Raw genomic sequence first — 72089 nt, forward strand, 5'->3', positions numbered from 1 at the left:
GCATGTAAAGAGCTTAGAATTTGTCACTATCATCATCACAATAAGCAAAAACGTGAACTGAAAATCAACACCTTTTCTTATATCCATCAGAGAATTGAGGTTGGAGGGTGAACAACTGCCAGGAAAACTGGAGAGATGGATGCTGAGAATCACAGCTTACCAGTAGCAGAAGTCTTCCCCTAGAGCCAGTAGAAGTTGGAACATTAAACTCTAATGGGTGAATTGCTAGAGGCTCAGGGAGGACACGCTTCAGAGTTAAAAACTTGGTGTGACTAGTCTTAGTGCAGCCCCCAAAACTTTGGAAGTTTTACCTCTAGGAGCCCCAACAAGTTCTCAGGGTGAAGGTTGGAGAAAAATCCTCTCATGCTTCTGGCACAGGGAGGAGAAAAATAACCATTTGGAAAAATATCCAGAGCATTCTGTTCTCCTTAACTATGGCCCTTCCTAAAACAAAACAAAACAAAACAACAACAAAAACACAAACTAATCATCAGAGACTAATCCACTTATTTTTTACCAGAGCGTATCAGACCTCAGAGAAGGTAAATACTCAACACCAACCCCCTTAATTTGTCCTGGCTCACCTAATGTGAGAAAATCTAAGAGGCAACTGTGAATGTCACAACCCCTGGACACATGCTCCTATATGACTGAGACCTAATTATAGTAGTATAGCATGCTTCCTCTCACTCACACCTTACCACCATATTGATCTGGATCTTCTATAATAATAGTGGATTACAACTTAAAATACTGCAAGGATAAAACCTTCTTTATAAGATGTCTCTAGGGAAACCCAAAGACAACAGAAGCAAAAACAAGGACACTAGAGAAAAATGTAGCCTCTTCCAACTGCAGCTTCAGCAAACAGTAAACACAGACTATCTCCAGCCAGATGAACATAAATCCTTGCATTAAAGTTTATTTACCTCTGTTCCTTTTACCCAATACATTGCAACTGAGTTTTAACAAAAAATTACAAGGCAGGCTAAAAAGCAAAAACACAGTTTGAAAATACAAAACAAGTATCAGAACTGGACTAAGATATGGCAGAGATTTTGGAATTGTCAAGTGGATTTAAAATAATTCTGGGGCTTCCCTGGTGGTGCAGTGGTTGAGAGTCTGCCTGCCAATGCTGGGGACACGGGTTCGTGCCCGGGTCCTGGAAGATCCCACATGCTGTGGAGTGGCTGGGCTCGTGAGCCATGGCCGCTGAGCCTACGTGTCTGGAGCCTGTGCTCCACAACGGGAGAGGCCACAACAATGAGAGGCCTGCCTACCACAAAAAATAAAAATAAAATAATTATGATAAATATGCTAAGAACTCTAATAGAAAATGGACAATGTGGGAGAGCACATGGGTAATATAAGAAGACGGATGCAAATAATAAGAAAAAAATGATATGTTATAAATCAAAAACACTGTAAAAAGAAGTGAAGAATGTTTTCAATGGGCTCATCAGTAGAGTAGACATGGCCAAGGAAAGAATCAGTGAGCTTGAAGATGTGCCCATAGAAACTTCCAAAACTGAAATGAAAAGAAATGATCTAACAGATATAAAATAGCCATTTATTTCAAAATAATAATAGCAACCATGTATTTGGTGATTATAATTTATGGATAAAAAAATGAATAACAAAAATATTATAATAAATGGGAGGGAGGAATTATCTGTTACAAGGTACTTATACTACCTATGAAGAGGTATAGTATTATTTGAAAGTTGACCTAGATTAGTTGTAAGTGTACAAAGCAAACTCTAGGGCATCCACTTAGAAGTTATTAAAATAAGCTTATTTGAAGTGCTAAGTAAGAAGATAAAAATGAAATCATAGAAAATGCTCAATTAGGGCTTACCTGGTAGCGCAGTGGTTGAGAGTCCGCCTGCAGATGCAGGGGACACGGGTTTGTGCCCCGGTCTGGGAAGATCCCACATGCCACGGAGCGGCTAGGCCCGTGAGCCATGGCCGCTGAGCCTGTGCATCCGGAGCCTGTGCTCCACAACGGGAGAGGCCATAACAGTGAGAGGCCCGCGTACCACAAAAAAAAAAAAAAGTTCAATTAAAGCAAAAGAAACCAGAACACAAAATGAGTGTCAAATAACAAGGGAAATGGATTGAACACATTTAAAAATGTAGTAGATTAAACCAACTATATTAATAATTACTTTAAATGTGAATGGTCTAAATATGCCAATTAAAAGACAAATTGTTAAAGTGAATATCATGACACAACTATATTTTGTATTAAAAAGTATGTACAATATGATTCCAATTTTTTTTTTTTTTTTTTGCTGTATGCGGGCCTCTCACTGTTGTGGCCTTTCGCATTGCAGAGCACAGGCTCTGGATGCGCAGGCTCAGCGGCCATGGCTCACGGGCCCAGCCGCTCCGCGGCATGCGGGATCCTCCTGGACCGGGGCACAAACCTGTGTCCCCTGCATCGGCAGATGGACTCTCAACCACTGCGCCACCAAGGAAGCCCTGATTCCAATTTTTAAAAAGCTTTACATACCTTTCCCTACTTTATCTTGATAATAAATAGAAGCAAGATGAAAAGATCAAAAGTTATTGGTGATTGTATATCAGTGGTAAAATTCTAGGCTAAAATTTTTAATTTTCCTTTTACATGTTTTGGAAATTACTTATAATGAGATATTATTTCCCTAATGAGAAAAAATAAATTTTATGAAAGTAACAATGCAATTGGGAATGTTTGTGCATTTTATAAATTTGTGTCTAACTTTTTTTTTTTTTAAACATCTTTATTGGGGTATAATTGCTTTACAATTGTGTGTTAGTTTCTGCTTTATAACAAAGTGAATCAGTTATACATATACATATGTTCCCATATGTCTTCCCTCTTGCGTCTCCCTCCCTCCCACTCTCCCTATCCCACCCCTCCAGGCTGTCACAAAGCACCGAGCTAATATCCCTGTGCCTTGCGGCTGCTTCCCCCTAGCTATCTACCTTACTACGTTTGTTAGTGTGTATATGTCCATGACTCTCTCTCGCCCTGTCAAAGCTCACCCTTCCCCCTCCCCATATCCTCAAGTCCGTTCTCCAGTAGGTCTGCGTCTTTATTCCTGTCTTACCCCTAGGTTCTTCATGACATTTTTTTTCCCCTTAAATTCCATATATATGCGTTAGCATACGGTATTTGTCTTTTTCTTTCTGACTTACTTCACTCTGTATGACAGACTCTAGGTCTATCCATCTCATTACAAATAGCTCAATTTCATTTCTTTTTAAGGCTGAGTAATATTCCATTGTATATATGTGCCACATCTTCTTTATCCATTCATCCGATGATGGGCGCTTAGGTTGTTTCCATCTCCGGGCTATTGTAAATAGAGCTGCAATGAACATTTTGGTACATGACTCTTTTTGAATTATGGTTTTCTCAGGGTATATGCCCAGTAGTGGGATTGCTGGGTCATATGGTAATTCTATTTGTAGTTTTTTAAGGAACCTCCATACTGTTCTCCATAGTGGCTGAACCAATTCACATTCCCACCAGCAGTGCAAGAGTGTTCCCTTTTCTCCACACCCTCTCTAGCATTTATTGTTTCTAGATTTTTTGATGATGGCCATTCTGACTGGTGTGAGATGATATCTCATTGTAGTTTTGATTTGCATTTCTCTAATGATTAATGATGTTGAGCATTCTTTCATGTGTTTGTTGGCATTCTGTATATCTTCTTTGGAGAAATGTCTATTTAGGTCTTCTGCCCATTTTTGGATTGGGTTGTTTGTTTTTTTGTTATTGAGCTGCATGAGCTGCTTGTAAATTTTGGAGATTAATCCTTTGTCAGTTGCTTCATTTGCAAATATTTTCTCCCATTGTGAGGGTTGTCTTTTGGTCTTGATTATGGTTTCCTTTGCTGTGCAAAAGCTTTGAAGTTTCATTAGGTCCCATTTGTTTATTTTTGTTTTTATTTCCATTACTCTAGGAGGTGGGTCAGAAAGGATCTTGCTGTGATTTATGTCATAGAGTGTTCTGCCTATGTTTTCCTCTAAGAGTTTGATAGTTTCTGGCCTTACATTTAGGTCTTTAATCCATTTTGAGCTTATTTTTGTGTATGGTGTTAGGGAGTGATCTAATCTCATACTTTTACATGTACCTGTCCAGTTTTCCCAGCACCATTTATTGAAGAGGCTGTCCTTTCTCCACTGTACATTTCTGCCACCTTTATCAAAGATAAGGTGTCCATATGTGCGTGGGTTTATCGCTGGGCTTTCTATCCTGTTCCATTGATCTATCTTTCTGTTTTTGTGCCAGTACCATACTGTCTTGATTACTGTAGCTTTGTAGTATAGTCTGAAGTCAGGGAGCCTGATTCCTCCAGCTCCTTTTCTCGTTCTCAAGATTGCTTTGGCTATTCGGGGTCTTTTGTGTTTCCATACAAATGGTGAAATTTTTTGTTCTAGTTCTGTGAAAAATGCCAGTGGTAGTTTGATAGGGATTGCATTGAATCTGTAGATTGCTTTGGGTAGTAGAGTCATTTTCACAATGTTGATTCTTCCCATCCAAGAACATGGTATATCTCTCCATCTATTTGTATCATCTTTAATTTCTTTTATCAGTGTCTTATAATTTTCTGCATACAGGTCTTTCGTCTCCTTAGGTAGGTTTATTCCTAGATATTTTATTCTTTTTGTTGCAATGGTAAATGGAAGTGTTTTCTTGATTTCACTTTCAGATTTTTCATCATTAGTATATAGGAATGCCAGAGATTTCTGTGCATTAACTTTGTATCCTGCTACTTTACCAAATTCATTGATTAGCTCTAGTAGTTTTCTGGTAGCATCTTTGGGATTCTCTATGTATAGTATCATGTCATCTGCAAACAGTGACAGCTTTACTTCTTCTTTTCCGATTTGCATTCCTTTTATTTCCTTTTCTTCTCTGATTGCTGTGGCTAAAACTTCCAAAACTATGTTGAATAAGAGTGGTGAGAGTGGGCAACCTTGTCTTGTTCCTGATCTTAGTGGAAATGCTTTCAGTTTTTCACCATTGAGGATGATGTTTGCTGTGGGCTTGTCATATATGGCCTTTATTATGTTGAGGAAAGTTCCCTCTATGCCTATTTTCTGCAGGGTTTTTAGCATAAATAGGTGTTGAATTTTGTCGAAAGCTTTCTCTGCATCTATTGAGATGATCATATGGTTTTTCTCCTTCAATTTGTTAATATGGTTTATCACATTGATAGATTTGCGTATATTGAAGAATCCTTGCATTCCTGGAATAAACCCCACTTGATCATGGTGTATGATCCTTTTAATGTGCTGTTGGATTCTGTTTTCTAGTATTTTGTTGAGGATTTTTGCATCTATGTTCATCAGTGATATTGGCCTGTAGTTTTCTTTCTTTGTGACATCCTTGTCTGGTTTTGGTATCAAGGTGATGGTGGCCTCGTAGAAGGAATTTGGGAGTGTTCCTCCCTCTGCTATATTTTGGAAGAGTTTGAGAAGGATAGGTGTTAGCTCTTCTCAAAACGTTTGATAGAATTCACCTGTGAAGCCATCTGGTCCTGGGCTTTTGTTTGTTGGAAGATTTTTAATGACAGTTTCAATTTCAGTGCTTGTGATTGGTCTGTTAATATTTTCTATTTCTTCCTGATTCAGTCTTGGCAGGTTGTGCATTTCTAAGAATTTGTCCATTTCTTCCAGATTGTCCATTTTATTGGCATAGAGTTGCTTGTAGTAATCTCTTATGATTTTTTTTATTTCTGCAGTGTCAGTTGTTACTTCTCCTTTTTCATTTCTAATTCTATTGATTTGAGTCTTCTCCCTTTTTTTCTTGATGAGTCTGGCTAGTGGTTTATCTATTTTGTTTATCTTCTCAAAGAACCAGATTTTAGTTTTATTGATCTTTGCTATTGTTTCCTTCATTTCTTTTTCATTTATTTCTGATCTGATTTTTATGATTTCTTTCCTTCTGCTAGCTTTGGGGTTTTTTTGTTCTTCTTTCTCTAATTGCTTGAGGTGCAAGGTTAGGTTGTTTATTCGAGATGTTTCCTGCTTCTTAAGGTGGGCTTGTATTGCTATAAACTTCCCCCTTAGAACTGCTTTTGCTGCATCCCATAGGTTTTGGGTCGTTGTGTCTCCATTGTCATTTGTTTCTAGGTATTTTTTTATTTCCTCTTTGATTTCTTCAGTGATCACTTCATTATTAAGTAGTGTATTGTTTAGCTTCCATGTGTTTGTATTTTTTACAGATCTTTTCCTGTAATTAATATCTAGTCTCATGGCGTTGTGGTCAGAAAAGATACTTGATACAATTTCAATTTTCTTAAATTTACCAAGGCTTGATTTGTGACCCAAGATATGATCTATCCTGGAGAATGTTCCATGAGCACTTGAGAAAAATGTGTATTCTGTTGTTTTTGGATGGAGTGTCCTATAAATATCAATTAAGTCCATCTTGTTTAATGTATCATTTAAAGCTTGTGTTTCCTTATTTATTTTCATTTTGGATGATCTGTCCATGGGTGAAAGTGGGGTGTTAAAGTCCCCTACTATGAATGTGTTACTGTCAATCTCCCCTTTTATGGCTGTTAGTATTTGCCTTATGTATTGAGGTGCTCCTATGTTGGGTGCATAAATATTTACAATTGTTATATCTTCTTCTTGAATCGATCCCTTGATCATTATGTAGTGTCCTTCTTTGTCTCTTGTAATAGTCCTTATTTTAAAGTCTATTTTGTCTGATATGAGAATTGCTACTCCAGCTTTCTTTTGGTTTCCATTTGCATGGAATATCTTTTTCCATCCCCTTATTTTCAGTCTGTATGTGTCTCTAGGTCTGAAGTGGGTCTCTTGTAGACAGCATATATAAGGGTCTTGTTTTTGTATCCATTCAGCCAATCTGTGTCTTTTGGTGGGAGCATTTAGTCCATTTACATTTAAGGTAATTATCGATATGTATGTTCCTATTCCCATTTTCTATATTGTTTTGGGTTCGTTATTATAGGTCTTTTCCTTCTCTTGTGTTCCTTGTCTAGAGAAGTTCCTTTAGCATTTGCTGTAAAGCTGGTTTGGTGGTGCTAAACTCTCTCAGCTTTTGCTTGTCTGTAAAGGTTTTAATTTCTCCATCAAATCTGAATGAGATCCTTGCTGGGTAAAGTAGCCTTGGTTGCAGGTTTTTCTCCTTCATCACTTTCAGTATGTCCTGCCACTCCCTTCTGGCTTGTAGGGTTTCTGCTGAGAGATCAGCTGTTAACCTTACGGGGATTCCCTTGTGTGTTATTTGCTGTTTTTCCCTTGCTGCTTTTAATATGCTTTCTTTGTATTTAATTTTTGACAGTTTGATTAATATGTGTCTTGGCGTATTTCTCCTTGTATTTATCCTGTATGGGACTCTCTGTGCTTCCTGGACTTGATTAACTATTTCCTTTCCCATATTAGGGAAGTTTTCAACTATAATCTCTTCAAATATTTTCTCAGTCCCTTTCTTTTTCTCTTCTTCTTCTGGAACCCCTATAATTCGAATGTTGGTGCGTTTAATGTTGTCCCAGAGGTCTCTGAGACTGTCCTCAGTTCTTTTCATTCTTTTTTCTTTATTCTGCTCTGCAGTAGTTATTTCCACTATTTTATCTTCCAGGTCACTTATCCGTTCTTCTGCCTCAGTTATTCTGTTATTGATCCCATCTAGAGTACTTTTAATTTCATTTATTGCGTTGTTCATCATTGCTTGTTTCACCTTTATTTCTTCTAGGTCCTTGTTAACTGCTTCTTGCATTTTGTCCATTCTACTTCCAAGATTTCGGATCATCCTTACTATCATTATTCTGAATTCTTTTTCACGTAGACTGCCTATTTCCTCTTCATTTGTTAGGTCTGGTGCATTTTTATCTTGCTCCTTCATCTGCTGTGTGTTTTTCTGTCTTCTCATTTTGCTTATCTTACTGTGTTTGGGGTCTCCTTTTTGCAGGCTGCACGTTCGTAGTTCCCGTTGTTTTTGATGTCTGTCTCCAGTGGCTAAGGTTGTTTCAGTGGGTTGTGTAGGCTTCCTGGTGGAGGGGACTAGTGCCTGTGTTGTGGTGGATGAGGCTGGATCTTGTCTCTCTAGTGGGCAGGTTCACGTCTGGTGGTGTGTTTTGGGGTGTCTGTGGCCTTATTATGATTTTAGGCAGCCTCTCTGCTAATGGGTGGGGTTGTGTTCCTGTTTTGCTAGTTGTTTGGCATAGGTTGTCTAGCACTGTGGCTTGCTGGTCGTTGAGTGAAGCTGGGTGCTGGTGTTAAGATGGAGGTCACTGGGAGATTTCCACCGTTTAATATTATGTGGAGCTGGGAGGTCTCTTGTTGACCAGTGTCCTGAAGTTGGCTCTCCTACCTCAGAGGCAGAGCCCTGACTCCTGGCTGGAGCACCAAGAGCCTTTCATCCACACGGCTCAGAATAAAAGGGAGAAAAAGTAGAGAGAATTAGTAGATGTATGAGGAAAGAAAGAAGGAAAGGAGGAAAGGAAGGAAGGAAGAAAGAAGCAAAGAAGGAAAGAAAGGAGGGAGGGAGGGAGGAAGGAAGGAAGGAAGGAGGGAAAGAAGGAAAAAAGACAGAAAGAAAGAAGATACAGTAAAAATAAAATAAAGTATAATATATTTATTGAATTAAAAAATATTTAGAAAAAAAAAAAAAAAAAGAGGGACGGATAGAACCTTAGGACAAATGTTGGAAGCAAAGCTATACAGAGAAAATCTTATACAGAAGCATACACATACACCTTCACAAAAAGAGGTAAAGCGGGAAAAATCATAAATCTTGCTCTCAGAGACCACCTCCTCAATTTGGGGTGATTCGTTGTCTAAAGGAGGGAAGGACGGAAAGAAAGAAAGAAAGAAAGAAGGAACGACGGTAAAGTATAATAAAGTTATTACAATTAAAATTATTGAGAAAAAAAATTTTTTTTTTAAAAACCATGGACGGATAGAGCCTTAGGACAAATGGTGGAAGCAAGAGTATACAGACAAGATCTCACACATAAGCATACATGTACACATTCACAAAAAGAGGAAAAGGGAAAAAAATCATAGATCTCGCTCCTAAATTCCACCTCTTCAATTTGGGATCATTCCTTGTCTATTCAGGTATTCCACAGATGCAGGGTATATCAAGTTGATTGTGGAGCTTTAATCCGCTGCTTCTGAGGCTGCTGGGGGAGATTTCCCTTTCTCTTCTTTGTTCTCACAGCTCACAGGAGCTCAGCTTTGGATTTGGCCCTGCCTCTGCATGTAGGTCGCTGGAGGGCGTCTGTTTTTTGCTCAGACAGGAAAGGGTTAAAGGGGCCGCTAATTCGGGGGCTCAGGCTCACTCAGGCCGGGGGTGAGGGGGGGGAAGGAGGGGCACTGCGTGCGGGGCGGGCCTGCGGCGTCAGAGGCGGCGTGACGTTGCGGCAGAGGCCGGCGTGACGTTGCACCAGCCTGAGGCCCGCCGTGCGTTCTCCCGGGGAAGTTGTCCCTGGTTCCCGGGAACCTGGCAGTGGCGGGCTGCACAGGCTCCGTGGAAGAGGGGTGTGGAGAGTGACCTGCGCCCGCACACAGGCCCCTTGGTGGCGGCAGCAGCAGCCCTAGCGTCTCCCGCCCGTCTCTGGGGTCCGCGCTTTTAGCCGCGGCTCGCGCCCGTCTCTGGGGTTCGCGCTTTTAGCCGCGGCTCGCGCCCGTCTCTGGGGTTCGCGCTTTTAGCCGCGGCTCGCGCCCGTCTCTGGAGTTCCTTTAAGCAGCGCTCTTAAACCCCTCTCCTCGCGCACCAGGAAACAAAGAGGGAAGAAAAAGTCTCTTGCCTCTTCGGCAGGTGCAGGCTTTTCCCCGAACTCCCTCCCGGCTAGTCGTGGTGCACTAACCCCTTCAGGCTATGTTCAAGCCGCCAACCCCAGTCCTCTCCCTGCGCTCCGTCCAAAACCGAAACCCGAGCTTCAGCTCGCAGCCCCGCCCGCCCGGGCGGGTGAGCAGACAAGCCTCTCGGGCTGGTAAGTGCCGGTCGGCACCGATCCTCTGTGCGGGAATCTCCCCGCTTTGCCCTCCGCACCCGTCGCTGTGCACTACTCCTCGGTCCCGAAGCCCCCCCCTCCGCCTCCCGCAGTCTCCGCCCGCGGAGGGGCTTCCTAGTGTGTGGAAACTTTTCCTCCTTCACAGCTCCCTCCCACTGGCGCAGGTGCCGTCCTTATTCTTTTGTCTCTGTTTTTTCTTTTTTTCTTTTGCCCTACCCAGGTACGTGGGGAGTTTCTTGCCTTTTGGGAGGTCTGAGGTCTTCTGCCAGCCTTCAGTAGGTGTTCTGTAGGAGTTGTTCCACGTGTAGATGTATTTCTGGTGTATCCGTGGGGAGGAAGGCGATCTCCGCGTCTTACTCTTCCGCCATCTTCAAGGTCCCCCCGTGTCTAACTTTTATGGACAAAGTTACCTATGAATGTCAGGACTCAAGTCAAATAATAAAACATGGCTGGCCCTAGTTCTAGATTTTCTTAGCAGAAAGCTTATTAATACCTAGTTTAAGTTTTAAAAATAAACATGTAGCTTTGTGTCCACCTAGAGAGGTGGGATAGGGAAGGTGGGAGGAAGATGCAAGAGGGAGGAGATATGGGGATGTATGTATATGTATAGCTGATTCACTTTGTTTTACAGCAGAAACTAACACACCATTGTAAAGCAATTATACTCCAATAAAGATGTTAAAATAAATAAATAAATAAATACCTATAATAACATTCCATAATCATTGTAACACCGTTAGGAAATGAGAAAAAGAAAAAATTAACTCTATATACAATACCATTTCCAACCTTAGAGTGTAGCACTTACAGATTTACAGATGTCTGTGTGTGTGTATGTGCGTGTGTGTGTGTTTCTGTGTGACTATGACACCCATAGATTCTATTTTCTCTTGATACAAAAAATCTACTGTGAGCAATATTGCATATTCATTTTCATATAGTTATGGCAAGGATTTAATAGAAAAATTATGAAAGAGAATTACTAAGTCAGAGTGTATGCACATTTATAAAGCTTTAAAAACATATTGATAAATTATCCTCCAAAATGTTAACAATAAATATGATCTACTGCAATGTTTGAATGATTTTTTTCACACATCTTCATTAACCCTAGAGATAATTATTATTTCATTTTGTTAATATTATATGTAAAAGAGGATTTCTCATTTCAATTTGCATTTTATTATAAGTGATGTTGGGCATGTTTCACATTTGAATATTCTAATAATTTGATGAATCTGTCCATTTTTTATTTAACTTTTCTTATTTATCATCAATAACTTTATATACTAAAGTTATAAACCCCTCCTCAGTATGTTTTGCAAATATATTACCTGTTATTTTTCTTTAACTTTTGTTTTATATTATGTTTAATATACAAGTATAGTTTATTGCCAAGAGTCAAATCCGTAAGTCTTCTCCTTTATGGTTTCTGCCTCAGGAGTTATGCTTAGAGAGGCCTGCTGCACAACACAATATAGATATTAATCTGTATTAGTTTAATTACTTTTATGGTTTCTTTAAAAAATGAGACTTTTAAAGTTAGCAGTCATTACACTTGCAAATTTTATGTAGGCACATTTAAATACATCTCATAATGAAGCAAATGACTATGATTCTTAAAGAGAATGTTGACTAGTATAATTTTTAAAATATACTACAACTACAAGCATAATATTCTGCATATATACAGATATACATGCATATCTGTATATATGTAGGCAAATCAACTCTTTTTTTTTCCTCTCCTTTATAAGCATCTATATTGTCAGTATAAGGATATGTGCACATACATGTTAATGACATGTTGATGCTTTAGCTGTAATTTTTCACTTGTCATCATGGTTATATCCTAAAACATTCTACCGTGACTGTTTTTCAAAACATTGCTGGATTTACACATTCAGCATGACATCAATCCACTTACATACATTTGAGGACTGTTAATTTAAAATCATAGTAACACTTTTATATGTATTGTTATATTCCATACAGTCAAAATAGACCATGTAATTGGAAAGTGTACTCTTGTTAGCTGCCGTACATCTTCTATACCAATTATCAACTAAAATTTCCTGTAGTAACTATTTTAGATAAATTGTAGATCCAATAAGCCTGTCCTGATGATGATGCTGCTGATGACTTTTAGCAATTTAGTTAGAGAAAACTAATATTAAATAGATGCTTGTGGCTTTTAATCTGTACATAACTGGAGCATTTTAATTTTCAAACTGGAATCACTTAGTACTGGATAAAAGTAATATGCTTTGTCTTCAGCTTTTCACTGGAGATTGTTGTCCTGCAAAGAAACTGCTCTTTTTTAGAAAAATAAATCTAAATTCATTCAACAGCAATCCATTGCTGCAACTTGTCATTAGGTATTGTGAGACAGACCATGTTACAAATGAATATTTTAAACATTAAATTGCATAATAAGTAATTCTGTGAAGATGGCTATTGGAGTTATGCTTTTATGGCATGAAAGTTGCTGCAGTGCCTTAGGGTCTCTACAGATGATCTCTCTGGACTACAGTCACAGATATACAGTTTACTCTTTTCTGTATTCGTCCCTGGGGCCTCCCTCAGATATAGGGTACATTCACCATGAAAGACAATCCCACTGAAAAACAATACTATTATGCAGCTTTTTGACATCCTTGAAATGGAAATATTATTCATCATGTAGGGATGTTTTCTGGCAGCCTGACTCACATGGGAGTTACACAAAGGTAACATTTGTGTTCTTATTAATTAATTTGAATGTCATATTTAGGAACCAGTGGTTGCTCAGTGATAATCCTAATTTGCTCATATTGAATTGTGAAAAGCTCAGCAAAACAAAATATTAGTTACAAACCATTTAATTAGGTAAGGCTGAGATATTTGTGCTTTATATTCTAGCCTGTCAATCTTTATCAGTAGCAAGCTAATAAGACCTTTATAGACTTCTCCTATAAATCCTAATAATTCTCTAAATGTCATTTGCCAGTAGTTTGATGTTTAAAATTCTTCTTGGAAGGGTAAATTAGAAGTCAATGACATACCACCAAGCTAATATCAGTGTAGTTTAGAGAAATGTAAAACAAGGTTTGAGGGAAAATACTAAAATTAAAGTTGTGGGAAGTTAAAGAAAATGCAGGCAGTTGGCTCTTGAAGTTCTTTATGAAATGCCTACCATTAAACTTTATTTTTAATCCTTAGGTTATACCAGTGAAAATTCACTGGGAGTTTAGTCATAAGAGAAAGCAGTACTTCTCCTTCAATCAGCACTGTGAGAATTGATAAACTTATACCCAGAGGCTTCATGCTAACAGTTCACGGAAGGTTAATGATACAGATGGGCCTGAACTGACATTCTAGGTGTGTTGAAAAGTTTGCTGCACTGTGACAGAACATCAGATGTCATTCCATCAACATTTTCTTTTACTATTTGAGCATAACAGGAACATTGACAACTTGGAATTCAGAAAAGATGGTTTATAATCTCTATTTATTTTACTGTGGAATTCTAAGAGCTAGTCTCAACAAGAAAAGATAAACAAAGCCTTCCATTGGGCATCTTGTGCTATGGTATTAAAAGAAATGTTAAAAATGAAAAAAAAATCTTGGCCTAAGTCAGAAATCTTTTAAAAACTCCAGCATCCCCTAAGACAGGAATGACTGGAAACATTTGATAATCTCCTCTCCTCAATATTTTCCTTTAAATATAACTCCATTTCCTTGGAGTATGAAGGAAAATTTCTTCCTTTCAATCCCTCCACTTATATCCTTTGTTTCTTAATTTTGGCTGCAACTGAGAACTGTGACTTTAGGAGGTAAATGAATAACTATTTTTCTGAGCTCTAGAAAAATCTGTTTTGAGCAGAAGGATCCACAATTGGAGTTTATTGTGGATTTTTAGCACTCAATATCAGCTTCAACTGGAAAGCACATCATGGTGGTTAAAACATTCAATCATGGGCTTCCCTGGTGGAGCAGTGGTTGAGAGTCTGCCTGCTAATGCAGGGGACACGGGTTCGAGCCCTGGTCTGGGAGGATCACACATGCTGCAGAGCAACTAGGTCTGTGAGCCACAACTACTGAGCCTGCGCGTCTGGAGCCTGTGCTCCGCAACAGGAGAGGCCGCGATAGTGAGAGGCCCATGCACTGCGATGAAGAGTGGCCCCCACTTGCTACAACTGGAGAAAGCCCTCGCACAGAAATGAAGACCCAACGCAGCCCAAAAATAAAATAAATAAATAAAACATTCAATCATTTCTTCACAGGTAATACAACACACATTAAAAGAATGAGTACTGTGTGCCAGGTGCTGTGCTAATTGCTCAATAAAAGCATTATCTCATTCATTCAGCATACTTTTATTGAGTGTTCTGAGAGCTGTTGTAGATATTGGGGTAATTATAGAGTACAGATGATCTCTAGTCTAGTGAGGAGATGAATACAATACAAATAATCAGTATACTGTCATCCGCTAGTAACGGCATTAAAAGCTACCATTATATTAAGTGTTAGGCACTGTTCAAATTATTTAAATAATTTTAAGCCTCATACCAATCCTGTGAAGTGCGTACTGTTACCTACATTTCAGACAAATTAAAACTCAGAATAATTAAATATTTTGTCTAATGTCACAGAGATAGCTTCAGGTCTCAAACTTATTTGTCTGGTTCCAAAGCCTGTGTACATTAACAGGGAAAAGTGTAAAGGGTTATGAAGTCAATAAAAAATGGGTTTTGTGAAGAATTTACAGAGAGGAAAATAATTGTGCTGAGTTTCAAAGGTTGAGGTAGGAGTTCACCAGATGGAGAAGAGATACTGGCAAGGCTAAATTTTGTATTGAAAACTGACAACACACATAATAAAGTTGAATGTAAAAATGCATGCTAATAATTGTATTTTTCATAGAGTGATATTAAATAGCAACTAAAAAGCACCATGTCAGGATTAGAGAGAGGCCGTGGTAGAAAGGAAAACCCTTTATATGTACATTTAATGGCACTTCTTCCCTGCTTTTTGAACAAGGTCATACATTTTCATTTTTCATTGGACCTCGCAAATTATGTAGCTGGCCTTAGGTGCTAATCATTTTAGGCAGAAAGAACATGAGATATAAGGAAATGGAGGCATTAAATCTTTCATCTTGCTTAGGTTGTGGGTGCATGTTTGGTATGTGAGGGAATGTAGTAGGAATTAGGGTGGAAAAAGTAAGACTGCCTTGTATGTCATCCCCAATTAAGAAGGCATTGAAAGCTTATGACTAATAATAACATGACCCAAATAAAATCCTGGAAAGATCTCTCTAGTAGGTGGGTTTATGATGAAATGAGTGAGAAAGACTAGAATCTGAAAGACCAGATAGGCTCTGAAATTCTCTGGGTAGGAGAAAATAGGGATTTGAACTAATACAGTGGCAATTTGGAAGAAAATGATTTTGAAAGATATTTCTAAGACAGAACTGACCGGATTTGCTGGCTGAATCAATGTTGGTAATAAAGAAAAGGAAGGATTCAATAATGTCTCTGAGGTTTCTAACCTGAGAGATGCAGGGATGGTTATGCCTTAACTAAGAAAAGGATTATACCAAAAGGAGCATGTGTGTGTAATGTGCAAATGGAGAAGTACAGCAGACACTTGGAAATATGAGTCCAGAAATGTTTGTGTTCCAGTAAGACTATATGTTGTGACTTCGGCAAAAATTTTGAATTATCTGTCTCTGATTTCTGGCTATTCATCTTCTTCACAAGTAGTTTCTAATTCCAAAATAAGAAAATCAGCCTGAGAATCTAAAACCATAGCATGTATTCCTTTAGGATATGACCTAAAGTTTTATTCTTACTAACATTAAATCAGCTTGAGTATACATCCCTGAGACCCATGTCACTCATGCCATACTTAGAGAAAAGTTCTGAAAAGCATCAGGGATCTATAATGAAGGGATATATGGAAACAAAGGAAGTAATATTTCCTTAGAAACATGTTGAATAGTTAACATTAAATGAAATGATTTATGAAAAGACAACTTGTCAAATGCCTACACAAATATCTGCTATGGTTTATAGTCATGTAAGATAAAACTTGTCACCTTCACCATTGAGGATAGCGAGTAAAACATATTTTCTCTTCTCACAGTTGCAAATATCATAAGAAATAAGGAAGGGTGATTTAATCTGGGAAGATGTTTGAGCCTTGAAGCACTGGAAGCTTTTAGAGGCTTCAGAAACCCTCAAGCCCTATGGACTATGGAGTGAGTATCTTGTATTTGGGGCTATCTCTAATTTTGGGGAAATAGTGGATCACAGAGAAGGGAAAATCAAGGGATAAATAGAGGTGAGGACACTTTAGGCTTATTTTTTCTTAGAGTATGAAGATACTAAAAAAGGAAGGATTTTAGGGAACAGAGGTAGAGTTTTTCTGGAAATAAATTGTATCTTTTCTCTGATCACCTAGTTAATGGTGCTTGTCCTTCAGGTTGCAAGTGAGATGTCATTTTCTCTGGGAAGTCTTCCTTGACCTCCAGGTCTTAGTTAAATGTTCCCCCTGTGTGCTCCCCCAGAAACATTTATTCCCACCCACCACCCCAATATCACACAAAACAGTACAATTATTTGTAAGGACTGTGAGGTTCCTGCAGACAGGGTCCATTGCTACCTTACCCATCACCACATCCCAGCATACAGCATAGAGCTCCATAAGTATTTGTATGTAAGACTGAACAGATGCATGGAAGAAATGAGTGAATATATGGTCTATTTTGGAGGAATCTGAGTCTTTGCATAAATGGGCATATTAAACATTTAGAGACCCACACCAGGAGGTTCTGAATGTGACAGGAGATTTCAACCAGCCAAAAGGTAGGTAGGGGAGAATGGACATTGTTAGAACCAGTCACAGAAACAGTAAAAGTTATAGTTGCCTGCTGGACATAGAAGGAAGAGTCAAGCCAACTGAAATGCTGGCTTCCATGCATGTTAACCCATAAGAGAAAATAATTACGATCCTGAATCATAAATAAAATATAAATTAGGCCTTAGAACATGTGGAAGTGAGACATATATGGTATATATGTGATTGCTTTTTCCTCTATTAGTCCTCCCGCCAATATTTTAATGTTTAAAATAATGATTTTAGTAAATCAAAACAGTAGAGTTTGGCATAAAAAGAGCCACATATATCAATGGAACAGAATAGAGAGCACATAAATAAATACACACTTATATGGTCAATTAATTTATAACAAAAGTGATAGGAATATACAATGAGGAAAGGGTAGGTTTTTCAATAAAGGGTGTTGGGAAAATTAGACAGCCACATACAAAGAATGAAACTGGACCACTGTCTTACACCATACACAAGACTCAACTCAAAATGGAGTAAAGACTTGACTGTAAGACTTTAAACCATAAGATTCCTAGAAGAAAACATATGATGAAAGCTCCTTGATATTTGTCTTGGTAATGATTTTTTGGATTTGACACCAACAGCAAAAATAAAAAAAGTGAGACTACATCAAGCTAAAAAGCTTCTTTATAGCAAAGGAAACCATCAAAAAATGAAAAGCAACCTATGGAAAGGGAGAAAATATTTGCAAATCACATATCTGATAAGGGATTAATATCCAAAATACATAAAGAACTCATATAACTCAGCAAAAAAACAACAAAAAAACAAACTATTTGATTAAAAAATGGTCAGAGGAACTGAATAGACAGTTTTCCAAAGAAGATATCCTAATGGCTAACAGGTACATGAAAAGATGCTCAGCATCACTAATCATCAGGGAAATGCAAAACAAAACCACAATGAGATACCTACCTCATACCTGTTAGGACAGCTATTATCAAAAAGATAAGAAATAGTACAGTGGAGAAAGGACAGCCTCTTCAATAAGTGGTGCTGGGAAAACTGGACAGGTACATGTAAAAGTATGCGATTAGATCACTCCCTAGCACCATACACAAAAATAAGCTCAAAATGGATTAAAGACCTAAATGTAAGGCCAGAAACTATCAAACTCTTAGAGGAAAACATAGGCAGAACACTCTATGACATAAATCACAGCAAGATCCTTTGAGACCCACCTCCTAGTGAAATGGAGATAAAAACAAAAATAAACAAATGGGACCTAATGAAACTTCAAAGCTTTTGCACAGCAAAGGAAACCATAAACAAGACCAAAAGACAACCCTCAGAATGGGAGAAAATATTTGCAAATGAAGCAACTGACAAAGGATTAATTTCCAAAATTTACAAGCAGCTCAATAACAAAAAAACAAACAACCGAATCCAAAAATGGGCAGAAGATCTAAATAGACATTTCTCCAAAGAAGATATACAGACTGCCAGCAAACACATGAAACAATGCTCAACATCATTAATCATTAGAGAAATGCAAATCAAAACTACAATGAGGTATCATCTCACACCAGTCAGAATGGCCATCATCAAAAAATCTAAAAACAATAAATGCCTGAGAGGGTGTGGAGAAAAGGGAACACTCTTGCACTGCTGGTGGGAATGTGGATTGGTTCAGCCACTATGGAGAACAGTATGGAGGTTCCTTAAAAAACTACAAATAGAACTACCATATGACCCAGCAATCCCACTACTGGGCACATACCCTAAGATAACCAAAATGCAAAAAGAGTCACGTATGAAAATGTTCATTGCAGCTCTATTTACAATAGCCCGGAGATGGAAACAACCTAAGTGCCCATCATCGGATGAATGGATAAAGAAGATGTGGCACATATATACAATGGAATATTACTCAGCCATAAAAAGAAACGAAATTGAGCTATTTGTAATGAGGTGGATAGACCTCGAGTCTGTCATACAGAGTGAAGTAAATCAGAAAGAGAAAGACAAATACCGTATGCTAACACATATATATGGAATTTAAGAAAAAAGCAATGTCATAAAGAACCTAGGGGTAAGACAGGAATAAAGACGCAGACCTACTGGAGAACGGACTTGAGGATATGGGGAGGGGCAAGGGTGAGCTGTGACACGGCGAGAGAGAGGCATGGACATATATACACTACAAATGTAAGGTAGATAGCTAGTGGGAAGCAGCCGCATGGCACAGGGATATCGGCTCAGTGCTTTGTGACTGCCTGGAGGGGTGGGCTAGGGAGTGTGGGAGGGAGGGAGATGCAAGAGGGAAGAGACATGGGAACATATGTATATGTATAACTGATTCACTTTGTTATAAAGCAGAAACTAACACACCATTGTAAAGCAATTATACCCCAATAAAGATGTTAAAAAAAAAAAGATAAGAAATAAGTGTTGGAGACAATATGATAAAAAGGGAACACTTGTGCATTTTTGGTGGGAATGTATAATGGTGCAGCCACTATGGAAACCAGTATGAAGTTTCCTCAAAAAATTAAAATTAGAACTACCATATGATTCAGCAATTCCACTTCTGGGTATTTATCTGAGGGAAACAAAAGCACCATCTTCAAAACATACCTGTACCTCCATGTTCATTGCAGTATTATTTACAATAGACAAGACATGGAAACAACCTAAGTCTTCATCAACGGATTAATGGAAAAGGAAACAACCTAAGTCTTCATCAACGAATTAATGGAAAAAGAAAATGTGATATATGTATATAATTCAGCCATAGAAAAGAAGGAATTCTTGCCTTCTGGATGGACAACTTGGATGGACCTTGACAGCACTATGTTAAGTGATAAAAGTCAAACAGAGAAATACAAATACTGTATTATCTCACTTATATGTGGAATCTGGAAAACTTGAACTGGTAGATACAGAGAATATATTGGTGGTTGACAGAGGTGGGGGATGGCAGGTAGATGAAATGTGGGTAGGAGATCAAAATATCAAAACTTCCAGATATAAGATGAATAATTCCTGGGGATGCAATGTACAACATAGTGACTATAAAAAGTAATAATTTTAGCTGTTGGGAAAATTTATTTATGGACCACAGCTTGTTCCCTGTCAAAGTCTAATTGTGTGGTATTACTGTTAGGCAACCCTTGATTTCCACCTAGAATGTGTTCAATAGTTTCATTGGTGACTGGGTTGTTCCTAATGAAAAATACATCTTCCCTATCAATCTTGTCATTTACAATGTTTACCTTCTAAAACCAACAAAAAATACAATTAAACCAATTGGATATCTGATCTGTAGATAGAACAATAAGTCATTTAAAACTCCCAGTTACCTATCAAATCTAGCAGTCTTGTCCATGGGAAAAAATCAGCCTTATGTTGAGTTCTATATTAGACCTAAAGTATATAGAAACCAGTGTATCTTTAGCAGCAGGGTATGGAATTATTTATTTCCCATTTCAGGTTACTGAGTGATGGAAGCAAGGAGTTTCATGGTCTGTGAATGTTTTAGAGGCCCTGACTTTGGGGTTAGCCGGGACACAGAAGTACAGGTGGTAGGGGATGGGCAAGGGTTCATTGGGAGCTTGTCTTCTCAGGTGGTACAACAGCCTACATCTACAAGTAGCAAAAACAGTGAAACCTTCGATAGTAGGAAAGGAGATGAAGGAAAGCTGGAGCTGTTTTCATGCACTGTTATGCTACTTAGAATTCAAGGGTTGCTTGTATTAGTAAAGGTGAAAGAATTAGGTTAATTGAGTCTTCAGCTGAAATGTCTTATTTCAAATAAAACTCAGTTTATAGCTTATGATTTTTTTGATGTTTGTAGAAGCTTAAATCCAAATATTAAATCTTACCAAGAACATATTCTTCATATTGACTGACCCACAAGATACCTGATATTTTCGCAGTTAACTAAGATTTTAAACATCTATGGAAATTAATAGTGAGTGTGTCATCCTTAATTACAACAAATACTGCTGACAAATTCAAAATATGTAGAGGAAAATATGAAAGTATTATTTTATGGCTTGTAACTGTCTCTCTTCCTGTACCATTAATTCAATCCATCCATTCAATCCATTTTACACTACTCTCAGATTAATCTCTCAAATGGGTTCCTACTATGTGCTTATTGCTACCTATTCAAGGTGCTCTGTAATTTAGTCCCATCTTAACTACCAAACCTTATCTCCCACTATGGTTGGACAAGATTCTGTGCTTCCTTTTAGTGGATTCCTCATTGTTTCATGAATAGTACATACTGCTCCAATTTTTTTCTTTTTTTTTTGATAAGGATGTATTTATTTTAAACCATTGCATAAGATTCAGCTTAAGAATCATAAATGCCCCTTGCATTGTACATGACTGTTTTTGAATTTTTTATTTTATTTATTTTTTTATACAGCAGGTTCTTATTAGTTATCCATTTTATACATATTAGTGTACATATGTCAATCCACTACAATTTCTTACTCTCTGGCTTAGCAGGTGCTGATCTCTTATCTTCACCCACCCCCAGTCCTACTTGTTCTTTAGTGCTCTATTCAAGTTTCATAATGACTGCCCATTATCCTTGCATATAACATGTTCTTTCTCCTTTAGCCTTTGTATCATGCATATTGACATTTAATTATTTAGCATTTATAGTGATTTCTAATTATTTATAATGTAAACCCTTACCTCAATTGGAAGTTGCTTTAACTCTATTGGAGTTTTTTGTTACATAAAAATTATATTTTCAACGTTTGACATTGAATGGCACCTAAATACTTTCTTTTAATTTTCATTCTCCCCTTTGACTAATTAAGATAGATTTTTTTTGGTGTGTTCATGTTGCTTTGGAATTTCAAAGATCTTCATTCACATTCTGCTAATCTCAGATGCCATGGCAATCCAAGAGTCAAGCTCTAATGTATTTTTTTATTTTTTATTTTTATTTATTTATTTATTTATTTTTTGCGGTATGTGGGCCTCTCACTGTTGCGGCCTCTCCCGTTACGGAGCACAGGCTCCGGACGCACAGGCTCCAGACGCGCAGGCTCAGCGGCCGTGGCTCACGGGCCTAGCCGCTCCGCGGCATGTGGGATCTTCCCAGACCGGGGCACGAACCCATGTCCCCTGCATCGGCAGGCGGACTCTCAACTACTGTGCCACCAGGGAAGCCCCCAGTATTTTTAAGCATACATTTTACCCAAAGTGTTTTAACTCGTTTTATTAAAAAGAATCATCCAAAGGTAAAGAAATATTTTCTCCATCATAATATAAAGAATTATCATGGCACGGCCTGAAAAGTTCATTAGTTGAGTTCAACTTCATCTGTGCTTATTGTAGTGCATACTGGTCACCATGGCTCTCTGATTAAGTGAGAGAAGTTGTCGATAGATTTATTTTAAAGATTTTAATAAATATGCCTGATATACCAGACAGCCTTACCATTGCTAAATCAGTACATTTGCCTTTCTGCAATTTCTGCCTCCTGTACTTCTAACGTATCAGGGCTTAAAACAGGGTCCCAGGTCTGTATTCCCAATTCTATTATTATTTAGTTTAAAACTAGAAACTTTAGAGAAGTATTGCAATATACTTAGATAAAGTATAAAAAGGGGAAATCTTACATGGCTAGTGGAGGCCGAGAAAGGGGACTTTTTATTTAAACCTTTAAAGAGCTGAGATTCAGAATTATCATCAACATTTAGGCATTTTATATTTGAAATGACTACCACCCTACCCAATGATAATCAACTATCTTTATACTTGACTTTCTTTTTGTATCTAATAATTTAGCTGCTCATATACTTCAAGGGAGAATTGAATCAGGTGAAATTTTTTAAATGTCCAAATTCGATTTCAATAATTCATTGACAAAGAAAAGAAGACATGTTTTGTGTGTATGTACTGTGTGTGTGCACACATGTACACACATGAATGCAAAGAGGAATGAAACTATGCTTATTCATTTTCTAATACCTATAATATCTGATGGACTTCTATCATTTTAAATAAGGAGTGACTAGCTATGTGTGTAATTGGGGGTGGCTTTCCTTCAGCAAGTTCAAGTTAAAGTGGCAAAATTTTGGTTCAATATCAGTTTTGACCTTTCTAATACTGAGAGCTGGCTAACAAATAGGAGCTCTGTGGCATTATAATTGTTCAAATAATTGTAATTGTGTGCCTACCCTTGAGATGTCAGGCAATTGATGGCTTTTGAAGACGCTTCCACTAATTTCCTAATCTAACATTCTATTATAAGTTATTCTTTCTTTTTTTCTTTCTTTCTTTTTTTTGGCCATGCCCCGCAGCATGTGGGATCTTAGTTCCCCAACCATGGATCAAACCCTCATCCCCTGCGTTGGAAGCGTGGAGTCTTAACCACTGGACTGCCAGGGAAGTCCCTGTAAGTTATTTTTGCAATGCTATTCGCAGAGACACTTTTTCCTGAGTAAGAAGGCACAATGTTGGTGTTTGTTGGTGGAGGGGGCCTTCACGACCAAATCCCTTGGGGTTAATTTATACATGTATTAGTTATCTGGGAAGAGTGACAACAGTTGGATCCCCCAAAAGGTTAGGTGCTTCTCTTATCCTAGGATTGTATTTATATATGAAGGTACTGTGAGTAGGTGTGGAGGTGAGAGCAGTTGTGTTCTCCCACCATTACTCCACAAGCAGTGAACTTGAGATCAGAGTCCCTTAAGTTTGTATGAGACTGATCCAGCTCCTCTAGCCATAGTCTCAGGATGAATGTAATCTGTATGTTTTCCAAAGAAAGTGCAAGGGCAATGATGTAAAAGTGATCCTCCCAACCCTAGAAGACAGTCTATACCCGAGAAAGAATTGACATAGAGTGAAACCACTGCCCTGCAATGAAGGAATTCCTATCCTATACCCAGCTTCTTTTCTTAAGGTTCTTATGTTGTTGGAGGAGGAAGGAAGAAGTGAGGAGGACACTGTGGAAGGGTGATCAAGGGTTTGCTTTGAAATGGCAAGCAATCCTATCCCCGGAAACATGGTGGCGCAGGATAGGTTTCACTCCAGGTAATTATCTGGCTCTTTCTTTCCAGATGGGCTAATTAACTGGGCTCCAAATAACCAGGAGATTCCTATAGTTGCACCACTTCTCAACAAGTCCCAGTTATCTATGCAACCCAGAATCAAATCACTCCCATCAATGTTAAGCCAGTGTGGATAAGTTATAGCAGATGTGGCTAAACCACAGATAGTATTGGGCACCTGGACCCCTGAGAGTTGGGCAGCTAATGGCACAGACCTCCTCTGGTCATTGCATTAAGCTTTAGATAATGCAACCCTGACTATCATATGATTAACTATTTGGTACCCTGCTTATTGTGCTATGGTGGGGACAGGGTACACTACCAGAGAACACCTGTTTAACCAACAAAAATCCTTAGGAATCTTTCTCCTCTAGAGCAGAGGAAGAGCTTTAGCCTTTTCAGGACTCTTAAAAATTCCATAAACAAGGATGATGATGAGCTGATGGTGAGAGGAAATATTTGTGGAAGAAAGCAGTTTCCAAACAGAAGGCCTACAGTCTTTGGCCAGCTAGAAGCATTTTGGGATACAACACACCTTTTATAAGAAAGGGTGAGGAGTGGAAGTGGCACTGCACAGGAAAAACTGTTGGTTCCTTGGTGAACCAGAATTTGGGTGACCTCCAGGATATTAGTAGAAATGAACCAAGGAGAAGGTGGAGACAGATTAGATAAACTGTAGGGCAGGGCTATGGTTTTGGCTTATCATTAGGCTATTTTGTTCACTTGCTTTCATTTTTCATTATCCTATAATGACTATTTGGAGGTAGAGGGAGACCTGGATTTTCTTTGGGCCCAAGTAGATACATGCCCTTCATATTTTCATTCACCACTGAAAATGGGAGAAACTCTTTTGAAATAATAGATATTCCGAAAATATTTTCCAGCTGTATTCACCACATTTTTCCTGCTTCCCAATACAACCCTTCCCCCTGGAAGCAGGTTTACTAAGCACACACAGCCAGAAAAAGGCAATGTCGTGTTCGATTCAATAAGAACAATTGGAGACAATTGTTTCAACAGGTGAAATGGAATAAGATGCATGTTCATATTTGTTTAGAAATAATCAAACCAGAGGAAGCTTTGCAAACATGTTCTTAGTTCCTATATTTTGATTTGTGCTCTGACTCTACTTCAATAATTACAGTTGGTAATTTGAAAATAAACACTCAGTTCAATTGACAAAGTCAAAATGTTTTTATTTTGCTGAAGTTTAGCAAGTACAGTTTTAACAAAGAAGGTGTACTTTAACTTAATATATGGTAGAACAGAGAAACCATACATATGTTTCTAGTCTCTAACACACTACCGCATTTTTTCCCTTTAAAGACAAAAAGCTAAGCTGAAGTGAGCATAGAAAAGCATCAAATATGGTCAAGTTACTTTAGTCATTAGGATTTAGCTCATATTCTTAAATTGGTCAATCAATTGCAAAAACAGAGTTTACGTCATTGCTTTTAAAATGTACACACGTTCTTTCTTTAAAAAAATGTAATATAGATTGAATAACTGCTTCGGTAAACAAAGCTTTGCTGATAAACACAATTGAATTAACTCCATGTTGAATAGTTTCAGAGATAAACTGGAATCACAAGCATCTTCATTTATGTAAAGCCAGCGAAGACCTTTCAGGACGAATAAAACTGTTGTGCCATTGCTAAATAGTAATAGTTACCTCCTTTAAAAAAAAGAAAACAAGTTAGTTTTTCCGAGGAATAATTCTAATACGTACTTTAAAATACTAAACATCTATCTTCACGAACTTAAATGATCTGATGTTACAGGCTTGATTTAATATTGGTAAAATTAAAAATTTCTTAACACTTCTATATGTTAATGTGTCAGTTTTCAAAGATCCTTCAAGTTGCATGCTACAGCTTCTTTTTTTCTTTCCACTGCACTGAAGACATCAAAGACTGAGAAGACTCTTCATAAGCTATGATGACTATTGTTATCTACATTACTTTTCCTTTTGTACAGAATGTTATGTTTGAGATCCATATGGTTTACCAAAACAAGGAAAAAGGAATGTCTGGTTATGATCTAAGGTGATGACAGCTTTGATGAAACATTTCGTTTCCTCTCCCCAGGTTAACTGTCCATGTATACTGCATGAAGGGAGACAAGTTCTGAATATCATTTTAAACACAGTGTTTAGTGAAACGGGTATCTATTTAAATATGGGTAATCAAAAGAATCCATACCATTCTAGAGTTAGAAAATATTTGATGGTGTGGGTAAAAGTTATAGTTGGAAACAATTTCCAAAAACAATTCCACCTCTTTTTGTCCAACTTTCCTCTTTTCCATAGCCATGGCTTATAGCCCCAGTCTCTATCCAGCTACCTCATAAAAATTGGCTTTTGGTGACAAAAGCGGAACAAGGAAAGAAAGTGTCGATGATCAGTACAAATCCATCACCCAGGCTTAAAAAAAAACATAGACTTAAAGTCTATGTTTTTATCATCTTCACATATAAAGGAAAATACATTATCATTGTTGGACTGATATACCTCATCTAAAATATTAATTCAGTCTAGTCAAAGCTTAGCACTGTCAGGAGGAAGACATACCCCTTTAATGTATAAAATTTTTAAAATATTTTTTTTTCTGTGTCAGAGGTATTGCGAGTCAATGGAGTTTTCTGGATAATACCTCAGAACCAAAAATAAAGATGTGGTAAGGTAATAGAAGAATAAAAGAATGTGGTTCTATGTTAGACCACCTGGAGGTTCAGACTTCATTAGAGGGCAACCAGGCATTTTGCCTAAGAGCCCATGGAATTCACCTGAACTTTTCCAGGGAAGAAGAAAACAAAGCTTGAATTTGGGGAAACTGTGTAGTAGTCTGTCACCCCAGAGAATTGTTCAGACTCCTTTGCGGTGTCTGAGATTTTTATTCTGGTAAAATTCACCAGATAGTTGCTTGTTTTCCAGTCTACCTCGTCCTCTGTATACACAGCCTAAATGTCAAAAGAAAGCTCTTCAACATCAAATAGCAGACACTCATTTTACCAGAATTGAAATTTATACAATATAGTTAAAACTTAAATCATGCAATACAAATTGAGAACATTACAAATTTGAAAACAATGGTAAAAGTAACATCCTGTAAAAAAAAAAAAGGTACATAAACACAGTAACAAATGACAAAAAGCAATCACCATCTTCCTTTAGAAAAATGCAGTTTCTGAAAAATCGCCCTCCTTTATTATGTTTAATTTTTGTCTTTGTTAAAAAAGACAAACATTTGCCCACACCCTTCATTAAATGTGCCAGTTTATAAGGCCTATCAGGAAGTGTTTCCACAGCAGTTCAAAAATCCAAAGAAAAACTAGGCCAGCAGAAGACAGTATTAATATGAATCAATTTTTCTACTTAGAATACAATAAGTTGAGATTTCAAAGTAGTTAAACTTTTTTCTCCAAATTTAGAGGATAGTAGCAAAATAGATTCTTGTGTAGCATGCTATACAACGTTGACACAGATTCTGTTACTCTTTTACATATGCCAATACTGTGATCATATGGAAGGAGCCAATATTGACCTGCTAACTGACACTGATCCTTGGAGCAATCTCAAAGTTTGCCACATTTCAATTTCAAAATGCATTTCGCCTATAATATGAGTGATTTATCATTTAGTAGTAGCTGTCAAAGTAAACTCCTAGATAAAACAAAAACATCTGGAACCATAAACAGAGCAGAGCAGTAGTTGAATTTTAATCCAAACCTGGCATGCTCACTTCATTAGGAACAGGAAACAGCTAATTAGTAATTGAATGTTTCATGTTTTTAAAAGGTTTTGTACTTGAGCTCCAAACAGAGATGATCTAATATGCATTCTGGATGTAAACAAGATTAAAGATCAGGAAGAGCAATGAACAAAGCCTCTCCAGAGGAATGTTAGGGAGCTTGGGAACTTACAAGGAGTGACACACACTGACATTTCAGGAGAGCTGGCAGTTTATTGCTTTAAGATATATCAGATAAGTAAAAGGGGGATTCAATACACACAAATGTGACCATTTTAAAAATAAAATAGAAGGCCCATACAGTCCCTCACTTAGCACAGCACTGCCTGACATGGGCATACCCCATGGCACAGGAGTCTGGTGTGTCCTCCTGCATACAGGAGATGAGCCTCTGCTGATAAGTTATCTTTAAAGGGTCACACCTGGTTGTTACAAACTCAAGTAAGTGTGAGACTTGCCTTTTGTGGTATATATCTGAAGCTTAAGAAAAAAAAAAAGCTAAAATCAGGCATCACAAAGAAGGCAGGTATGTAGAAAAAGGCCAGAAGAAAATGAACGAGGATTCCTTATAGTTCAACCAAAGTCAATTAACATATCTATTTTTAAAAAGATATTTATTTTTCAGTAACTTAATTAATTTGAAAATGCTGTTCAATTTCCCCTATAGCTCAATATATCCTGTTTGACTATCAAATAATGAGACGTTTCTGGATGTTATTTTTTAAGTCACACCTCTTTGTTATTCAATTCAGGTATTTGATATTAATAAAGTTCTAAAAAATTTTATTTGCCTCGGTCCTTCTCCACAACTGATTTCTAATTTGGCACTATTTCACTGAATTAGGTTAAAGCAACATACCTACTCTACACAGATAGATCTTCTACAGTATGTAGGGAGAACCAGAAGCCGTAGAAAAAATTCCTTCAGAGCATGGAATGACTGGAATGTCACACTGATATGAATTAATGTGATATTTTAAAATGTGTAGGGAAGCTGGGCATTCCAGTAGAAATTGCATGTACTGCCACAGGGAACTGATTATTGGAGAATGGATAAAAACTCAGTTGGACTTTTGCATAGGATGAGTGATACTTCTGTCACATCAGAATTTAGTTCGAGGGCAGATGTAAAAATAACACAATGGATTAGGTTTTGCTTGGTGTAAAGAGGACACTTTAGGAGGGGAGTTACTTTTTTTGATCACTAGACTACCATTTAGCACATTGGAATACTGCTCTATTAGATTCCTAGGAGGCATGAAAATAATGATGACAAGTATTTGCCACCAGCTTTTGGCCAGGTCTCCATTAAGTAAACAGTTAAAAATATTTGAGGCCATTTCCTGGGCAATTCAAGCCAAATGACCCATTGGGTTCTAACGACTGGAACATCTTAGGCATGTGGCCATGTCTAAACCAGAGGGTGAGCAGTGGAAAATATCCATGATGTGACTGACCCACCATATCTGCCTTTCTTCATTCTTAGGTGTATAGATTTTTCAGTCTGTTTGCTTGTTGATAGCTTAATGAAGAGGAAACAGTATTGGAGATGGAAGGAGAGCAGAAAAAAATAAAAGAGGTATTTTTAGTTGCTTAGGTATGTGTTTTTATCATTGCCTTCTTTACAGTAAGGAATATGCTAGTAGAAAGGTGTTAAATGACTTGCTCCACCATCAACAAATCAAAGGAAGAACTAAGTGTGGTAAAATCTACAAACTAGAGCTCTCCATATTTCCTTAGAGAACTGTACAGGCAACGTGTTTCTTTCAGAAAGGTGATCTCCAAAGCAATGCTAACAAATATGGATCATTTGCACAAATGAATTACCTCCTCACGTTAATGCCTGTTAAATCTCGGGTCAGCCAAATATAAAGCTATTTCCTAGTAATCACAGCTTAAAGTGGGTGTGTCTGCATTTTAATTTCTGTCACAGCATTTAGAAATAGAATTTTCTATGTCTTAAAAATTCTTCCACCTACTTACCCCACTAGGATGCTCTCTGGTTTAATCTGATAATGTTTATGAAGCACTATGAACTCCATGGAAGAAAGGGGTTATAGAAGTGTAAAGTATCAAGTTCAATCATCATTATGATTATCCCCTAAACACTTGTGAAGCCCATTCTCTAACACATTTTTCCTGTACATGCCAGGTTCTAATTATCAGTACTGAACAAATAGTAATAGATGGTTCCATATTTTAAGAATCTGAGTATGAATTTTAAAGAATTACAGCACTAGATAAGCAGGTAACTGCTACAGCACCCTATTCGTGCCTATGATCAGTTGGAGTTCCGGCATCAGTGTTCAGGCTGCACAGAAAAAACAATAAAACCGGTCAAAATTTCATTCCAACAAAGAAAATCCAAAATCTACTCAATGAACTTCACTAAAAACCACAAATTGGCTTTATAGTATTTTGCTGTGCTATATATGTTCAATATTTGAATAAATCTGTGTGTAATAAATGTATTATTTTATTACACATATCCCTTAATCATATATTTATTGATGTGGGCCTCGTTCTATTAAAAACAAAATTATACAAAGGTAAGCAAAACTGTAGATTTACAGTAATTTGAAGCTTAAGCAAATTCTCTGGGTGCGATATTAACAATATAAAAATGGTGTAAATGATATTTCCTAACTAAAATATGCTTATGAGCCTCTTGTGCATGTTCTACTGCTTTACAACCTGCAGTGAAATGCATGACTAGCTTAATAAGCAAGCCATTTAAAAAGGTTTTTTTTTCCCCTTCACAGTCTAAAACATGAGTAAAGATCCACACCGTTTTCTCTGAATCAAAATCTTTGTTAATGATTGCAATTTCCTCTCAGGGTGAGATTTCCTTCCCTGACAGGATGGTTATTTAAAAGTAACTTCTCACTATTTTTTGAAAACTACCAAGAAACATGTCTATAACATTTTTGAAGGCTTAAATTTAAGTTTAGAAAAAATTACATTTTCTACCCAGAGCTCATATTTTCTTCCAAGTGTTGCGTCACCACTAATTCACTTATATAAACAAAGGGATTTCCTTAAAAACTACTAGGCTTCATCACAGGCATACTTTGAGCTATCAAACCTTTATTTTGGTGGGTAGCTAACTTATTCTTGAACAGATGCCAATATTTTATAAATGATTTCTCCTGCTAAGTATTAAGTTTTATGCTTTCTGTTTTCTTGAAGTTGCCTAATTAGTGATATGCTTCTAATTTTCAAATGGGCATTATGTTATATGGCACTAAATAAGATCACATTTAAAAGATCATGTTTTCCTGACCTGAGTAAGAGAAAGAAAAAAAAAAACATGCTGGTTAATGCTCCACTTTAGTCTTAGGTTCAATCCAAATTAAATATGCAATTATTTATATGAAGTTTACTTCAATTGTCAAACATGTTCAGAATGGGACATTCTCAAATCAAATAAGCAACAGTACTGAGGTTAGTTGGGGGTCCAGTTAGATATTAGTACAGTAATATAAATACAGTGCTTCTAATCTGTGAGTAGGAAAAGTAGAACTTTGCAAGATAGGGGCAGATAAATAAAAGTATAGCATTTGATTCCTCTTTCTCTAGAGAAAAGCATTGTTTTAGAGTCATTTTTCAGAAAGGTCTAGTGCTTATTTTTATAATGTAGCACTTATTCAAAAAAATGGAGGTTTAGTGAAAATAATAACCACTTAGCCTTATTAGCCTTAAAAAATTCCGCACTTATACTTTAATCAAAACAAAGACCACTAGAGAATGGGCTTGAGGATATGGGGAGGGGGAAAGGTAAGCTGTGACAAAGCGAGGGAGTGGCAAGGACATATATACACTACCAAACGTAAAATAAATAGCTAGTGGGAAGCAGCCCGATAGCACAGGGAGGTCAGCTCGGTGCTTTGTGACCACCTAGAGGCGTGGGATAGGGAGGGTGGGAGGGAGGGAGATGCAAGAGGGAAGAGAAATGGGAACATATGTATATGTATAACTAATTCACTTTGTCATAAAGCAGAAACTAACACACCATTGTAAGCAATTATACTCCAATAAAGATGTAAAAAAATTAAAATAAAAATAAAAAAGAATAATAATAAAAAAACAAAGACCAGTACAAGTCGATTTTCTTTGTAAATGGTGTAATAATGGAGTATCAACCTCTCTCATTTGCATTTAACTCACTTTGTTTTTGTGAATTAATTATTTAATATACGCTTTTCTCTTTTATTTACTCTCTAGTTCTTGTAAGAAACACCCTAGAAAGGGATATGGCTATCTTCCTATTCTCATATGAGGATAAAATAAAAATATATTTACCACAACTGTACACAGAAGAACATATGTTTTAGAGATGGTTTTATATATCAATTATATGTCAATTATTTCACCCTTAATAAAATCTACATATACAAACACAAATGTTAACTTCATATGTATTTTATAGGGCATAGTAATAATAATATACTGTATTTATACTTGTCAAAGAGTATGGATCTAACTTATTGATGAGGAGGATTAGGCAAATATTACTATTTTACTAAAATTAAGGGAGAGAGAAATTGAATGACTTCTCAGTGTTAGTTAACTGAGTTAGCCAGTTAGTAACTGAGAAACCTTGACTACTAGACTTCTTCCCACCACTTCATTGTGCTTCCTATAGACCAGTTATAAAACAGCAACAAAAGTGCATGTGTTCAATACACAGACCTGCAAATTTTGAGCTACACTAAGAGCTCTAGAAATATGTGAACTCTACTTTCCAGCTGGGAGGAGAAAGAAAGGGAAAGGAGAATAAATAAAAACTAGTATTCATGGAATGCTATGTTAGGAGCCATACTAAGTCATTCTAAGCACTTATGTCATATGTAGAATGTCATATTCTTTCACTACTTCTTGTTGTAGATGATGTCATGGTAAAAAGAAGTAAGCTACTTACGTGCTATGTCATTGCTGTAAAAAAATCTAGGGTCGTTATCACCTACCTTCCGTAAGTACAGTTACAAGATGGATTTGTAAGGTCAAATTTACTTGAGATTTGTACAGGATGCATATTGGAAGTATTTTAATGTAATAATTATTTTTTATTTTTATTATTGAGCTGTAACACAAGTCTTTCATTGGCTGTATGTAATGCAAATATTTCTTCCCAGTCTTTGACTTGTCTTTTGATTTTCTTGACATCTTTGGATGAACAGATTTTAAAATCTTTTATGAAACCCAATTAACAATTTTTCATGGTTAGTGCTTTTTATGTCCTTTCTAAAAAGACTTTGCCTAACCAAAGTTTGCAAAGATACTCTTCTAAGTTTTCTTCTAGAAGCTTTATAGTTTTAGCTTTTGTTTGTTTTCTTGCTTTTTAGGCTGGTTTTAGCTTTTTATTTATTTATTTTTTGGCTGCACCACTCGGCTTGCGGGATCTTAGTTACCTGACCAGGGATCGAACCCGCACCCCCTACAGTGGAAGCACAGAGTCTTAACCACTGGACCACGAGTAAAATTCTTAATGTAATATTTAAAAGTAGAACTATGTTCTTCTTTTTATAACTTTACTCCTTTTGTATGCTGAAATGTTAGAAAGACACTGTAATTTCTCAATTCAAAGTAATCATAAAATGGAATCAAAATATGGAGAAAAATGAAAATGAGCGTAATGGAAAAACATTAAATGTTAATTTAAACAACGTTAAAAATGACCACATCCAACATTTCCCATAGAAGGTTGAAATGCAGTTACCAAGAGATTGTAAGATTTGAGTTGCAGGTTTTGCCTCACTCATTTTATTTTTAAATTTTTTTAATATCTGTATTGGAGTATAATTGCTTTACAATGGTGTGTTAGTTTCTGCTTTATAACAAGGTGAATCAGTTATACATATGCATATATCCCCATTTCTCTTCGCTCTTGCATCTCCCTCCCTCCCAGCCTCCATGTCCCACCCCTCTAGGTGGTCACAAAGGACGGAGCTGATCTCCCTGGCCTCACTCATTTTAAATAGTTACTCACCAATGCTAAGATCAACATGACATTCATTTGTATTGTTTTAAAGAAAATAAGAACACTTAAATTATGGGAGAATAGGGAAATAGAGAAGAAATGTTTATAAAAAAACGATGCTTTCTTAAAAGCTAATAGAGGAATTGGTGAAAGCGTTATCCAAATAACCATTTGTATAACTGAGGTAAAGTAGATTCCAACTTAAGTATGTGGATTACTACTGGTGTTAATCTTTAAACATTAAACAAGTAAATCATAAACTTTGTGATTAAAAGATTAAGGAATGTCAAGGAGGTCTGTAAAAAATTCTAAACAATGTTTTTCTTTAAATTCACTTTAATTTCCAAAATTGAATGTTACATGGCCATCAAAAATGAGAAAAAAGTTCCTGAGAGCAACAAATAAAACTTTCTGCTAATGGCCCACAGAAAAGAATCCTAGCCTAAAATTAGATAACTGAAAATCTGTTAAGGCCTCATTCCGATAGGGTGATGTGAGTTTAGCCACAAATAGAAAAGTTTTTTTCTACTCCTACTTCAGCTTCTCTACATAGTTTTAAATAGAAAAGAGAGATTGCATTTGTGTAATTTTTGTAAGTATTACCCCAATCTATGCAAAGTTTTAAGGCAGAAGTGATTATTAAATAATAGTTGGCTTTAGTCTATTTTGGTTAATTAACTACAAACTGGAGAAGCCTTTCCCCACCCCAGCCCTGCTGCATTGTTTTGCATGGGAGAATATTAAAGTCTAGTTAAATATCCTAGCTAGCTTACTAACTATGAGAGATTTTTACAGATTTGGATTGATAGTAATATTACCAATATGGATTGATAGTGAAAACAACGGGTAAGGGAGTTAAGGTTCCTGTGTTTTAGAACCCATTACCAATAGCAAGCCAATTAACTTCTCTTGGGTTATTTTCCTACTTATAAAATAGGGGTTAATTATACCTTTCTTAAATATCACACAGGAATAATCCTGCTAGAGGATGTGTGGATTAAGAATGGGACAGGGCTTCCCTGGTGGCGCAGTGGTTGAGTCCGCCTGCCGATGCAGGGGACACGGGTTCGTGCCCCGGTCCGGGAAGATCCTACATGCTGCAGAGTGGCTAGGCCCGTGGGCCATGGCAGCTGAACCTGCGCATCCGGAGCTTGTGCTCCGCAATGGGAGAGGCCACAACAGTGAGAGGCCCGTGAATCGCCAAAAAAAAAAAAAAAAAAAAAAAAAGAATGGCACAAAGACAAGTTCCTCTTTATGATGGAATATGTTACCAATGAGAGAGCTAGCAGTAAGTCTGGACTTGCAACATTTTATGCAATGGAATAAGAAAACCTAGCCAAATCTAAAAAGAAAAAATCAAAGTCTTCAAAGTGAAGGGAGACTGGGAGGAACTGGGAAGGAAGACATTTTGAATGGATTTATTATTTTGGTTTCTGGATCCAGCCAGGCCTGAATCTATCCTCTGAAGTGTCAGTTAAGTCACCCAATAAATTACCTTTTAAAATTAAGCCCCCCAAAAAAGAAAAATAATGGAAAAATCTCACCAGGTTATACAAATATTAGGTATTGTCTTTCTTTTTTCACTATTCCAATTTTAGAATATCAATTCCTCATTCCAAGAGTGATAAGCATCTTGGCATAGAACCATCTCACATCAACATGTCAGTAATATAATAATTCTATTTTTAAGTGATGTGACAACAGTGGCCTATGATTACAGCCTTCTATGAAAATGCTGTCTGTTTTCTTAATTAAAACAGAGATGTGAAAGTGAAAAATAAAAGTAAACTTTTAATTCAAGAAAGGCTTTCCTTTTGCATGTTCCTTAGGTGTATCTGGGTTGGTAAGTGGGATAGGGTGACTCTTCAGCTTAAAAAATTGTATTGCATACGTAAAGAGGATGGGGCATAAAGTGACTAAACAGTTATACAAGTTGAGTTAAACAACTCTTCCTATACTATAGTCAGAAAGACCTGTTAATTAATGAATTACCCCTGTAGACTCTAAAATGCTTAGTAGCAGAACAACCTATTGTTATTTTGTCTTGCAAGTCTCACTATCTTGCTGTCCCTACAACTACAATTTCTTCTATTATGTGAGTGAGATATAGCTAGACTTGTAAGTCTTAGATCTGTAGATGAGATTTTATGTTATCATCATAATTAGCATGACAGCCTTTTAGTCACTGAAAATATTCTTTTAACAATGCAGTGGTAAGTGGTGCAAGCCACTCCATGAAAACCAGGCCCTAAAGTATCAAGTAATGTTTGTCACATCCTCCTAAGAAAGAAATAGAAGCATAATGTGTGCTATAATCTGACAGGTATTTCACAGCAAAGAGGTATGACATGGGCTGGGAGGTACAATCAGTTAAAATAAAGATCCTGTGGAGCATGAAGAAAATGAGAGACAAATACTTCCTGGAATAGAAAGGAAAAAGAATGAGGCCATCTAATGAATCTTACAGGAAAAAAAAATGTTGCTGCTTTAGAGACAGATGCTAGGATTTTTTCTGTGGGGTGTGTGCTACAGCCTTTTCACACTCTATGATGGCAGTTGCAGTAAAGTTTCTTTGGGTGGTAAAAGTCTCCCTCTCTCAAAGGACATATTTATGAGGAAAGAGGACCCACTTCCCACAATCCTTATAATTGCTGGCATGCTATGCATTTCTACTTTATAAGAGAACATTTCTACTTAACACTGGGAATATTATAGTGCCTATGTATATCTTTCAACACAAGACAAGACATTAAAGGGGAGGGAAATTAATGGTTATGAGGGTAGGGCAGGAAATAGTCTATAGAACCCCTAGAGAAAGATGTAAACCACACTCTGGTGGAAGTTAGGAGAAAAGTCTGTAGAGAAATTCTATCTGTTCTCCTTTTAGTTTTTCTTGTCATATCACATACATGGCAAGAAATCATATGTTGATTTCTCTTTTCCAGTCCCCTTACTTGCCCCTAACATCACTTTCCTTGCTATTTTATCAAATCCTGCAATGACAATCTTAGCCCAAGGGTAATTGTTTTCAATAAATATTGGTATGGCATCTTAAGCTCTTTGGAAAAATGTAGTTTTAGTTACCAAGTGAGCAACAAAGAGAGACAATAATGAGGTGTCAAAGGTCAAGGAAGGATAAACACTGTTCAAATTGATTTTGAGAAAAATGGATAAGAATATACATATTCATATATATTTCATAGTATAAATATATTTAAAATTCTATACTATAAATATATGTATATTAAATTACATTGTAAAATATGTGTTCTTATTAACATAGAGATGTTAAAATTGTGTCTGTTGCTTTTAGAGTCAAATAACACTTTAGTCACTTTGCTTTAATTCTTCAGTGGCATCTTCACCAAATGCTGCATAGATGAGATCATGGATTTTACATATCAGAACGGTAAGTTTATACTCTTTGAATAAGCTCCCACATTTTTTTCTGAACAAAAATGATTCAGAGGGAACAAATGGTTTAATACGTTTATTTTTTACATCAAATTTTGCTTAACTTTGACATGTAGGTTGGATTTCTTATCTACTTTTAGTGTGTTAGTATCAAAAAGAAGGGAAAATTATTCAAGATTCCACCATATATCTGAAAAAATATCAGATGAAAAATATTTTCCAGTGTTAAACCATTTTGTGTAATTGTCAAGCATGTAGGCAAAAAAACAAATGTAAAAATTATTCAAAGATATTGACATTCTTCTTGCAAAAGCAGCTCCTAGTGTTTCTGTATTGTTTTGTTTTCTTCCCAAACAAATGCAGTGGCAGAAATGGGAGTAATGCGTCATTGTGTGCCCTTGTACTTTATGATGTTATTTCCTCTGAACTTTTTAAAAAATTATTTTATTTTGTTACTAGAAAGTCAGTTCATGAAGGCTGTTATCTGTTTTCTAAAATATAGAAGTTTCATATTCTGGATTTGTTTTATCTATTATTATTATTAAGATGATGACATCAATTTTCAAAAACTAAAGAAACATGCACTGTATCAGTAGCCCCTAACAATGAAATATAGTCATACAAAAGTTAACTAAGGTATAAACATGCAAAAGGAGAAGTCTCCCTGTGATCATAGAATGATGTTATTTTCTGTTCAGCAGTTCATGCTACTGCTGTTCATGCTAATTAATTAAAGGAGCTGTTGCTGTAATGTGCAAACAGGGAATCTGAGAAACTGAGAGCGCTTTTAGGTCTCCAAGTGAAGTTAAGTCAATCCGGGCATGGGCAATCAAAGGTAATGAAATCACTTGTCAGTGCTAAGCTTGCAAAAACTGTGAAGTTTGACTAGGGAGTAAAAGGATTATAATTAGATTTCCAATAGGATAATAACTAAATGGCAGAATGCAGTAAAGAGAAAATATTACTTTGTTAGCTAATGGTACTGCTGTTCGGTTTTAGTTTTTATCAGCTCACTTGTTGTTGTGCTAATTTAATTTGCTTTTATCAGCAAAAATGCACTACGCAAATGGTACTTGAATGTCATTTGCAAAAATCATTGATCTGAAGGTACACTTAATGACACCCGGTATGTTTATTTTATGTGAAACGGAGATTGATTGATAAGATGGTTGATGTTCTGTCTTGTGGGCCCCTAACTGAGTTATGGGAATCTGTGTGGGAGGATATTAGTGTATACCCTTCACTGCCAGCAATAGTGGACACCGCTATCAGAGTGGGTGTGTATTCATTTTTTAATCACCTTAAAATATACAGGAGGAGTTGCTGTCATAGACTGCTAAAATATAAGGGATACAGAAACCCTTTTATCAGAAAGTGATCTGTGCATGATACCTTGTCTGTCAAACATTCAAAGCATAAAAGACATAAAATAACTAACCTGAAGAGATTTAGAATACATATAAGAATCCTAGTACATGGGCAGTTTGTGGAAATTATCATAAAACTATATATAAGTTTTTTTTTTTTAGTTATTTTACTATTTATTTACTTATTTGGCCGCACCACGTGGCATGTGGGATCTTTGTTCCCTGACCAGGGATCAAACCTGCACCCGTTGCATTGGAAACATGAAGTCTTAACCACTGGACCTCCAGCGAAGGCTCCTATATATGACTTTATTACTTCTAATGATGGCCAAGCAACATTCTTCCAAGTCCTCTTAAGGAAATGTCACAAAACGACTAACTGAATTTCAGAGAAAAAGCACTAAGGGAATAATAGATTTCTATCCAGCAGAGCTATTGACAATAGGAAAAGACTTCACTGATGCTGGAATTGTTTGTTGTGATGAAGATGAGTTGTGGAAATGGCATTGGATTGGCATGCATGAATTGAACCTCACAAACAATGCTGGGAAATAATCTTCCAAGTTAAAAAATGGGTAATTGAGGGAAGTGAAAAAGATGAAAACAGTATCAAAATATGTCACAAAAGAAAGGAACGATAACACACAAGAGCAAAATTATTAGGCAGAATGGAAAAACAATGGTGAAGCTTGCATTTTGTTTTCCAAGCATAATACATTTTCTTTAGTTCATAGGTACATATAAAAGTAATCTTTCAATTCTGAACATCTTAAACAAAAAAGTAATATTATTAAGAGTTTTTTGGTAATTATTTGAATTGATTGATTTGATGAATTATATTTAACTCTGATAATATTTTCTGGCACCTATTCCCCTGGAATAGAATAAATTGGTTTTGCTCATAAAATAATTTCTTTTAGATATTAAATTGTGACTCTACTCTCATATTAATAAAAGGCATTTACTCTAGTTTTTCATAAATTGATGATAGGAACTTTATCATTTACCATGCTTAAATGCTGTTCTAAGAGACGTGGGAATGTGTACTTTTTCATTTTTACCACTTTTATCAAGAATACTATTTAACATAACCTAAAAGGCAGACATTTAGTAAGAATTATTAACCCACCATACTTTACCATATATTGAAAATATTAACCACAAATGCTAGACAATTTCATTTGTAATTTGAAAAAATATATATAAAAGTTAATCCCCTTGCTTTAAAATATGTTCCATCTCAATCCTTTTAAAAGTAAAGCTAATTCTCTCCTGTTTACCCAGTAAAAACTAGGAGAGCTTATTAAAAGCATGCTCGCTGAAAACAAATATTAAATGTGTCCTCTCCTAATCACAAATTAATATGCAAAAGCCATTCTTTGGAGACTCCATTAAAATAAAAAACTGAGCCAAATAGTGAATCTAGCTTTTCTTTATATCGCCTAACTGACTTTCCATGGATAAGTTATCTGTTGTTTGTTGCATGGAAATGAAGCAACAACTTTAGGACAGTTCAAAAATTTATATTTATCTCAGAGTTAGAAAGTTAGTAGAAAGATGTTACTACTGTGAACTAAAATAATTATATATATATATATATACATTAAACAAACAGCAATAAATTGGGAGTATAGGATTAAAGGATAATGAAGGATAATTAAAGGAAAATAAAGATACAACCCAGTGATGGTTTACCTCTTACAGTTACAAAGCTGACCTTACATCCCACAAAGAAAGGTTCAATGAAGCTCAATGCTCCTTAAAGACTGGGTCTATATGTGTGTGTCACAGATTCAGAAGGGATCAAATGCTTCAGACTTGTTCAACCCTACCTTAGATCTATGGTGGCAACCACAACTAGTGGGGCTTTATTTATATGTTTCACTGTGGTGTGCTGATTGGGTAAACACTGAGTCCCATCCAAATTGGCTTTGCTCACACAAACAGAGCCTTTAAGTTGAGGGAAGAAAGCAGGTAAGCAAAAGAGGGATAAGAAACAGCAAAAGCTTTATTGAGTGAGCTAAACATGCATGCTTTCACAAAAGTTAATGCATTAGTTAGTTCTATCCAGCTGCAGCAGAATCAGGCATTACCAGAAGATCCATGATCTCTAACACTCCTGGTTTTGCAAAGATGATGTGCAAAACTACCTGAGTCAGGATTTCTAAATTTTTTGAAGTTGCCATACAAAATGGTGACCCACAGATGAACCCACATGGATCTTTTGGTCACATCCAGTTCTGTTGCCTTCATAGATATCCGTCATTACACCGTGGAAAGGCACAGATTAGTTAAACATCCAGCAGGCAACCTTTCTGTGGTTGTCTTCTTTTTTGAAAGTTAGGAAATCGTTTTCTCATGGAGATGCCTTTTTTTTTTATTAGAGTGAGACATGAATGTGAAAATAAATGTAATCTGCATACAGAGGGCTAGAAAACTGCATTAGAAAGACACTGAAAAACTCCAGTGGTCAATTTTTATTTTTAGCTGTCTTTGCGCTCCAATGAGACTATATTGATTTTTCCCCCTATTTTCTTACTACTAAATACTTTTAAAAATATTATAAAGGATTTAAACAGTTGTGAGAATCCTGTAAATTATGTATTACAAGTCCTGCTCTTATTTTCATATTTAGTTGGTTTCAAAAAGTATCTAAAATTAGCATCAGGACTTAAATATTGATAAAAATGTTGCCTAGAATACTTTGCAAATATTGATAGGTTACGATTATTCTACCTGTGTCATTTACAAACAGTAAAGTAGTAAGATTTAAAAAGCATATTATTTTATATTTCTGAAAGGTAAATTATATTCACATTTTGCATTTTTAGAGTATGCCTAACATATAAATGTACATCCTTTTAATGGATAAACATACAAGAAATTTGCTCACATTGTGTATGTAAAATTATTAGTCTCTAAATACATAGTCTCAATAAACACTGCAAACTTTTTCCTCTATGATGAAGTAAGAAAGTTAAACTTATTTATTTATTTTCCTTATATGAAAAGTATCAACATAGGAGCTTATCCCCTTCCCACCCCCAGGGGTCACATATTAAGCAATTACAGAAAGAAGTACACTGTTTACTGTACCTTGCATAGAAGTACTATCATGAGGAGTTCCACTGTTTTCTGTTTCAATATCTGGAATCCCAGTATCTGAAAGAAGTGACATTCAATATTAAGGTACATTTCTATTTTTCCTGATTCCATTTAAAGTGAAAACTCTGTTCACCACTGCTTTGGTCCTATAGATAACATGAGACTTTGCGTGGCATTTTATTTTTGTTTTTTGTATGTCTATATGTTTTTAATGGTAGGAGGGAGAATTATAAACCATAGCTGAATTTTACAATTGGGCATATATTTCCAGGTATATAGTAAATACTTCTTTATTCATTTTACACTCTAAAGATAAAACTCAGGAAAATAATCTGTCCATAAAACCCCCTCAGACTATCAGGTAACATGCCCTGACTGTGGAATTAAAAAAAAAATTAATATAATTGCATAAGTAGAAGTGCCCCATCCTTATGGTATATTTTCCATTTGTAAAATGTGATAGATGATGAGATTATCTCTATGGTAAATGCACATGAACACCAAAACACAGGCTATTATTTGTGGTCTTTATTTAGTACTGGTCCTAGGGGCCAAGAGATACATGAATTGTTTCAAAAAAAGTTGAGAAAAAGAAACAAAGAGTTGGGTTTTTTATTTTCAATTTTAAATATGAAATGTGTTATCTAAAAGTTATTCATATACATGAAGCATAGCTTAATATGGCCATTTCTATATATATACATTTGCTCAGACACCCTTGGGTAATGTGATAACAGACGCCCATATATCATCCATCAAGGATTGATGTGAGAAAGAAATGATTTGACTACAAGTTACCCATCATGCTGTAGAAACAGCTGCTTTTCCTTTATAACATTGAACACTGGAGCTAGAATGGAATTCACATATGGGTGGATTTCAAAAACGTAAAAAGAGAAATGACAAACCTCCTCAGAACTACATGTTCAGAGCCTCAAATAATTAGAGTGCATAGAATGTTGGCCCCATTGCTGGCTCCCACTGTCTAAGATGTTCCTCAGTATGAGATATTGATGTATTATTATTTATCGTCTCTCTTCTGCGTCTCAATGAGGCATGGATGTCATGAGCTAATAATCTACCTCTGTATTTCTATCGATTGTGAGGACAATGATCCAAGACAGTCACAGTAAAAAGGGAACTGAACTTTTGGAAAGGTAAAAATACGATTGAACATTGTACAGTATTCTCTATTCATTCTTAGTATGGGACACTTGAAGCAACCCCCTTTTAGTTCATGTATGTGTCATGTTAGCTATGGATTATGTGTATTCACGTGTATAATATTCTTAGGCTCATCCCTGTTATGCACACATATCAGTTAGATATACCAGCTGTTAACGTGTTCTGAAAGAAAAATTTGAATAGCCTATGAAATGAAATTATGTTGTGAGGTTTCATAATTTAAAATGGAATCAGAAAAGTTTGGAATTAAGAGATTTCATGACAGAAACACCTCTTCTCACAGGAGCTCCAGGAATTTACTTAGAACATTCATTTTCAACCAGGCACTCTTTAATCCCTCATCACTGATGCAATCTGCATTAAAGGAACCAGAATTCTAAAGCTCATTAAAATAAAGTACACCAAACATCAGCATATTTTAACACGAATGGACCTAAAACACTTACATTTTAGGTGCAGGGAAGTTATCAATATTACTTCTTCTGCAAAAAGCAGCAGGATTTCCTGTTCCTAGACTATTTATATCTCCCGGAATAGGGCTTATTTTGACAGATTTAATTAATGAACTAAAGCACTTGGCCTCAAATCGATTTTTTAATTACTGTATTCCTGGACAAAGCTTCTCCCTCCCTCACTCCTTCCCTCTTTCCTTTCCCTCTCCCCCTCTCCCTCCCTGGCTCTCTCCCCCTCTCCCTCCCTGGCTCTCTCCCTCTCTCTGCTTTGTGTACCTTGAGTGTGAAGGTGCAGTACAGACATTACCTTTCAACATCCTCAATCCACTGTCACTAATAGTGGCTTGCTTAAGTGCTTGCTCCACTTGCTCCCTTCGCTTTGATTCAAATTCTAAGGCTTCTTGTAGTTTTCTCTTTGCTTTTTTCTCCTTCTTTAGGCGCTTTTGCATGGTAGCTAAAATATGGAAAGGGAAATAGTTTGCAAAGGCTTAGTCATTGAAATCAGTTTGCCGGTTTTGATGAATTATAAACCATAGATACAGATTCAGAGAGATATATAAATGTATGAGTCAACATAAGATTAGCTTCTTTTGATTCCGATTATCATTCGACTCAACCAAAGAGTATTCAATCATGCAACCAACTTATTTTTGCTTTCACATCTCCAGTAAGTATGCTCTATAATACACATGTATTTGTATGGTGGTGGTAGTAGTGGTGGAAGATTGTTTTCTACTTTGACTACAGGAATTTAGTGATAGCATGAAATATTTTATAAATTGATTAAGAAAAATATTCTTATTATTCATCAGGTTATTCCTATACATATTTCAAAACACAGAATATCTAAAGATATTTATTGAGTTTCAAAATATGGTATGTCTTTAAACACTCCCGAACATTCTATGAGGTCACCATCACTCTGATACCAAAACAAGACAAAGATGTCACAAAAAAGAAACAGGCCAATATCACTGATAAACATAGATGTAAAAGTCCTCAACAAAATACTAGCAAACAGGATCCAACAGCACATTAAAAGGATCATACACCATGATCAAGTGGGGTTTATTCCAGGAATGCAAGGATTCTTCAATATATGGAAATCAATCAACGTGATACTAACGAATTGAAGAATAAAAACCATATGATAATCTCAATAGTTGCAGAAAAAATTTTTGACAAAATTCAGCACCCATTTACGATAAAAACTCTGCAGAAAGTGGGCATAGAGGGAAGCTACCTCAACATAATAAAAGCAATATATGACAAACCCACAGCCAACTTCCTTCTCATTGGTGAAAAACTGAAAACACTTCCTCTAAGATCAGGAACAACACAAGGGTGCTCACTCCACCACTATTATTCAACATAGTTTTTGAAGTTTTAGCCACCGCAATCAGAGAAGGAAAAGAAATAAAAGGAATCCAAACGTGGAAAGAAGAAGTAAAACTGTCACTGCTTGCAGATAGCATGATACTATGCATAGAAAATCCTGAAGATGCTACCAGAAAACTACTAGAGCAAATCAATGAATTTAGTAAAGTAGCAGGATACAAAGTTAATGCACAGAAATCTCTTGCATTCCTATACACTAACAATGAAAAATCAGAAATAGAAATTAAGGAAACATTCCCATTTACCATTGCAATACAAAGAATAGAATACATAGGAATAAACCTACCTAAGGAGTCAAAAGACCTGTATGCAGAAAACTGTACAACACTGGTGAAAGAAATCAAAGACAATACAAATAGATGAAGAGATATACCATCCTCTTGGATTGGAAGAATCAACACTGTGAAAATGGCTATGGTACTGAAACCAATCTACAGATTCAATGCAATCCATATCAAATTACCAATGGCATTTTCACAGAACTAGAACAAAAAAAATCTCACAATTTGTATGGAAACACAAAAGACCCTGAAGAGCCAATGGAACTGGAGGAATCAGGCTCCCTGACTTCAGACTATATGACAAGGCTACAGCAATCAAAACAGTATGGTACTGGCACAAAAACAGAAATATAGATCAATGGAAAAGGATAGAAAGCCCAGAGGTAAACCCACAGACATATGATCACCTTATCTTTGAAAAAAGAGGCAAGAATATACAGTGGAGGAATGACAGCCTCTTCAATAACTGGTGCTGAGAAAACTGGACAGCTACATGTAAAAGAATGAAATTAAAACACTTCTTAACACCATACACAAAAATAAACTCAAAATGGATTAAAGACCTAAATGTAAGGCCAAACACTATCAAACTCTTTGAGGAAAATGCAGGCAGAACACTCTATGACATAAATCACAGCAAGATCATTTCTGACCCACCTCCTAGAGTAAGAGACAAAAATAAACAAATGGGACCTCATGAAACTTAAAAGCTTTTGCACAGCAAAGGAAAACATAAATAAGATGAAAAGACAACTCAGAATGGGAGAAAATATTTGCAAATGAAGCAACTGACAATGGATTAATCTCCAAAATAAACAAGCAGCTCATGCAGCTCAATATTGAGAAAACAAACAACCCAGTCAAAAATGGGTGGAAGGCCTAAACAGACATTTCTCCAAAGAAGACATATGGATTGCCAACAAACACATGACAAGATGCTCAACATCACTAATCATTAGAGAAATACAAATCAAAACCACAATGAGGTATCCTCTCACACGAGTCAGAATGGCCATCATCAAAAAATCTAAAAACAATAAATGCTGGAGAGGGTGTGGAGAATAGGGAGCACTTCTGCAATGTTGGTGGGAATGTAAATTGATACAGTCACTATGGAGAACAGTATGGAGGTTTCTTAAAAAACTAAAAATAGAACTACCATGTGACCCAGCAATCCCACTCCTGGGCATATACCCTGAGAAAACCATAATTCAAAAGGACACATGTACCACAATGTTCATCACAGCACTATTTACAATAGCCAGGAAATGGCAGCAACCTAAATGTCCATCGACAGATGACTGGATAAAGAAAAGTGACACATGTATACAGTGGAATATTACTCTGCCATAAAAAGGAACGAAATTGAGCTATTTGTAATGAGGTGGATAGACCTAGAGTCTGTCATACAGAGTGAGGTAAGTCAGAAAGAGAAAAACAAATACAGTATGCTAACGCATATATATGGAATCTAAATAAACAGTACTGATGAACCTAGTGGCAGGGCAGGAATAAAGCCACAGATGTAGGCAACATACTTGAGGACACACGGGGAGAAGTGGAAGCTGGGATGAAGTAAGAGAGTAGCACTGACATATATACACTACCAAATGTAAAATGGATGGGTAGTGGGAAGCTGCTGCATAGAACAAGGAGATCAGCTTACTGGTTTGTGATGACTTATAGGGGTGGGGTAGGGAGGGTGGGAGGGAGTCTCAAGAGAAAGGGGATATGGGGATATATGTATACATATAGCTGATTCACTTTGTTGTACAGCAGAAACTAACACAACATTGTAAAGCATTTATCCGCCAATAAAGATGAAAATAAAAAAGATGTATGGAAGAAAAAGAAAAAACATGGTATGTCTTTTAAAGCTTACAGTGTCAAGGGTCTCTTTATTTGAGATGTTACCAGTTTTTAGGGCAAATATCTATCTCTTTAAATATATGCACATATCATCAGACTCTGTCTCTCTCCATATATTTATATTTGAATCTATCTACATTTTAAAGAGAATAACTTTCAGCAATGATTATGTTAAGCAATCTGTAAAGGCACAACAACATTTCTTTCATAAACAGAAAAGGTAATGAAGAGGTAAAAACAATTATAACTCAACTCTCAAGGCCTTATGTCTTAACTAGAAACTTTAACTGCCCTAATGTATGATTGTTACTATTCTCTGAAACCTTGAAATCTGTGATAATTTCTCAAACAGAATTGCTGGGCTCCAGCAATACAGTGGTTCATTGCAGGGTTCTAAGCAGACCGACCTTCACATTCTTCCTAAATTAGTTGTAAAAATTTAAGATATTGATATTAGGACAATAGAAAAATATTCAAGGAACATTAAACAAAATTATAAATTATATGACATTTAAAAAATCTTAAAATTATTCAAATACAATTAAAATATTTTGATTGCACTAAAGTGAATATGATGCTAATTTGAGTTTCAGTTGTATTTATCTCACAGTTCAATGTCTTTTCATATAAATGACCTTCAGCAACTTGAAGACAGTTATTTACTCATCTATATTTATGTTCATTTAAGACAAAAATTCAGAGGACTAAGGTAATCACAAGATGGAAATCTTGGAATAAAGACACCGAGAATATATGGTTTCTGTTATTTTTGCTAAAAGACTATTAAATAAGGTTAAGCATAAAAAACTTTTACTATAATAGTTGTACTAATTATCATGATTCAAATAAAGCATTTAGTAAATTATTTAAATCAAAAACATAGATTTATTCAAATTAATGTATAGCAATGTCCTTGATAAGACAAAATTTTGCTTCTAGTAAAATTATTTATTCAAAAACATTCCATATGTTGATTCCCTTGAAATTTATGATTCCATATATTATAAACAATGCCACAGAATATTACATTAAAAATTATATAAAATAAACTATAATTTATTTAGGACGTACCATGTACTGAACATTTTTTCTAGGACTGTATCTCATTTAAAACTTACAACAACTCAGCAAGGAAGATATTGTTATCTCCATTTTATAGATGAGGGAATTGAGTCCTTGAGAGGTCAAGAAATTTATTCAAGATCCCAGAACTAGTAATTCTCATAGATTGAGGGCCAAAGATTTTATAGGTAGTTGTTTCAAAGCCTGGGGACCATATAGTTGGTCAAGAACCAAGACAGATGAGCTCCAAGCTCTCCTGTAGCTCTATCATTCTTTGTTTCTAAGTGTTTAGACTGCAAAGAATATTATAACATATGTTTAATTCAAGTAACACATTCTGGCTAGGAACAAAAAGGTAGTTAGAAGGAATATATAAGTGTGAAACAATGTTTTTGTTAAAAAAAGATACTCATAGGGATTCTTACTATATACATAGTTTTATATATATATAGTTTACTATATACATATATATAGTTTTACATATGTTCTTTATATATGTATATATGTTGCTACTATTTTTTCTATAAACTTGGGGAGACATTACTTTTTAACTGCAATATCAGTTTTCTCCATTTTTCTTTTCAATCATATGACTTTAGATAAAGAGTTCACCCTTTGTCCTAAAAAGTAGGTTTACTGGGTATGAGATATTTAGGCAACTAGAAAGGAATTTAAGTGATCATGCAGTCAACTATTGTAATAGATGATGATGCTGAGATTCATAGAGATGAAGCAGATAGTTTCTCTAAATCAATGAGGATAACAGAGTAGTTTCTTTTCATTATGCTAGTCATAAGATGTAAAATGTTAAAAACAGTGCTTAGCACATGGCAGACAATTGATAAGCATTAGCTAGTGATGGTAATAGTAGTAGTAGTAGTAGTAGTGATGGTAGTAGTAGTAGTGACAGTAATGACAGTAGTAGTAATGATGATAGAATATTACTAGTGGTATTATTATTATATCATAATAATTGCTAAATTTATTAAATATAAATGCTTCATAGTAAATCTGATAATAGATACAGTATTACATCTACAATGTCTAAGACTTTTTAAAAGACAATAGTTATGATATCAATTATAAAGACAGACCTGAAGACTCTATAAGAAGTTAGTAAATAGAAATCGGTATGAGTAGATCCCTAAAAGTTAGAAGCCAATTTTACTATATGTAGTAGATTTTCCTAAGTCAATTTGTGAATGTTATTATATTTAACGTATTTGGTACTTTCGTATAAATAATTTCCCTACTAAAGAAATGTGCTTTTATGACTCCTAATCATAATAATATATATTGCATCCCAAATATCAGAAAAAAACTAATTTCTCAAAACTTTAAAAAGACAATTTAGCTTCTGTTTAGTAGTATTTAATGACTTTGGCAAGATAAGAAGAGGTTTAATTCTTTTTAAATGTAATGACTGAATTTCCATTTTGAACTGAACTAGTAATTCTTAGGTCTTAAGGAAAATATACAGTAAAATTTCAATTTCTTGATGCAAATTTCAGAATATAATATGCTATATTAGAATAGTATATAGTTAGTGGATTTCACTTGACTAGAGTAATTCTTCCTAGTTTAGGGAGGCATTATCTGGGTTGTGAATTTTCTCTCCCTTTTTGCCTCTCATTCCCACTCTTTAACTCTTTTAATTGACTTTTGCTTTGTGATCATTCTACAGAAGAATAAGCAAAGAAGAGAAAGAAGCTGAAAAGCACAATAGTCACTTTTGCTGCTGTTTTGTATTTTATGGTAAATATAAGGAAGAGGTGAAAATTTTTGGTTAAAGTTTTGAATTTTCTCTGGTTTTGATACAAGCTAGTCTCATTATCCACATCTATAGATTATCAAATGCCTACCCATTGTTAGAAAGTTATTTCTATTTCTGAACAATATTTTCCATTCTCTCACTTTTGTCTCCATCCATACTTATGCTACCCTATTCAGCCCTCATCACCACGGCCTAGATGAGGGCAATCCACTTTTACATAGTTTCCTTGTTTGTAGTCTTACTCCAAGTCCCATCTAATCTATTCCCAGCACCGGAGTGGTCTATCTGATTGAAAGCAGACCAGATCACTCCACTGCTTATCTTTTAATAATTCCCATAACCTACAGGACAAAGTCTAAGCTAATCTTTTACATGATTAAAAATGGCCTTTATGGGTGGACCTTCAAGATGGCGGAAGAGTAAGATGTGGAGATCACCTTTCTCCCAAAAAATACATAAGAAATACATGTACATGTGGAACAATTCCTACAGAACATCTACTGAATGCTGGCAGAAGACATCAGACTTCCCAAAAGGCAAGAAACACCCCACGTACCTGGGTAGGGCAAAAGAAAAAAGAAAAAACAGAGACAAAAGAATAAAGATGGGACCTGCACCACTGGGAGGGACCTGTGAAGGAGGAAAAGGTTCCACACACTAGGAAGCCCCTTTACTGGCGGAGAATAGGCGTGGCAGGGGGAAACTTCGGAGCCACAGAGGAGAGCGCAGCAACAGGGGTGTGGGGGGCAGAGCGGAGAGATTCCCGCACAGAGGATCAGTGCTGACTGGCACTCACCAGCCCAAGAGGTTTGTCTGCTTACACGCCAGGGTGGGCGGGGGCTGGGAGCTGAGGCTCGGGCTTCTGTCAGAGTGCAGGGAGATGACTAGGGTTGGTGGCGTGAACACAGCCTGGAGGGGTTTAGTGCACCACGGCTAGCCGGGAGGGAGTCTGGGGAAAAGTCTGGAACTGTCTAAGAGGGAAGAGACCTTTGTTTCCGGGTGCATGAGGAGAGGGGATTCAGAGCACTGCCTAAACAAGCTCCAGAGATGGGCCCAAGTAGCAGCTATCAGCATGGACAACAGATATGGGCATGAAACACTAAGGCTGCTGCTGCAACCACCAAGAAACCTGTGTACAAGCACAGGTCACCCTCCATACCACACCTCCCAGGAGCCTGTGCACCCTGCCACTGCCAGGGTCCTGTGATCCAGGGACAACTTCCCCAGGAGAACACATGGTGTGCCTCAGGCTGTTGCAATATCACACTGGCCTCTGCCACTGTAGGCTCGCCCCACATTCCGTACCCCTCCCTCGCCCTGGTCTGAGTGAACCAGAGCTCCCTAATCAGCTGTTCCTTTAAAATCATCCTTATGGAACAAAAAACAGATGCCCTTAAGTGACAGACACACAGAGGCGGGGCCAAATCCAAACCTGAACCCCAGGAGATGTGTGAACAAAGAAGAAAAGGGAAATCTCTCCCAGCAGCCTCAGGAGAACCGGATTAAATCTCCACAATCAACTTGATGTACCCTGCATCAGTGGAATACCTGAATAGAGAATAAATCATCCCAAAATTTATGCAGTGGACTTTGGGAGCAATGATATATATATTGTTTTCCTTTTTCACTTTTTGTGAGTGTGTATGTGCATGCTTCTTTGTGTGATTTTGTCTGTAAAACTTTGCTTTTACCATTTGTCCTAGAGATCTGTATGTCCTTTTTTTTGTTTGTTTTCTTTTGTTTATAGTATAGTTTTTAGTGCTTTTTATCATTGGTGGATTTGCTTTTTGGTTTGGCTGCTACTTTCTTTCTTATTTTTTTCTCTTTTTAATTTTTTTTATGTTACTTTTTTCTTTCCTTCTTTCTTTTTTCTTAACTTTTCTTCTGAGCCATGTGGCTGACAGGGTCTTGGTGCTCTGGGCACAAAGGGACAGCCAAGATCAGGACATTGGTCCACCAGAGACCTCCTACCTCCACATAATATCAAACAGCAAAAGCTCTCCCAGAGATCTACATCTCAATGCTAAGACCCAGATCCAGTCAATGACCAGCAAGCTACAGTGCTGGACACCCTATGCCAAACAACTAGCAAGACAGGAACACAACCCCACCTATTAGCAGAGAGGCTGCCTAAAATCATAATAAGGACAGAGCCACCCCAAAACACACCACCGGACACAGTCCTGCCCACCAGAAAGACAAGATCCAGCCTCATCCACTAGAAAACAGGCACTAGGCCCCTCCACCAGGAAGCCTGCACAACCCACTGAACCAACCTTAGCCACTGGGGGCAGACACCAAAAACAATGGGAACTACAAACCTGCAGTCAGTGAAAAGGAGACCCCAAACACAGTAAGTTAAGCAAAATGAGAAGACAGAAACACACAGCTGATGAAGGGGTAAAGTAAAAACCCACCAGATCAAACAAATGAAGAGGAAATAGGCAGTCTACTTGGAAAAGAATTCAGGGTAATGATAGTAAAGATGATCAAAAGTCTTGGAAATAGAATGGAGAAAATAAAAGAAATGTTTAACAAGGACCTAGAAGAACTAAAGAGCAAATAATGATGAACAACAGAATAAATGAAATTAAAAATTCTCTAGAAGAAATCAATAGCAGAAGAATTGAGGCAGAAGAACAGATAAGGGACCTGTAAGATAAACTATTGGAAATAACTACTGCAGAGCAGAATAAAGAAAAAAGAATGGAAAGAATTGAAGACAGTCTCAAAGACATCTGGGACAATGTTACATGCACCAACATTTGAATTACACGGGTCCCAGAAGAAGAAGAGAAAAAGAAATGGACTGAGAAAATATTTGAAGAGATTATAGATTAAAACTTCCCTAATATGGGAAGGAAATAGTCAATAAAGTCCAGGAAGCACAGAGAGTCTCATACAGCATAAATCCTAGGAGAATCATGCCAAGAAGCATATTAATCAACCTATCAAAAATTAAATACAAGGAAAAAGATTAAAAGCAGCAAGGGAAAAACAACAAATAACATACAAGGGAATCCCCATAAGGTTAAGAGCTGATCTTTCATCAGAAAGTCTGCAAGCCAAAAGGGAGTGGAAGGACATATTTAAAGTGATGAATGGGAAAAACCTACAACCAAGATTACTCTATCCAGCAAGTATCATATTCAGATTTGATGGAGAAAATAAAACATTTATAGACAAGCAAAAGCTAACCTTACACCTAAAGCAATTAGAGAATGAACAAAACAAAACAAAACAAAACAAAAAAACCCAAAGTTAGAAGAAGGAAAGAAATCATAAAGATCAGATCAGAAATAAATGAAAAAGAAATGAAGGAAACAATAGCAAAGATCAATAAAACTAAAAGCTGGTTCTTTGAGAAGACTAAAACTATTGATAAACCATTAGCCAGACTCATCAGGAAAAAAAGGGAGAAGACTCAAATCAATAGAATTAGAAATGGGAAAGGAGAAGTAACAACTGACATTGCAGAAATACAAAGGATCATGAGAGATTACTATAAGCAACTATATGCCAATAAAATGGACAACCTGGAAGAAGTGGACAAATTCTTACAAAAGCACAACCTTCCGAGACTGAACATGGAAGAAATTGAAAATATAAACAGACTAATCACAAGCACTGAAACTGAGACTGTGCTAAAAATCTTCCAACAAACAAAAGCCCAGGACCAGATGGCTTCACAGGCGAATTCTATCAAACATTTAGAGAAGAGCTAATACCTATCCTTCTCAAACTCTTCCAAATATAGCAGAGGGAAGAAAACTCCCAAACTCATTCTATGAGGCCACCATCACCCTGATACCAAAACCAAACAAAGATGTCGCAAAGAAAGAACACTACAGGCCAATATCACTGATGAATATAGATGCAAAAATCCTCAACAAAATACTAGCAAATAGAATCCAACAGCACATTAAAAGGATCATACACCATGATCAAGGGGGGTTTATCCCAGGAATGCAAGGATTCATCAATATACGCACATTAATCAATGTGATATACCACAGTAACAAATTGAAGGATAAAAGCCACATGATCATCTCAATACATGCAGAAAAAGCTTTCAACAAAATTTAACACCCTTTTATTATAAAAACCCTCCAGAAAGTAGACATGGAGGGAATTTACCTCAACATAATAAAGGCCATAGTTGACAAACCCACAGCCAACATCGTTCTAAATGGTGAAAAACTGAAACTATTCCCCCTAAGATCAGGAACAAGAAAAGGCTGCCCACTCTCACCACTGTTATTCAACATACTTTTTGAAGTTTTAGCCACAGCAATCATAGAAGAAACAGAGATAAAAGGAATCCAAATTGGAAAATAAGTAAAACTGTCACTGTTTGCAGATGATATATTATACATAAAGAATCCTAAAGACGCTACCTGAAAACTACTAGAGGTAATCAGTGAATTTAGTAAAGTAGCAGGGTACAAAATTAATGCACAGATATCTCTTGCATTCCTATACACTAATGATGAAAAATCTGAAAGAGAAATTAAGGAAACACTCCCATTTAATACTGCAACAAAAAGAATAAAATACCTAGGAATAAAGCTACCTAAGGAGACAAAAACCTGTATGCAGAAACTATAAGAGACTGACACAAGAAATTAAAGATGATAAAAACTGATGGAGAGATATACCATTTTCTTGTATTGGAAGAATCAACATTGTGAAAATGACTCTACTATGCAAAGCAATCTACAGATTCAATGCAATCCCTGTCAAGCTACTAATGGCATTTTTAAAAAACTAGAACAAAAAATTTCACAATTTGTATGGAAACACAAGAGACACTGAATAGTGAAAGCAATCTTGAGCAAAAAAAGGGCGCTTGAGTAATCAGGCTCCTTGACTTCAGACTATACTACAAAGCTACAGTAATCAAGACATTATGGTACTGGCTAAAAAACAGAAATATAGACAAATGGAACGGGATAGAAAGCCCAGGCATAAATACACGCACATATGGTCACCTTATTTTTGATAAAGGAGGCAGAATATACAATGGAGAAAAGAGAGCCTCTTAAATAAGCTGTCCTGGGAAAACTGGACAGCTACATCTAAAAGAATGAAATTAGAACACTCCCTAACACCGTACACAAAAAGAATCTCAAAATGATTAAAGACCTAAATGTAAGGCCAGACACTAAATCTCTTAGGGGAAAACATAGACAGAACACTCTATGACATAAATCACAGAAAGATCCTTTTTAACCCACCCCCTAGAGAAACGGAAATAAAAACAAAAATAAACAAATGGGACCTAACAAAACTTCCAAGCTTTTTCACAGCAAAGGAAACCATAAACAAGATGAAACAACAATGCTCAGAATGGAGAAAATATTTGAAAAAGATGCAACTGACAAAGGATTAATCTCCAAAATTTACAAGCAGCTCATGCAGCTCAATATCAGAAAAACAAACAACCCAATCCAAAAATGGGCAGAAGACCTAAATAGACATTTCTCCAAAGATATACAGATTTCCAACAAACACATGAAAGTATACTCAGCATCACTAATCATTAGAGAAATGCAAATCAAAACTACAATGAGATATCACCTCACACCAATAAGAATGGCCATCATCAAAAAATCTACAAAAAATAAATTCTGGAGAGGGTGTGAAGAAAAGGGAACCCTCTTGCACTGTTGGTGGGAATGTAAATTGATACAGCCACTATGGAGAACAGTATGGAAATTTCTTAAAATACTAAAAATAGAACTACCATACCACCCAGCAATCCCAGTCCTGGGCATATACCCTGAGAAAACCATAATTTAAAAAGAATCATGTACCACTATGTTCATTGCAGCTCTATTTACGATAGCCAGGACATGGAAGCAACTTAAGTGTCCATTGACAGATGAGTGGATAAAGAAGATGTGGCACATATATACAATGGAATATTACTCTGCCATAAAAAGAAACAAAATTGAGTTATTTGTAGTGAGGCAGATGGACCTAGAGTCTGTCATACAGAGTGAAGTAAGTCAGAAAGAGAAAAACAAATACCATATGCCAACACATATATATGGAGTCTAAAAAAAAAATGTTCTGAAGAGCCTAGGTGCAGGACTGGAATACAGATGCAGACGTAGAGAATGGACTTGAGGACACGGAGAGGGGGAAGGGTAAACTGGGACAAAGTGAGAGAGTGGCACTGACATATATACTACCAAAAGTAAAATAGGTAGCTAGTGGGAAGCAGCTGCATAGCACAAGGAAATCAGCTTGGTGCTTTGTGACCGCCTAGAGGGGTGGGATAGGGAGGGTGGGAGGAAGATGCAAGAGGGAGGAGATATGGGGATATATGCATATGTATAGCTTATTCACTTTGTTATAAACATAAACTAAACACCATTGTTAAGCAATTATTCTCCAATAAAGATGTTAAAAAAAGAAAATGGCCTTTATAATTTACCCTCTACTTTTGTTATGCATTATTCCCCAACATTCACTTCATAAAACTCAAAGTCATGGTATTAATACACTGTATATATTTGACCATGTTTGAGGCTTCTTGCCTCCATGCCTATGTTCATTGTTCTAGAATGATCAGATCACTCATTTACTCTCATGCTTTTCTTGCCTTACTGATTCTTCAAGACTCAGGTTCAAGTGTCAGCATCAGAAAACCTTCTTTGACCATCAATTCCCCACCAAGCTGAGCTAACTACCCCCTCTCTATATAAACATATATGATGTACATCATTGTTCTTTCCACTTTGTCTTATACTTAGCTGGTTGGTTGTGCTAGTCCTCTGAAATGTAAATCTTTCAAGGACAGGGACTGAGTTTTATCTTCTAACACCAGAATCTAACATTGTTCTTGGCAAAGAGTAAGCATTTAATACATAAGGAATTGTTTGAATATATATATATATATATATATATATATATATATATATATATATATCCAGGAGTGTTTTGTGAAATTTTGAGAGAACTAAGAATATTCATGTTTCCAAAAATGAAGTGTAGATCTTGCTCATTATGTTTAATTACAAAGAGAAATAGTGTAAACTTCTTACCTTGTGGATTGCACACAGTATTTGATTCTTAGCTTGTCATTTGTTTTCAGCAGTTCCTGGCTATCCCTGAGAATATTTCTATTACTACTGAAAATATCTCCAACACAATCTTACCTTATTCACTTATATTGAACTTGTTAAACTTACTTCTGCTTTGAAGCTCAACTGCGAGTTGTCTTTCAAGGTTTTCTCTAATTTCTCTCTCTTTATAGAGCTCCATTCGCAGTTCCTTTTTTTCTTGTTGAGTCTGCTTCTCTTGGATGTGAGCATTATCCAAAGCCACTTTCAGTAGGCCCTGTCAAAATACAGCAAATGACATGCAGTTCATCTTATCTGTTTTAATTTCTCAAATATGAAATAATTTATGTAGGTGCTAATGTCTTGTATTACATTTATTTTGTTTATAGAAATATTGTTGACCTGAATGTTGGTCAACAGAGTCTCCACAGAGGACAGACTATCAGCAAAAATGAATGGTCCAGGGAATCCAGGAGGCAATGCCTGCCCAGGAGTCAATTGGATCTTGTCCAGGGGTGACTTCATCATTGGAATTTGAACGGGTACCTCTTCTGCAAGAAACAAAATTAATATCAGAAGGTTCATAAACTAACAGCTCAAAATTTTCACTATGTTTCCTTTATCTCTATAAAGATTTTGTTTCTAAAGCTAAATGATGGAAAACTCATAACTGGAATTCATACCTATTTCCCAGCTGTCTCTCATTTCTCAAAATAAATGTTTCAGTAAAGAATCAGTGAAAAATGAACCAACATTTACTGCTAATTGGCATAAAATTTGGAGAAACAAATTTGACATGCTTATTAATATATATAAATTAAATAATCAGATCACTTCCTGGTAAAACACTAATTGCTTTTTATTTTTTCTCTTTAAATCTATCTATATCTATCATCTCCATATTTTAACACCTTTATTGAAGTATAATTTACATATAATAAAATTCATCTATTTTAATTGTATGCATCGATGAGTTTTAGTAAATTTACAGAATCGTACAACCATTACCAAAAATCTATTTTAGAACACCTCAATCACCCCCAAAATACCTCTCATGCCCATTTACAATTAATCTCCTTTCCCATTCCCAGCTCCTGGCAACCACTAATCTACTTTTTGTCTCTATGGGATTGCCTTTTCTGGATATTTACATAAATAGATTCATATCGTAAGTGATCTTTTGTGTTTGTCTTCTTTCACTTAGAATAATGTTTTTGAGGTTCATCCATGTTGTGGCATGTATCAGTGTTTTTTTCCTTTTTATTGCTGAAAAGTTTTCTATTGCATGGATGCATGACTGTCTGTTTAATCATTCACTAGTTTGGCATCTGGGTTGTTTCCAGTGTTACCTTTTATTTTGAAGAATATTTCTTATGAAAAAAAATAACCATCTATGTGTAAAACCACAAAGTGTATATTATCCCCCCTTATATTTTTATATTAACTTCTCCCACACACTAATTACTTTCATGAGATTCCCTCTTAGCTTCATATGAAGAGACACCAATAGAATTTTTGTCTAATAAGATATTTCAGATTTGTTTTGCACAGATACATCTAATTACAAAAGGAATCTCCTCTTACTTTGAGAAGCTAACTACTTGGCTATATACTTGAATTCTGGTTGAAAATCTTTGTGAGATTTATGAACCAGATAGCAAAGTTTCCTCTGTAATTAGGAATTGGGGCCTTTTCGATATATGTAAAGATAAACTGCTACAGAGGTAATCTTGGAATGTAGCCAAACAAACACTGGCATTCTTAAATGGCTTCAATAGCAGTGCACAATGAGTTGATCACAGCACCTCAAACAAAATTACTCTACTCACCAGTAACTGAGCACAAGCAATGTTTGAAAATATGTATCTCTCTGGTCATAAAAATTTTCAGCGACCCCATATATTTTGAGACTCATTCAGTAAAAAATTAGGCTTGAATCTAGACCTAACCAATTTTCACATGGTTTGAAAACAAAAATCTAGCTATTGGTCTAGTCTTTGTAGGGATAGGAATATGGATTTGTCATACAGTTAGAACTCATTTTTCAATTGCAAGCAGCCTATATATTTAGTGAGCAGAGTCTTGAGCCCTATTGATTTCACAGCCATCATGGTTTGCTGTGGGATTTCTTTTGTGGAAAGCTGTGGCATACAATTGCTGGAACTTCTGTGAGATTACTTAATGGGATAGCATTATCTCTGAATGAAATACTCTTGATAGAGATCACCTTTACAATTTCTAATTTTCTAAAACCTATAGGGATAAAAATGCTAATGATTATTTTAGAGAATCAACAGTTTCACCTTATTTGAATACAAAATGTATTTGTTTATCAGTTTTAAAGAATTCAATAGTATGCAAAAAATAGCCTGCTAATTTTCTTTTAGCACAGGAAAATATAATGAACATATTTCCAGGAATTGTTTTTTAGTAAAACTTACAAATAATTTTTTGATCACAAATGCAACTTGCTTGTAAAATTAACCCTAACCTCTTATAGAACATGTCTTCCTTCCTTCCTTCCTTCCTTCTTTCCTTCCTTCCTTCCTTCCTTCCTTCCTTCCTTCCTTCCTTCCTCCCTCCCTCCCTCCTTCCTTCCCTTCCTTCTTTGTCAGTAGTAGTTTTGGAAGAGGCAAAGTATTCCAGAGGGAGTGAGCACATGTTCTGTGATCTATTTCAAGTACAAGGTTTGAACATTTGGAAATATCTCATTAAAAATATAAGTTCTAAAATATGTCTTAGGCAGCAGCTCTAATGTCTCTAAGGGATATTTCTCAACAGCTAACGAAGCAATATTTTGCTTTATTTGTGTTACTTGAAGTCTGTATTTAGCTAGTATTTTGTCTTCTGCACATGAGTGCATTAAATGGATAGGTAGAATGACTTCATTATGATCTATCAATATTAATAATAATTGGGGAGGTTCAACGTATTTATATTTATGTTTATAAATCTTAAAGATGAATTTATGTAGCCTGGAAGATCTATTTTTACAAAATAAACCACCACAAAGTGAGAACATTGACTTCTTGCTGATTCCGAGATAATATAATGATTCTCTTGAATAAATATTTTGCATCATGGGAGACTTCTTAAAATTATGGATTCTTTGTCATGTATCACTCTACACACACATGTAACCTCAGTGATCAGGGTATTCTGTAAACAAAATACCTGAAAACGAAAGCAATATGTTAGGTATGCATAAAACAAAATTGGAACTACATTAAAATCATCTGAAGTCTTCTATTTGGAGATGAATGAAATGTCATTAAATTGGCTGAAAGTAAGATTACTATTGACTATGAAGACAGGTTGTATGGTCTATGGTTTGTAATGTTGCTATATAGAAGACTGAAGTTTCAAAATAGTATTACTCTTCTTTAAAGAGATAGACACAGCTGAATTAGGTGCTGCTTGCTGCAGTGAGGATCAAATGCAAGAAGAATCATATTTCATCAGACCTAGTCAACTCCAGGAAAATAAATAGAAATATAAGAGGTATGCAGGTAATGATTCATTTTGATAATCTGGCCCAAGAGAGACACATAGAGACAGCACACAGATCTAAGCTTCTACCAAAAGACAAATAGGACACAGAGGGTGGGAATTGGGATGACAGTGTAGCAGAGGTCACATCGATTTTCAGCAGCAGTTTTCACACAGATGAGATAACCCTGGACTCTCTTTGGCCCATTGTTCATATCTTACCTGTCCCACAAGCAGTAAATTTCCTAGTCCTAGAAAAGGGCAATAAAGAAGAAGAATTCTACTTATGACTTCTTACGATTAAGCTTCTGTGCAAACCAAACATGCTTTTCCAGACCAAGGTCACATTGCATGTTAAGGTCCATAATAGCCAAAAACTAGTCGAAGTGTATTATGTTTGGTGTATATGAGAGGAAACTGTCAAACCATTCATCATTTTTTTTCTGGTTTAAATCACATGCTACAAAAATGAATGATAAATGCATTAGAAATCTATTTCAATCTTGTAATGTTTTCACATCTGAATGACATCTACATTTTCCTCAGAGTTTGAATAGATGCACTGTTATGTAGGGATTTATTAGGTAGGATTGAGAAATCCTAATTGGCAATGAAATAAAATATATGCAAGTACTAGAAATACAGATTGTCAGTGAAATAAGAGCATCTCTTTGTAATCCAGGGAGAAAGGGTTTTGACGGAGCATTTTGATTTAAAAGGCTAGTGTTCAAAATGTATATATTAAAATCTTTATCAACACATATGAAGCAATGGCATAACCTAAAAGATAAAGATAGGACAACTGCTATCTAGCTGAGGGTATAAGCAACCTCTTAATTTATTGAAGGAAATTTGAGACTGCTTTTATTGAACTTGTTTGTTAAACCTGCCATACTTTGTAACAGCACTTGGAAATCCATTTAGAGAACAAGCTTTTAATTTTAAGTTCTTACCTAGGGCCCAGATGAATAGATACAAAAGTTGACAAGTGTATTTGTAGAAAAAAAAAGATAAACCATATGGTAAATGCTCAGGATGGAAAAGTCCCCCTAAAAATTAAAGTCAAAGATGCTGGAGCTTTTCTGTATGACTCTAGTGCTTGTTTTCCCACCTTTACATTGGGTTAAGTCTTTCCTCTTTCCCATGGGCTTTGAGGATTGTGATACAGGAATGGAAACTGAACACAGCAGACTCACTCAGCAGTGGAAAGATACAGCCACCTACCAGGTCATCAGTTTTCATTCTTTAACAAATAAATTATATTTCATTATTTGATTTAAGAGCTTTCCCCTAAATAAAGCTGGCCCAGGGGACTCTCCTTTGTTGGTGTCATTAGTATTACATTCAGCACAAGCAAGACACCTGCTTCCCTCTTCCAAAATGAGGAACAATAACAACAACAAAATGACCAACTGCTGTGAAATTATGTGACCTGCATGAATATGAGGAAGTGTTCATGGTCTGAGTTGAACAATGACTCAAGTGTTGCCATCATCAAATTTGGAAAAGAAAAACTAGATCCCCAAATTGGCTAAATGCATTAAATCAGAATATCTCAGAGCCTTTAAAATGCTAATTCTAAATATTAACATATGTCTCATGTTAAATTAGATAGCTGAGAGCATAGTGACAAAGAATATAAGATGTTGGAGCCTGATTGCCTATGTTTGCAACCCTGCTCTATGATTTGCTAGCCCCTGGAAAAATTCCTTAATCTTTCTGTGCCTCAATTTACTCATCTGTAAAGTTAGGATAATAATAATACCTCTCTTATAGGGTTGTTATAAAGATTAATAAGCTAAAATTTGTAAAGTTACTCAAAGCAAATGCAATATAAATGTTTGTTAAATAAATTGTTAATTGAAAATTCCCAGGGGTGGAAGAGAACATAGTAACATATTTGACCACCTAAGCGTCCACTAACACCTCATGAAAGACATGTTGGAAAGATCCTCTTCTAGGTAATAACTGGATGAGCCTGGCTTCACCCTAAATTAAGCTAATGTTACTTTCTCAGTTATAAAAGGTCTGAGGAGTCTTCCTAAGTCAAGGTCAATAGTTCTCAACTGCAGGCAATTTTGCTGCCCAGAGGACATCTGGCAGCGGCTGGAGACATTTTTGACTGTCAAAACTGAGGAGGTAGGGGTGTGTGCTACTGGCATCTAATGGTAGAGGCCAGGGATGCCCTGCCCTCTGTCTCCATCCCCACCAAAGAATTATCTGGCCCAAACGTCAATACTGGTTGAGAACTGCTGTTTCAAAATTACATAGGAAAATCTCAATGAATTAACAGTTCACTAGATCTCCCTTTCTGTACTAAACTTCTAGAGAGTTAATATGCTTAATAAGACAATAAGATCAAATCAGTGATGTAGAACTAACACAGTACTGTACAAGGTATGTTTTAGAGTTCTTGTGCATTTAATTTCAGGTTCCTGACTTCAGTTCTTTGCTCAAATATCACCTTATTAGTGAAACTTACACCAAACATTATTTAACACTGCAGCCTGCACCCTTATTTCCATCCCCTTAACATGAATTTTTCTATAAAATTTATCACCACTTAATATACAATATAACTTATTTATTCACTATTTTTGTTACGTTTCATTTTACTACAATATACTCTCCATGAAAGTGGGGACTTTTCCTGTTTTTTATTTCCCATTGCTATCTTCTCGGTATTTAGAATAGTAACTGTCTAGGGTCTTCAACAATTGTAATGATTTTAGATATGTACCAATAATCTTAAAGCGTGAGGTAAGATTCCTGATTATCAGACTGATTCCATTTTTTTCTTTTTATTCCAAAAAGGTAAAATTATATAAATACATGAATATGTAATTTTAAGTTTTTTACAAGTATGTGGTGAAAGCAAGGAAGAAAGAGGGGATCGAGGTAAAGAGTTTCTTATCAATCTTAGCCTTTCCAATAAAATAGATGATTACTATAGTCTACAGATATTGTGATAAACTGAAATATTACAATTTTGAAAAATAATTGATATAGTTATTAAAGGATGACTATTGTATATTTATTTAACCTGTCTGCATATCATAATCCTTTGAGGACTAAAGATAGTAAAAGTATAAATCTTTCTGGCTCATACACATACTTTCTTATCATCTTTGAGATGATGTATTATTGCATCAAAGATAAAGCAAACTTGACTGATTTTTTTGAAGTACATCTGTATTTTCTAGAGCTTAGAAATAGAAAACGGCTGGGGACTTGGAATAGAAAGAAGTTTCATACAGAGACTAGAATTTCATCTAAAAACTGCAAGACAGACAAGAATTTCTAATATAAACAATAAAACAGCACCAGAGGCATGTACAAGTCCCTTCTCCAGAAAACAAGCCTGGCTACCTCTGTGAAAAAGGCTGCAGAGAGAAGAACATTAAATGAGTGAAAAGTTAGTATGTAAGAGTTTACATTAGAAATTGGCAAACAGGAGGCAGGAGTGGGCATAGAGGTAAAGTGGGAAGGAAGCTGATGTTTTAAAGAGATGTGTTTAGTAAAAATGGGGGAGAGTGCACATATTTCCATCAATCAGCTTACCCTTCCAGGGGACAATGTTTCATTGCCCTGGTTTACCTGTAAAATGGTCTCATGGTTCTAATATAACCCCGCTTTTACCCTTACTAGGGGTTCAGTTATCTAGCTAACTGCAGAGGCTGTAAAGCAGATTTTTCATTTTGCTTCCCTCTGGGAAATGTGCAATCCTTTCCATCAACCAGGGAAGAAAGCTTTCTCCTTAATCTGGCACAAATCAGGAAGAGAAATTTACTGCTTTGACCTGGCAGTTCAGGTGCTAACTTTAAAATCACTAAGTTTTTTTTTGACTTAGTTAACATATCTGAGTAGAGTGGATCAGTAGAAGGTACAAGGGAGCAAGTTATTCATCAAGTACCTTAACATCAGTGGTTCTTAAACTTTATCATACATCAGAGTGTCCTGAAGGTCTTTAAAAAATCATTCCCAACTTCCAAAGTTTCTGATTCAGTAGGTCTAGGATAGGGCCTAGCAACTGGAATTCCTAAGTGCCCAGTTGATGTTTCATGTTCCTGGTGTGGGGACCACAGTTTGAGAAACCACTGAGCTATATAAAAGCAAATTTTGCTACATTTAAAGATGATTAATATTGCTTCCTATTATAGTACCTTTTTAAAATAGTTGTCTTTGCCATTTTAAGAAATTTCAAAATGTTACCTAATTTTAAGTACGTATTTTCACAGCTTCAAAATATTGCATAAAATTAGAGATACATCAACTAGCCTGTTCTACAGACCTAGAGATTCTGAAGACCAATTTACATTGCACTGAAAAAAAAATGTATAATGGAACCTATTTGCAACATAGAATCAGGAAACAAAACAGTAAAAAAAAGAATTAGTGAGTCTATACAGGTAAAAGCAAAATACTTTTCCAAGAATGAATTTAACATAAGCAACTTGAGTACTATTTCCTTGTGTCCATGAAAGATGGAAAGTGGGTATTTTGGTAGGGTTAAGATTAAAAATTAAAGATGATTTAAAATCAGAATGATACTGTCATGGAGAACTTGGCAAGAACAGTCTATATAAGAGTTTATAATTTGTCATCTCCTATAAACTCTGTAATGAGGAATATGTAGACAATTATACAGGTTTGACATTTATATTTATATGCTCACTAATAACTCTGCAATTATACCTGCTTATAGTCTGTGAATATTTATATTTTTGATGTTTCCACAGTACCAATGATATAAAATTGAGAACATTCTTTTATTCATTAATTATCTCTCTCTTCTCTTCTCTTCTGTCTCTGTCTCTGTCTCTGTCAGACACACAAACATGCATGCACACACATTGGTGAGAATATATACTGATTTTTCTGTTTCAGCTAGGAAATAAAAAATTGAGGCACTGAGGCACCATATTTTTATAATAGAAAAAAATTAAGAATTTTTCTAATAGTTGAGTTTTGGAATCATAATGACTACACTATTGTAAACCTAGCCAGTTCAAAATGACACTGATCATTTAATTTAATTATTTTACAAAACTGAATTTTCTTTAAAATAAATGTTAATTATTAGAGCAAAGCACTGCAATTTTCAGTTTTCATTTTCTGTGTAATGTCGGCATTAAGACCATCAAAACTGTTGCTTCTCCTTTGGAAACCTCTGAAGTTTTATCAAAGAAGCAGGTATCTATTAATAATGCTCAATTCAACAACCTTCACCAAATGCACAATGCTATTTTTAGATATTGTCTATTGCTATGAGCACCTATACCATCTGGTGAACAAGATTTTTGGTAAAATGATAATAATAATAAAATAATTCATAAGGTATAACCAAGGGAACAGGGAGGGGTAAACTTCATCACTAGAACAAATTAGTGTGCCATTTTTTTTTTTTTTTTTTTTACGGTACGCAGGCCTCTCACTGCTGTGGCCTCTCCCGTTGTAGAGCACAGGCTCCGGACGCGCAGGCTTAGCGGCCATGGCTCACGGGCCCAGCTGCTCCATGGCGTGTGGGATTTTCCTGGACCGGGGAACGAACCTGTGTCCCCTGCATCGGCAGACGGACTCTCAACCACTGCGCCACCAGGGAAGCACTTTTTTTGTGTTTTAACATTGCCTCTTCCTCATCTACATTTCTAGTTAGGCTGTGGAGCTTGTTTCAATTTTACTCTCTTCTATTTCAATATTCACATCTAACTTAGTGACTTTTATCAGAAACACTTACTTGAGTAAGTTGTGCCTGGTATTGTGGTGTAAATTATGAGTTCACAGATTTGTAAATTGAAGAGTGTTGTAGTGATTTCCTCTAATAATTGTATTAGAAATCTCAATCAATTGGAAAGTTTTCACAAATGTATCATTCACTGTAACTTCAATAGTTACTGAAAGGTTAATCACCAGATACACCCAATTTCTTATTTTAACTTTTTTTTGACTAAAATGTATGATTCTGCTGTTCTACTTAAAACACAATGAAAATGACTGAATCTCTCTGTGTCTTCGAATGTTACACCTCTAAACTTCAGTGTCCCTATTTGTAGAATAGGAAGAACTACTTCAGAGTGTTTGTGGGAGTTTTAAATGAGAAAACGAACGTGGAAGCACCTAACACTGTACTTAGCATATAGTAGGCCCTTAGTAAAAATTGGCTAAATCTGAAACTATGCTAGCCTTCTAAATATGGAAAGCTTAAGAAAAATGATTGAACTAAATGTACACTGACTCGCCCATGAAATTTATTTTTCTTTAAATTTCTTATGGTAAATTGATTGAAAGATTTAGTTAATGTAGCTACCATTAATTAAGATTTTGTAGCATTGTATTTTGTTCTCCTAATAACCAGACAAAAACAAACTTGCAGTTTTGTAACTAAAATCTCTCAGATTAGTTCCAAGGTAGTTGGAAGACTTTAGATTCACATAATTTGAGTCATATATTTTTTCCCTTAAGTTTAATTGAGGCTACATTTTTATTCCCGTGGAGAATTGCAAGCTTAAAATAAGTGTGCTTTCTACTAAAAAAAAAAAAAAAAAACAGGAAAAATCTATCTTAAATATTCCTGCCAAATTCAGCCTTATTTTATTAACAGTGAAATTCCTTCACCTACTATCTGTTACAAATATTTATGGATCCATATGGAATGGCAGATGTTGAAGCCGAAACACTGCAGGTATTTTTCACTTTCACTAATAACCCTGGTACTTGAGGATTTTTTTCACCTTCTATCATAAGAGCTCTAGTCTGAATAAAAAATCTAAAAAGTTCACTGAATATAATATTTAGAATTATTATAAGACTATGTCTATGCTGAAACTGGGCCTATGCAGACAAAATAGAGTTTGATGTTTTTAATAGCCTGCAAATATGTATATATATATATATATATATATATATATATTTACTATATATATTCAAAGCGTGAAACAAAGCGAATAATTGTTTGGGTGATCAAAATTACTATAATACTGCATAAACTGATCAGAACTTTTCAGGTAATTTCTCAGATCTCAACTTCCAGTGACAGTTTAGGTCCCTCTGATTTTCTCCTTTTTCTTTCCTTATCTGACCTCAACCTAATACATACTCATAACACCCATAATCAATGATATATCAATGATATTTCTTTTGAGGAAAAATTATATTTTTAAGATTCACTTTGCACAAAGCCCAACAAAAATAAACAGTTAATATTAAATGCAGTTCTCTAACATTTTCTATTTCTATGAATGTTTGAAATATTATGAACTCAGACAGAGAAATCATGTAGTGAGAATAAACAGAAAAAAAAAGAAATTAAGAAATAATACCTAATATCTTGCATTATGAATGTGTTGTAATCAGACTTGAATATATTGCCCAAACTTTCTGTTCTAGATTCCAATTCTATGAAATTGTTTTCTTTTATGATTCACTTATTTGGATAAAGTGCTTTAAAGAGCAACATTATAACATTCAATTCCAATGAAATTATATTCATTTTAGTACCATATATTAGCCATTTCTGCATTTGACCTGCACATGTCTTCACATTTGCTTTGGATGGCTTTAAGGAACATGGCTCCATCCCCTGAGCAGCTGTATTCATCCAGTTCCTTCAGAGATTGTCATTTTCCTAATCTGAATTGATCACTAGGGAAAATCATTTTGCTCACTGCCCCTGGGTCCATTGTCACCTCCCAGCCATTATTCAGTTCCCACTTGGCAATTTTCTAGTATGAAAATATCATATTTTTATACAATATTGAAATCACTTCCTACTTTTGGTTACTGACAATGGATTCCATCCTACCTTCAGTTAAAACACCTGTATTAACAGATAGTGAAATGTGCTATAGTTAGCCTGTGATTGTCAAGAAAAATCTGTGTTACAGTTTCTTGGGAGAATGTACTAATAACCCAAGTAACCATCAAATCTAATTTAACACTGTCTGTGAGAATATCTGATGCTTTAAGAAAAACTTTCAGAGGGTAAAGGCAACACAATATGCTATTCAAGTTTAGACATTAATGTATATTTATTGCTTACAACCTCCCATGAGATACTTTCTTATCTGGATACTTATAATATGTGTTACCTTTCCCATTTGCCTAGAAAGTGGGCTCTATGGTTAGCAAAATTCTATTAACAACACCTCATAGCTTTTTAAACTTTGTAAGCCCTTCCAAACATTTAAAGTATATAGAGGCTGAATTTTCAGGTCCCAGATAATATTTATTATTTACTTTTCAATGAAATAAAACATTTTATAAAGGATAATTCTGCTATTATGTCTTTCCCTGCTTAGACTTCTTAAATAGCATATCCAATGCCATCCTCTGAAGCCAAGAAGTAAAGACACACAGTAGTAGTATTTCCACAGATGTAAAATACCTCTAATAAAATAGAGATATAAGACAGGAACAAATTACTCAGGTCCACTATAATAAAAGACACGTCTTAAAACTGTATTACACTAATGATACTGGCATTCCCATTAGTATGTTGCATATACCCTTTCAAAGCTGTATACCCTTTTCAAATGACATGGCCTTTTTGTAATACTGTTTGTGTCCAAGCAGGTACAACACTTGTAGAGAATGTATCTAGGGAGCCATAAAACTGTTAGAAAATATATTTCTCCATGATATCTTAGTACTTTGAAAAATTCTATCACAGGGAAAAATGTTTTGCTGTAAATATCTTAAAAACCTTATAAAGGCAATGGCTTCCCAAAGCACTTGTTTAAATAATTTTAAGAGCTAGAATAGAATAGGTCTTCTTATACACTACAGCTCAAACTCTTTATAATTTCCTTGATTTTTCACAAGCCTTGTTCATTAATTTTAAAAGATTTTAAGTGCATTGCAATATGTATGCTAATATGATAATGAATAATCTGGCTGCCAATTTGCAATATTACAATACATTTACCAAAACGAAGGCAAAAAATGCATTTTCCTTCAGCATAGCTTTTACTATTTCTGCATGAGGTATTGTTTGATGACTATAATTTAGCAAAGAAAAATGACATTTTACATACTCAATGTGCTGTGTATTTTTGTAAAGTTGAAATGAGTCAAAGTAGGGAAAAATGACCTATGCACTCTTCATGGTAGTTTACTTAGAGTTTAACTTAGAAGCAAAGACAGTCAAGTCCTAAATTCTGGATTTGGGGAATTGAATTTTGGAATATATGTTTTTGTTTTTATGCTTTTTCATTTTTTTAAGAAAATCTTATGAATTATTTAAAAATTAAGTTCTTCACTGTTACATGTTGCCTCTGTTCAGGCCTCATAGATTTCATTTCCATATTTGTGAACAGGAAATGTTAAGTGTATGTGTGTATGCATATGTGTGTGTGTATTCTTCCCTAACATTCAAGACACGTAAAAGGAGGGGAAGGAGATCAAAATGGTTCAGTAACAGGATGTGGAACTCACTTTCCCCCACAAACATGGTTCAGTAACAGGATGTGGAACTCACTTTCCCCCACAAACACATCACACATATATCTACAAGTGGAACACTTCTCAATGAAAACTAACTGGAAACTGGGAGAAGGACTCCTGTACAAGCAAGGCTGAAAGAAAGATACACACATGATAAGGTAGGAAGCGAAGAGAAGCGATCAGGTTGGAACCTGTGTCCTAGGGAGGGGATTCAGAGGGAAAGGGAGATTATGCAAGTTGATATCCTCCCTGGGGAGTGAGCAGTTCAAGTCACATACTGGGCACCCCAGTCCTGGGGTCGACACAGGAAAGACGGCTCCCTTGGCTGGTCAGAGGAAGAGTCCTGGTGAGAGCAACAGGAGGGCTGTGGGAAGCTTAAACTCTGCTTGTGAGGAGCACACACACATATGCTTGCTCATGCAACAGGGCAGAGAGGGCAGGCTAAAACTGCACAGGTGGCTGACTGGTTTCCTGTGACCGTAGCAGCATACACCCTAGCCTGAGCCATGAGAGAGCTCTAGCCATGCTTACTTCACATTGTAGCTCCACACTGGAGAAAGGGCTGCCTGACCAAGGAAAGAGTTCAGCTGTGAAACAGAACCACACTGGAGCAAGGGATGCCTGACCAAGGAAAGAGCTCAGCTGTGAAACAGAACTGGCTAAGATCCAAAGTTGTGTCTGAGCAGGGTGAGGGCAGCCATTATTGGTACTTATATAGGGAGTACATTGGTAGCAGCCCTGACATCTGTTTGTGGCTGAACTTCCGCAGCCTGAGACCTGACACATGCTGAGAGCCCACACAGACCCTGCCTACCCTGCAGTGCAGTTCCACACCAGAACAGAGGCAGCAGAGGCCAAGGGGAGAGACTTGCTGTGAGGGACAAAGGGGGCTCAGACCCAAAAAGGCATCTAGTGTGGCAGGGCAGCCATTGCTGGTGCTTACACAGGCAGTGCATCAGAAATAGCCCTGACCTCTGTCTGTGGCTTGACTGCCATAGGCCATGCACAATGAGATGCCCAGAACACACATGAACATCTCTTGCTCTTGCAGTGCTCCCCTCAGGGGCAAGGGTGCCAGGGCTGGGAAGGGAGAGAGAACACACTTGAGTGCAACAGAGTCAGCTCAGACCCGAATCTCAGGGCTTCGGATCCAGCAACTTGAGACCTGACCCTGCACCTGATAGGGCAGTGAAGCCACTTAGTAGAGGGGCAGCCCCAGCTCATGCCTGGCTCTGGCCCTAGTCCCTCCATCTCCAGCTTCACCTCTTACCAAGGTGATAGCTTCCAGGGCACCCTGGGGGAAAGACATGACTGAAGTTCATGTCTAAAGCTACTGGGCACAAGCAGACAGTATAAGGACACCCCTTCAAGACCTCATCCAGGTATCTGTTTTACTTAATTTCATAAAGACAGAGAAAGTTAAGCAAAATAAGATAATAGAGGAATTGGTTTCAACTGAAAGAGCAAGAAAACAACCCTGAAAAAACAAATAATGAAACAGAAATAAACAATTTACCAGGTAAATAATCCAAGGCACTAGTAATAAGAATGCTAACTGAATTAGAGAAAAGAATAGATAAACACAGTAGGAATTTAAATAAGGAACTAGAAAATACAAAACATAACCAGTCAGAACTGAAAAATGCAATAACTAAAATGGAAAACACACTAGAAGGAATTAATAGCAGACTAGGTGATACACAAGAACATATAAGTGATCTGGAAGATAGAATAATGGAAATCATCCAAAGGGAACAGCAAAAAGGAAAAAAAAGTTAAGGTGAGAACAGTAAAAGAAATCTTGGAATAACACCAAGCATACTAACATTCTGTTTCCCCAGAAGGAGAAGAGAGAAAGAAGGGCATTGAAAATATATTTGATAAAATTATGGCTGAAAATTTCCCATACCCAAAGAAGGAAAGAGATATCCAGCTACAGGAAGCATAGGAATTTCCAAACAAGATAAATCCAAAGAGACCCATGTCACAATTAAAATGGCAAATGTGACAGAGAGAATTCTAAAGGCAGCAAAAGAAAGGCAAAGAGTCATACACAAAGGAATTCCCATAAGGCTATCAGCTGATTTTCTGCAGAAACTTTGCAAGCCAGTAGGAAGTGGCATGATATATTTAAAGTGCTGAAAGGGAAAATCCTGCAAGCTAGAATATTTTACCCAGAAAGATGTTCATTTAGGACAGGAGAGACAAGGAACTTCTCAGACAAGCAAAAACTAAAAGAGCTCATCAATGTTAAACCTACCATAAAAGAAATGTTAAAGATGTTCCCTAAAGAAAAAAAAAAAGAAAGAAAGAAAGAAAAGGCTATAACAAAAAGTAAAAATACATAGGAAAGTAAAAACCCCACTATAAAAAGGCAAATATATGGTAAAGGCTGAGGATCTACAATTTAAAGAAGCTAGTGTGAAAATTAAAAGTCAAAATATTGTAAAATTAACTATGAGTACAATAATCAGTAAAGGGATAAACATGAAGATGTAAAATATGACATCAAAACACAAACTGTGGGGGAGAGGAGTAAAAATCATTGATC

The 72089-nt window shown here is 36.1% G+C and overlaps 1 protein-coding gene across 1 annotated transcript; it reads right to left on the bottom strand.

Annotated features, from left to right (window-relative positions):
- Window positions 1–25109: 25109 nt before the first annotated feature.
- Window positions 25110–57913, bottom strand: LOC111178255 (dachshund homolog 2). The gene is made up of 4 exons (XM_089904301.1): window positions 56738–57913; window positions 43462–43608; window positions 41509–41574; window positions 25110–25577 (listed from the first exon to the last, which is right to left on the bottom strand). Exons 1-4 carry the CDS (start codon window positions 56808–56810, stop codon window positions 25528–25530), a joined length of 336 nt encoding a protein of 111 aa, XP_089760427.1. The 5' UTR covers window positions 56811–57913; the 3' UTR covers window positions 25110–25527.
- Between the last annotated feature and the right edge of the window lie 14176 nt (window positions 57914–72089).

This window comes from Delphinapterus leucas, chromosome X, assembly GCF_059928025.1.
Source record: "Delphinapterus leucas isolate spDelLeu-1000000601 "Yukka" chromosome X, BTC_Dleu_Yukka2, whole genome shotgun sequence".
Classification (NCBI taxonomy): Eukaryota; Metazoa; Chordata; class Mammalia; order Artiodactyla; family Monodontidae; genus Delphinapterus; species Delphinapterus leucas.

Excerpts from the sequence above, each read along its gene's own strand:
- LOC111178255 (XM_089904301.1), bottom strand. The coding sequence starts at position 56,810 with ATGGAGCTCTATAAAGAGAGAGAAATTAGAGAAAACCTTGAAAGACAA. Across the intron at positions 41,575-43,461 it reads TGGATTGAGGATGTTGAAAG|ATACTGGGATTCCAGATATT; the intron begins GTAATGTCTGTA and ends CACTTCTTTCAG. Across the intron at positions 25,578-41,508 it reads TGATAGTACTTCTATGCAAG|GAGGTAACTATTACTATTTA; the intron begins GTACAGTAAACA and ends TTTTTTTTAAAG.